General features: G+C 40.1%; 3 long non-coding RNA genes across 10 annotated transcripts; all 3 read left to right on the top strand.

The window, feature by feature from the left end:
• The first annotated feature begins 27,744 nt into the window (after nt 1–27,744).
• Nucleotides 27,745–36,711, top strand: LOC117667122 (uncharacterized). Its single transcript, XR_015734583.1, has 6 exons — nt 27,745–28,308; nt 31,638–35,431; nt 35,517–35,589; nt 35,741–36,261; nt 36,414–36,486; nt 36,640–36,711. It is a non-coding gene; the product is annotated as an uncharacterized LOC117667122 (long non-coding RNA).
• A 149-nt stretch (nt 36,712–36,860) lies between these two features.
• Nucleotides 36,861–39,156, top strand: LOC148113557 (uncharacterized). Its single transcript, XR_015734584.1, has 4 exons — nt 36,861–36,933; nt 37,086–37,158; nt 37,312–37,383; nt 37,533–39,156. It is a non-coding gene; the product is annotated as an uncharacterized LOC148113557 (long non-coding RNA).
• A 6,290-nt stretch (nt 39,157–45,446) lies between these two features.
• On the top strand, nt 45,447–57,098 carry LOC117665440 (uncharacterized). 8 transcript variants are annotated; one of them, XR_015734579.1, is made up of 24 exons: nt 46,139–46,284; nt 46,372–47,119; nt 47,272–47,556; nt 47,709–48,018; nt 48,105–48,234; nt 48,321–48,459; nt 48,545–48,683; nt 48,770–48,908; nt 48,996–49,065; nt 49,218–49,356; nt 49,443–49,580; nt 49,666–49,963; nt 50,115–50,187; nt 50,340–50,412; nt 50,563–50,635; nt 50,870–50,939; nt 51,092–51,230; nt 51,320–51,455; nt 51,538–51,610; nt 51,762–51,834; nt 52,016–52,079; nt 52,163–52,202; nt 54,078–54,254; nt 54,462–57,098. It is a non-coding gene; the product is annotated as an uncharacterized LOC117665440 (long non-coding RNA). The 8 variants fall into 8 exon arrangements; XR_015734580.1 differs by having other exon boundaries at nt 54,075–54,254; XR_015734575.1 differs by adding an exon at nt 45,447–46,125 and having other exon boundaries at nt 46,212–46,284; nt 48,545–48,908; nt 49,443–49,963; nt 54,075–54,254.
• The last annotated feature ends 14,991 nt before the right edge of the window (nt 57,099–72,089 follow it).

Raw genomic sequence — 72,089 nt, 5'->3', positions numbered from 1 at the left:
CTGAAAGCTGAAAGAACACAATGATTTCAGGAGAAAATCAAAGTAAATATGATTAATGATTGACATTTAGCCTCTGCTTCTAGTTTCTATCTTCAGAGCTTAGTAAAGATTTGTAATAGCTAAAATTTCCTTTCCCTCAACTTCATATTTTAAAATTGTTTTAGAATTGGAAGCTACTCAGAGTCACCCAGCTGAGATGGGCAGCCATAAAAATTAAAATAAACAAAACAAAACAAAACAAAACAAAACAAAACAAAACAGCCAAATACAGTCTGAACATCAGACTGACTGTGCAACAAACCATAAATAATATACCATCAAACATCAACATCTGCCTAATGCAGTCCTTGGGGAGGACTTGATAGGTGGATAAAAATACCAAATCCAGTCTGAACATCTGGCTGACAGTGTGATGTACCAAAATTAAATTAAATTAAAATCAGAGAGAGGGATGCCCACATGAACCCCATCCTTGTCACTTCAAATGAACATAATAAAACAACCATGATTTAGTTTTAGGAGGAATACAATTCTAGAATTCTCCTGCCACCATTCTTTTGTTACATTTAAATGCATTAAAATAACATATCACCCTTAACCTCAGAAACAGAAAATTTAGTAAAGTAAAGCAAGAAGCCCTGGTGGCGCAGCAAACTAAAGCACTGTTATTAACATCAGCTGCCTGCAATTACTGCAAATTCAAATCTCACCAGGCTCAAGGTTGACTCAGCCTTCCATCCTTTCTAAGGTAGGTAAAATGAGGACCCAGATTGTGGGGGCAATAAGCTGACTTTGTATAAATATACAAAAGTATGAAGGCTATTGCTTAATGCATTGTAAGCCGCCCTGAGTCTCCGGAGAAGGGCGGCATATAAATAAATAAATATTAAAAAAAAAATTCCAAGGAATAAAAACAGACCCTCCAACTTCATTCAATGGCATTAAAACTCCATCTTTGCTCTCATTTTCAGTACATTCACCCAAAAGAAACAATTCAGTTTTTTAGACAAGTCTTCAAACAAGTCCTGTGATCAAGTAGCTTTAAAATCTTATTCCAGTTGGCTCAACTTAATTGTGTTTCTATGACATCAATCATTGTTATCACAGGCAGGACATCTGTAATATGCTATATCAATCAATCAATCAATCAATCAGAATAGAGCTGGAAGGGACTTTGGAGGTCTTCTAAGCCAAACCTCTGCTCAAGCAGGAGACATTATACAATTTGACATGAATGGCTGTCCAGTCTCTTCTTAAAAGCCTCCAGTGATGGAGCATCCACAACTTCTGAAGGCAAGCGGTTCCGCTGGTTAATTGTATCCACTGGTTAAGTACATCACATTATTTGCTAATGAACCTAGTGCGAATGTAAGAATTAATGTGATGCAGTAGGAAAAGTATTGGAAGAAGACTGTGGAGACAATGGAAGCACAAGTGACTTTGGGCTAATCTCTTCCTCCAGTGGTGGGTTTCACTTACCTTTGCTACTGGTTCGCTTGTGCGCTTCACTCACGCACCACTTCTGTGCATGTGCAGAAGCTTCTGCACATGTGCAGAGCATATTTGATGACGTCCGGGTGGGTGGGCGGAGCCTCCCGCCATCGCTGTTACCGATTCGCCTGAACCAGGGCAAACCGGTAGCAACCCACCATTGTCTCCCTCCCTCCCCCCCTCTCTCTCCTCTCCTCTCCTCTCCTCTCCTCTCCTCTCCTCTACTCTACTCTACTCTACTCTACTCTAGGCAGTTGAAGTAATACCCATGCATCCATAATTCACTAGAATCAAAATAAAAAGCATTCTCAACATTCTAATTTTAAAACTGTCATTTTGGGGAACATATCCTCCACGTACTTCTGGATTAAAATCTGGGAACTGTAAACATCCTGACTCTTGGTGAAGGATGTTTGAAATAAAAGCTCAGCAGTACAGGAGAACCAGCGTTATAAAGGCCTATGTCTATGTTTTGTGGTCTCCAGAACCTCAGCCATTTTCTATTAAAATATTCTATTAGCCCACTGAGCCTTTTCCTTAATAACAGAATAGACTCTTAAATGCAGGCACAATATCAAAATGTTGTGACACAAATTCTACCTCTTCCATAATTGTGCAACATTATGATTCATCTGAAAAGGGCAGAGCTTATGTTGGGAAATCACAAATCACTTTCATCGTTTTGGCATAATTGTGGATGCTGGCAAGTTTCAAAGAAACAGGTTGGAGTTATTTGAGGGATTCTGCATGTTTATTTGACTATGGTTGATGTGGTTGCATGGGATAAAACGAGACAAAGGAACAAGAGAAAGATGAGCAATAGCTTTTTTTCTGTAGGGTAGTAAAAGCAAGCTCATAAATATATCTGTATTCTGTCAGAAGAGATACTTGATTATAATGCTAACTGTTGCTTTGACCGCGTTTGCTGTGATATTCAAGACTGTAACTTCCAGAGAATTGATACAAATAGGGTCAACCTTATTTGTCATGCATTTTTTTTACCCCTTGTGCAAAAGAACTAAGTGCCATTTGCTAAATGCTGCTTGCTAAACAACCAAAATCATTTGGAGAAAAGCACTTCGACATCTCTCTGTCATTTATTGTCACTCACATTTATTTGCTTTGGAAATCCAGCCAAATTACAGACAGAGAAGAAAGAGGAAACAACAACAATAACAAAAAGAAAAACCCACAGTAAACACAGAGCCATGCATATAAAATATTCACTTTACAAAAATTTACACAGTGCCATCATTCAGGTCTGATTGTTTTCTTTTTAACTTCCTCAATTTTACAAGACGTGAACAGATTTAAGTCTCTCTAACCGGATGGCTGAGAAGTCTACCCAAGTCAGAAAAGAATGAATTCACATTTTAAATGCAGATATATCGCCTAGGGGCATCCTTTAGATGGATTTAAGTGATATTAGGATTATTCCTAATCTAACTGGGTTTTAAATTCATCAGAAAATAGAGCGTCTCTCTATCTCTTTCTTTCTTTCTCTCTCCCCAGCTTTAAAAGATTATTATGAACAAAGGAAATTGAAGAAACCTTTGTTGACAGATAAGATCTAGAATGCAGGGTTGGGTAATTGAAGCATTTACCATATTATTTATCATTTGATAAAATCAAATTATTTTTGTGGGAAATGCAGTTCTACTTTCCGGGGTGGAGCCAATTATATAGATTTGTTTTTCGTTTCTGTCAGCCCTCCCGGCAAAACCAGACAAGAAGCAAAATTAAATGAGCTAAATCTACTTTATTGTAAGACTACATTAATACAATCTTGCAAGGCTGAAACTACACACTTCCCCTCCCACTACTTTTAACTGCCTGATCCTTTAGAGCAGGTCCTTCCTCAGTTTCTCTCCTTTTAACCATTAATTGATTGTAAGTTCCTACCTCTTTTGGCTGATGGTTTCTTAGAAAGCATCTATCCTCTTACTTTTCCTCAAGGTTATTCATGAATTCCATTAGAATTTCATGCCCACACAGCTTGCTGCTGTGGTTTCTGCATGCACAGACATTAATAACTCAGGAAAAGACCATGTGAATGATGATGAATGTAAATTCCCCCGAAATAAGCTTCATAACTGTGCAGAATGCAACCACTTTTCATTTCTTTGCTATGACATTTCACATACCATGAGGGGAGTTTGTCTCACCTTATATTCTCACACTGCCTTGTTTCTCCCTCTTCTTCTCTTTTTTCCTTCTCCTTGTTGTTCTTCCACTTGTTAAAAGCATGTTGTGAGAAAAGTGAGACAGCAGGTTTGAGAATTCCACACTTGAAATGAATTCCTGGTGCCGTCCTTGGATTTCTTCATCCTGTATGTAAACAACCTACACACCTACAGAGAGAGAGAGAAGATGTGATGGGTTATGCTTTGGATTTAATTCTGCTTTCATTGTGTAAACTACCAAGAACCTATGCATATTATATAGTGGTGAAATCCAATTTTTTTTACTACCGGTTCTGTGGGCGTGGCTTGGCAGGTGTGGTGTGGCTTGGTGGGCATAGCAGGGGAAGGATACTGCAAAATCTCCATTCCCACCCGCTCCAGGGGAAGGATACTGCAAAATCCCCATTCCTTCCCCACTCCTGGGAGAAGGATATTGCAAAATCTCCATTCCCATCCCGCTCTGGGGCCAGCCAGAGGTGGTATTTGCCGGTTCTCTGAACTACTCAAAATTTCCGCTACCGGTTCTCCAGAACCTGTCAGAACCTGCTGGATTTTACCCCTGATATTATGACATTTGAAACATCTGCCACAAAATATGTAATTTATTTAATAGCCTGTGGCCTTTCACATCTGTTTGGGGTTCATCCACTAACAAGTCTTATAGTGAGAAGTTCTTGTTGCTACTCCTGTTGATAAGGACATTGTTCTGGTAGCTTTGTCTCCCAGCAGTTTGCTTCCTAGCTTTGAGTGCTGACAGCCTTACCCATGACAGATATATAATCACCACCAAAAGTCAAGCTCTCAGCTGTTTGATCTTTTTGACATAGATTGTCTGTTTCCAAGCAGGCTTAATCTTGTTAAGTCTGCTTCAACTCCTGATGGGAATATGGACAAAGTGGACACTTCAGACCTCAAACCTTACTGGCAGAGCTTTAATGTTACCTTTAAACTGTAGGAAACCCTGTTAAGGATTTAGAATGAATGATACATGAGAGGGTAAGTAATTTACAACTCCCTTGATGCATGTGGCTCCTGAGATCCCTTTTTGTAGCCCTGGAACCTGCCCATTTTCAATCTGAAACACAACAACAATCCTGATATATTTTATTGAGCTGCTCAAAACTGCCAACTTTATATATTTGAGTATTCAAAAAGCTTTGTGGCTTTTAAGTTTCCCTTTTCAAATGGCAAATTTTCTAACAGCCTAACATCTCCCATGAAGCCAATGGCCTTTTGAGAGCAGTATTCCATAAAATATTTTGTTTTATAAATATGGAAAATGTGTGTGTGTGTATACTCAATATTTTATACCTGAAAATTAATATAGAATGATTTTTAAATTATCGATTTTATTGTTTTGCATAAGCACACCAGTAATTAAAAGGTGGAAAAGTAAAATAAGCACAAAGAAGATTAATGCATATATTGATTTGTGTGTTTATCATAATAAAGGCAATGGATAAAGCAGTTGTCATAAAACATGTCCACAAACAACACATTAGTATTATACAGAACAGCAGTGAAATTATTTAAGAGTAAAAACATTCAACCAGAACAGCTCATGAAATTAAGCTATATGTCAACAAGTTGAGTGTGGAGATAAGCTATGAATATTGATTTTAAATATCTTCAATAGATATTTGCCTTCTATAGACATGTTTTTTTTTCTATGAAATTGTTCATAAAGCTAATTGTTCCTGGCTTTGATAACATTGATTTGCCATATACTAAATAAATAAATAAATAAATAACATTGATTAATAACTGCTTTATAGTGATTTTTTTTCCAGTTTCATAACATATCCAGCTTTCTAGTTAAAAAAAAACAAAACTTATTAGTTACTTTCTTGCACTCAAGCAATCTTAACAAAATCTACTTTTTGATCAAATAAGATGTGTCCATTTAAGATGACAATTACTCATGATAAATGGCTTTCAACTGTACATTCACATCCAACATACCTTCAGAATATATTAGCTAGTTTAAACTTTCAGCGTATGTGAAGAAACACAAATTTCTTCAAATTTGCTTTTTTTAGCAAAATTTATAAATATTTATTTTTATTTTTATGGAGCTAGTCTTCCCAGATTACCAGTTCTGTTTCATCAGATGTTTTCTTGAAGGGAGAGGGATTTCCCTAATATTTGGAATAGGAAGGATTCAGATTGCTACCAAAATTTTCTTCTGAATAATTTATTGCTACTAAATTAGTATTTTTTTAAAAATTATACTAATGAGTGAAAGAAAGCCTTGTAGCAAGAGATGAGGACAGGAGGAGTGGGAGGCTAAAGCAATGCTGGTTCTGTAGTATCACCATAGTATGGATCGGATCTATATTCATGTGCACAATTCTCCACTTTATTTACAGAACATCAAACCGGACATTTCTCCTATTGTATAGATTGAATTCAGTATTTATTTATTTGGATTAGGAATCATTCACTGAAATAAGATTGCTCAGAAGTATTTTCTCATTTTGCTTATTTATATATCAAATTTCTGTATCTCCCATCACACTTGTGTGCCTCCGGGAAGTTTCACAAATGTTAATACAGCTCAAAGTTAAACTTGTTTGCATGATTCACTCTGTGCCACATTAAGTGATAACTTGCTTTCAGCAATGACCTCTCAGAGATCAAGTACCGCAAAAGCAATTTTCACACCATTTCAGTTAAATTAAACAAAATTAGTTCACACTCTCAGATTCAAAGCAAGCACTGTCTAAATATTAGTGTTTATGTAAGTTGAATCTTCCCAATAACAATACCTGCATTCAATGGAAAGATCCTCTCATTCGTTTGATGTATATATTGTATATTTATGAGTTGGTGCTGAAATAGTAGAAAGCCGTTTTTCTGTCCCCACAGCATTTGCTGCTCTGGCAGGATAGGGTTAATTTATTTCTGTTTATCTGGATTATAGCTAAATTTGGCAATTCTGACTTTGCTGGTGTAGCAGCATGTTCCCTTCCTAAGGAAGTGTTCAGGGATTATGACTTCCTTCCCCTTTCCTGTTTTATCACTTCCTATTACAAGCATTGCTTGGAAAGAGAAGAGAATGAGGCCATTCCAGCCTCCATCTTCCATTCAGGTGGAAGTTTTTCATAGTTTTTCAATCTCAACCCATCCGGAGGTATCACAGTGAGCAGCATTTTCCTACACACTTTTAGGCAGTTTAGGCCCACGGGGTGGGGTGGGGGTGGGGGTGTAGGAGCCATTATAGTTTTGGCCTAGTCAGTAAGTAGGTCGTGTTATATAGCCTGGAACTCTTTTATGGAGCATGTTACGCTTCTAGTTGCTATTTTGTGTTGTAATCATATACTACTGATTTTTTTTTTTTTTACAGTTTTTCTGGATTTTGCAGCATTGAATCAAGTTTAGATAGTGAAATGCCATCTCCTTTGTTGAATGGCAAGCAAGATTAACTGCCTGGATAGCATTCCATAGAGCCACAGGGTTATGGATTAACAAATCCAGAACAGCCGTTTTTAATGACTTTTTCATTTTTTTAAACGAGTTTTTTAATATTATCTAAATGAAAGCACACAAGGACTAATATATATGTATGTATGTATGTATGTATGTATGTATGTATGTATGTATGCATGTATGCATGTATGTATATCAGTGGTGGGTTTCAAAATTTTTTACTACTGGTTCTGTGGGTGTGGCTTGGTGGGCGTGGCAAGGCTTGGTGGGTGTGGGTTGGTGGGCGTGGCAGGAGAAGGATACTGTAAAATCTCCATTCCCACCCCACTCCAGGGGAAGGATACTGTAAAATCTCCATTCCCTCCCCACTCCAGGGGAAGGTTACTGCAAAATCCCCATTTCCTCCTGATCATCTTGGACTTGGGAGGCAGAGAGGGGCGGAGCCAATCAGAATTTTTACTACCGGTTCTCCGAACGACTCAAAATGTCCGCTACCGGTTCTCCAGAACTGGCCAGAATCTGCTGAAACCCACCTCTGATGTATATGTATATGTATATGTATATGTATACGTATACGTATACGTATACGTATACATATATGTATACGTATACGTATACGTATACTAGCTGTAGCCAGCACGCGTTGCTATGGCCCAGTCTGGTGCTTCCGCTGGGCTAAAAGAGCGAGGCTGAAGTTCCAAACTCTCCATGAACATTTGGTGGGCGTGGCCAACTCGACATCACTCACTTTCATCAGTCATATGACAGCCCCCGAGCCATGCCTACCCAGCTGGTGATTAGGGCAGAGAACCGGTTGCTAAAAAACAATGGGAACCACAAAATTCTCCCTCTCTGTCTCCCCCTCTCTCTTTGTATCTCTCTATGATTCTCTCTCTCCCCCGTCTGTATCTCTGTATGTCTCTCTCTCCCCCCCCATATCTCTCTATGTCTCTCTCTCTCCCCATCTCTCTGTATTTCTAGGTCTCTCTCTCTCCCCTCTCTCTGTATCTCTCACTGTCTCACTCTCCCGCCTGTATCTCTCTATGTGTCTCTCTCTCTCCCCCTCTCTCTGTATCTCTCTATGTCTCTCCCCCCTCTGTATATGTCCCTCTCTCTCTCCCCCCTCTGTATCTATGTGTCTCTCTCTCCCCCTCTCTCTGTATCTCTATGTCTCTCTCTTTCCCCCCTCTATCTCTCTCTGTCTCTCTCTCCCACCCTCTCTCTCTGTATCTCTGTATGTGTATTTCTCTCCCACCCACCCACCCGTCTCTCTGTATTTCTCTATGTCTCTCTCTCTGCTTATCTCTGTCTCTGGCCCAGCCTCTTCTGCATCCCCCGCCATTGCCCTTACCTTTTCAGGCCAGGCCTTCGCAGCTCTCCGCACCACAGCAGAAACTTGGGGCCCCCCTCTGTCCTCCCTACACAGATGGTCTCTGGGGGCTTGATGGGGAAATGCATAGCAGGGAAGGGAAGGAAAGGGAGGGAGGGAGGGGGTGCTGCGGGGGTTTGGGGCTGGTTTGGGGCTTCCCACCCGAAGGAAGAAAGCAGCAAAGCCAGAAGCCACGCACACCCCACTGGACCCCTGCTGCGCAGTTCTTCTCCCCCACCTGCCAAGGACAGGGGAATGATTAAATCCCCCGCTCTTCCAGGTGAAACAAAGGAGAGCCGGCCATCCTCTCTCCTGCCTGTTTCCGCCACCCGAAGCCTCCCCAGAGCCCCTTTTCTGCCAGAGGCCAAAATTTTCGTGTAGGCTCCATGGACTGCCAGAGCGCCCACCTGCGAATCAAAGGTGGTGCTGGTCAAAGGCTACCCTGAGGCTCCAGTTGCCTCCATCTCCCACTCACCGACTGGATTTGCATAGCGCCAGTTAGTGGCTGGTCTTTCTGACCTTGGGGCCCGTGGTAGCGCTGGGCCAGGCGTGATTTGGGCCAGGTGAGGGACAGAGGGTTCCCGCTCAGTGGACCCAGGCAGCCTCGTTTCCAGGTGATCTTTGGAGGGATCCCCGAGAGCGGCTGGTGAGGGGGATGGGCAGCAGCGGCGGGTGAGGCTAGTTTGCAGGGTGGCCGGAGAGGGGGAGGTCAGAGCCAGGCTCGGGTGGGCCCCGCCCAGCCCTAGAAGTGCCGGCTGCGAGGGCTTCCCAGCGGGGAGCTGGCTGCCTACCTGCTGAACTGGTGGCAGGATATGGCCCTCGGGCATCTCTGCCTTTCAAATGCACAGTTTCTTGGAAGCAATATGGAGAGTCTAAATATAAGGAGCAGAACAGAAATCTGTTGAGCATAATCAGGGCTGGGAGGCTGCCATGTTGTTTTATGTCCAGCAGATGGCGCTGTTTTTCAATGTTTTTCAATGTTTGTCAATGTCTTTCAATGTTTTCCAATGTTTTTCATGTTTTTACCTGTCACAGGTGTGACATGTATATAATATAGGTATATAAAAACACACCCATAGTCGAATGCAACATTGTGTCAAAATTTGAAAGCAATCGGTGAAGAACTTTCGGAGATTTGAGATTATGTACAAATGGACATTTACATTTTTATTTATATAGATGTATATGTATATGTATAATAAATTTTATTTATACAACTTTTCTTGAATATACATATGTGCTTAATATACAGTGTATTGTCTGGGTCAATTTGATTATACAACATAGTAAAATGGTATTATAGTAATCATAATTATGTAGTTATTAATCATATTAATAGTAACATTTACTTGTTTATAATAATCTTTCATCATTTATATATACATCTTAGTAATCTTTTTTCCCTCTATTTTCTACCTCTTTTATCTAGCCACTGATAGAACAAATCCCATGTTGAAAAGTATTGTTTCTTCCTGGCCTTTTATTTTTAGTGTCAATCTGTCCATCACTGCACAGCCTAATATTTTTTGATTATATTTTCAACTTGTTTGGAAAAATATGGATTATATTTTTTCCAGTATTGTGCAAATACAATTCTATTATATTTCTAAAGTGAGTGTATAATAGGATAGAGTAAACCTTCCATACTCGTTCCTAGTAATTCTGGTATCTTTCATGGGATCTTAATAGCACTGGGTTTTTTTTTTTTTCCTCTTAAGTGATCGCTTCTTTTATAAAGATCACCTGTTTATTACATTTTACTTCTTCATCTTGATCAAGATTTTCAGTATTGTTTTTTAAAAAAATGATCACTTCTTTTATAAAGATCACCTATTCATTACATTTTACTTCTTCATGTTTGTCAAGATTTTCAGTGTTTCTTTAAAAATGTATGATTTAAAAATCAGTCTATGTATGTAAGGTAATGTCTGATGATATGGAAATGTGTTCATTTGTACAACCAACCTTTTTTAAAAAAAAAAAAAAAGAATCCACCTTTATTATTTACATATATGATGATAAATATAATTAACATACTTTTCTCATTCTATTTTCCCCACAACAACACTCACCCTGTGATGTGAGTTGGGCTGGGAGAGGGTGACTGGCCCCACATCACCCAGCCATGGGCGGGGGTGTGCAGTGCATACACCGGGGGGGGCGCCTGCGGGGGCCACTCAAGCATGGGTGAGGGGCAAACACCTGCAGGGGGATGTGTGCATGCGCGGGGCAGATGTGCGCACATGCCAGGGGAGCGGGGTGCATGTGGAGGGGGCACACATGCATGCACAGGGGCAGGGGCGCATGCGCAGGGGCTGCACAAGCATTGCATTTCGGGGATTCGGGTGTGCTTTGGGGACTCGGTCCAGAAAAGATTAGCCATCACTGGCCTAGAACATTACCAGGAATTTGTTGTGAATAACTTTAGAGAAATTGGAATTCAGCAGTTAAGCATTTATTTCCTCTAGCCTTCTTAAATTAAAGTGGCCCTTCCTGAGGGCACACTGCAAATGAAGAAGACACACTGTGACTTTCATAACTTACAATGGCGTCATAAGGTGAAGTTTGGTCCTCAAGAAAGCATTATGACTTTAAGAGAGAGTTGAATGTAAAAGCAGCATGATTTCTCATGTATCTTTTACTCATGTCATTTATTTATTTATTTATTTATTTATTTATTTATTTATTTATTTATTTATTTATTTATTTATTTACTTGTCATATTTCTATGCTGCCCACTCTCCGAGGACTCTGGGCGGCTTACACCAAACACAGTATACTAAATAGCATATTGTCCCGAACAATCTGGGTCCTCATTTTACCCACCTCGGAAGGATGGAAGGCTGAGTCAACCTTGAGCCGGTGAGATATGATCCACTGAACTAGCAGTCAGCTGAAGTAGCTGCAGTACTGCACTCTAACCACTGTGCCACCTCGGCTTATATTGACAAATTTCCTAATTTTTTTAAAAAAAAAAAACATTTAGTGTGTGATTTTAGAGGAAGAAAGCTGAATGTGGGACTGGAGAATGTGTTGACTGGATGTTTAAAATGTTGTCTGCTATGTTTTTAGCAATCCCAAATTAAATTTATTTTAATCCTCATAGTTCTTCTGATCAAAGGACCAAATGTGGATAGCTGTGTGATCGCTGCTGTTAAATATTTGTTTATTTATTAGAATTTTGTTCAGGAGCTGAAGACATTGTGCAAAATACTTCCTCCTTCCATTTTACCCTATAACAATAATTTCTTGATCCAGATTAGGCTGATGGTCAGTAACTGGCCCAAGGTCCTATGCTAAACTTCTACGGTTAATGGTGAATTTGAACCTGGGACTTTTAAGAACTTTATACAGTTATGAAGAGCTAATTCAGAAGTACATCTGGGCATGCTGTAGCATCTTTGAATCTAAATGGCCACACGGTCCTATTGTAAAGGGAAATCATTAATCATGTCTGTTTTAATATATTTCATTCTCTTTTAATATTAATGGGTGACATGTATAACTAGAGTGAGGGAAAGGAAAGGTATTACATCTCATGGTATTTCAATGGCAACTATGTTGTGACAGCAATCAAAACATATTCTCAAAATCCCAATGTTTTCTTTATCTAGAAAGACAATTTCTGTATTTATGTCAATCAGTCTTTGAATCACCCATTATCCTTACAGATAGTGTGTGATTATCCTTTTGTTTCACATTTTCTTAAAAAAAATGCAACATGTGTTCTCTAAAGTTTCACAGAGTTTGTGAAGAAGCACCGGTTGGAATATGAGTATTTTTCAAAAACAGAAATATGTTAACATCTCAGATTTTAAATCTTTTAGAAGGCATCTAGGGACATGCTTGGGGAAAAAAGAGAGGAAAAAAGTGAAAGAAATCACTAGGGATATTGTAAAAACATTTCAATTTAATGAGGCAAAGCCATTCAATAATTCAGTATAATGATATATACTGACACAGCCAGGTATGATGTGTCACACATGAGGAACCTTTGTAAAGATGCATCATTTTACACAACTCCTGAAAACTCTTGGAATACAAGAAAAGTCATACTAATTAATCATACTGATTTTGAATTATCTGGTGTGTTAACTGTAAAGTGGAGAATCAAGACTGCATGTCCAAGCTCCCAATGGTTTACTTGCAATAATAATTAAACATTCTCTCACAGACAAACATGCCGATAAAATGGTCCATGCACATTGAATGGAATAAAATATGAACAATTTGAGAATGACTTTGAAATGAACTTAACTCTTCACTGATAGAAATATTATGCTCAAATACAAACACAACACAGTCTCCAACAGAGACCGACACACAAACAAACCCAGTGCATGTAAGAAAAGGTAATAGAGAGTGATACTATTCCTTTTTCATACCATATACCTGCATATAAGTCAAAGGTCTTGCAAACCACAGTGCAAGTTATTTGAACTGATGAATTAAACTGTTATGACTGATGGAACTCTATAATAAGCCAAGATGCACCATCCATACTTGTGAATTGTGACATAAAGTTCGGTAGGATTTAGCTTGCTATGTTTCACTCTGAGGAAACTCAAGGTAACCAGGGACCAAGATCAAATTCTCAGCATCTCTGTGATTTAATAGCAGGAAATATAATACGTAATGGAAGAACATCTACATGGTGGGGAGTAAGCAGTGGGTTACCCCAAGGTTCTGTCTTAGGCCCAGTACTCTTCAATATCTTCATAAACAATTTAGATGAGAGAAGAGAAGGGGAACTCAACAAATTTGCAGGAATAGCCAACATCCTAGAAGTTAGGCTTAAAATCAAAAGGCTATTGAGAGATTTGAATACTGAGCCCTATTTAACAAAATGAAATTCAGTGATGACAAAAATAAGGTTTTACATATACTGACAGCGGCAAGAATTATTTGCTAAATATTGGAAAAATGAAAACACTCCGCCAGACAGAGAAGTGATTTGGAAAATTTTAGAATGTACTCAAAATGGATAGGTTAACTTTTAAAATTAAAGATAAAGAAGACTCAGAATATTACCGGATATGGAACAGTTTTTATGAGTGGCTAAAAAATATGGGTAGGAATTAGAGGAAAAAAGACTATGAATGTCTGTATTAAAATAGAGAAGGTTATTCAACTTTAAGTATGATCATCTACAAAATGTAAATAGGCCAAGATATAAGAAAACCCAGTTTAAACTATTTGGTTATACTATTACAATTATATCTAATACAAGTGTTATCTTATTATAGTTACTGTTACTAGTTATTTTTATGAGTTCATGTGTTAATATCTTTTTTTTTTTTAATTCTGGTCTTTGTGTAACTGACATACCCTGCATCCATCCCCTGTATTCAAAAATGCTTATAAATTATTTATTTATTTATATATACAGACACAAATATATACATTTATATATTTATTTATTTATACACACACACACACATATATATATCTGTGTGTGTGTGTGTGTGTGTGTGTGTGTATATACATACATACATACATGCACACACGCACATATACATATACACACACAAACACACACACAAAAAGGTTTTACACTTAGGCAAAAAAACCAAATATGTAAGTATAGAATTGGTGGAAACAGGCTCAATAACAGCAACTGTGAGAGGGATCTAGGAGTCTTGGTAGACAATTATTTAAATATGAACTAGCAGTGTGCTGCAGCCACCAAAAAAAAAAAGCCAATGCAATCTAGGCTGCATTAACAGAGGGATAGACTCAAGATCATGCGAAGTGTTAGTATCACTTTATAATGCCTTGATAAGACCACACTTGGGATACTGCATTCAGTTTTGGTTGCTATGATACAAAAAAGATGTTGAGACTCTGGAAAGAGTACAGAGAACAGCAACAAAGATGATTGGGGAGATGGAGGCTAAAACGTATGAAAAATGATTGCAGGAATTGGCTATGTCGAGTGAAAAGAAAGGGTGACATGATAGTATTGTTCCAATATTTGAGAGGTTGCCACAAAGAAGGGGTAAACCTATTTTCCAAAGCATCAGAAGGAAGGACAAGAAGCAATGGATAGAAACTAATCAAGGAGAAAAGCAACCTAGAACTATGGAAAAATCATCCTGATAGTAAGAATGATTAACCAGTGGAATTGCTTGCCTTCTAAACTTGTGGCTGCCCTATCACTGGTGGTTTTTAAGAAGAGATTGGACAGCCATTTATCCAGAATGGTGTAGGGTCTCCTACTTGAGCAGAGGGTTGGATTAGGTTCCTTCCAACTCTGTTATTCTGTTATTCTCTAATAATTTTATTCACTTGTGTATTTTAATAGAGATTGAAGAACAGCATAGGAAAGTTTGAATAGTAAGAAGAGAGGAAATGCATCAGGGGTTTTTTCACATTGTGATTTAATATTAAAAAAGAAAACCCTCAAGTTAAATTGTAGAAGAAGTGGAACCTATAGAGAATATATGTGCAAATTCAGTTCACAGTTAGGAAGTGTTTGTGCTATCTATCTATCTATCTATCTATCTATCTATCTATCTATCTATCATCTCTCTCTCCATCCATCCGCCCACACATTCATCTATCTATCTTTCTATCTATCTATCTATCATCCATCCATCCATCTATCCATCCATCCACCCACCCACCCACCCACCCACTTATCTATCTATCTATCTATCTATCTATCTATCTATCTATCTATCTATCTATCTATCTATCTATCTATCTATCTATCTATCTATCTATCTATCTATCTATCTATCTATCTAACTATCTATCTATCCATCCATCCATCCATCTATCTATCTATCTATCTATCTATCTATCTATCTATCTATCTATCTATCTATCATCTATCTATCTATCTATCATCCAGCCAGCTATCTATCTATCTATCTATCTATCTATCTATCTATCATCCATCCATCCATTCATCCATCCATCTATCTATCATCTATCTATCTATCATCCATCCACCCACCCACCCACCCACCCACCTATCTATCTATCTATCATCCATCCATCCATCCATCTATCTATCATCTATCTCATCTATCTATCTATCTATCTATCTATCTATCTATCTATCTATCATCCATCCATCCACTTATCTATCTATCTATCTATCTATCATCCACCCACCCACCCATCTATCTATCATCTATCTATCTATCTATCATCCATCCATCCACCTACCCACCCACCCACCCACCTATCAATCTATCATCCATCCATCCATCCATCATCCATCCATCCATCCATCTATCCATCTATCTATCTATCTCTATCTACCAATCCATCCATCCATCATCTTATATTAAATAAGTCCCTACATTTGTAGATTATATAAATACAGGTAGTCTTCAGTTTACAACAGTTCACTTAGTGACCATTCAAAGTTACAATGAAAAAAGGGACTTATGACCATTTTTCAAACTTATGACCGCTGCAGCATCCCTATGGTCATGTGATTTAGGATAGGATGCTTGACAACTGAATTCATATTCATGACAGTTGCAGTGTCCCCAGATCATGTGATCACCTTTTGCAACCTTCCGACAAGTAAAGTCAACGGGGAAACTAGGTTCATTTAACGACTATGTTACTAATTTAACAAATGTGGGGATTCACTTAACGAATGTGGTAAGAAAAGTCGTAAAATGAGGCAAAATTCACTTAACAAATTTCTCACTTGGCCACATAAATTTTGGGCTCAATTGTGGTCGTAAATTGAGGACTTCCAGTAATATTTAGGATTAGAAGGGTAATGGATTGACCATAGCTGGACCACAACATCTGGTCCAAAACCAAACAATAATAACTCATCAAGTTTTGGATTGATTTAAAAAAAACAGCTGGACAATCTACTGATATTAAAATAGCAGAAAATAAATCCCCAGCTAGGGAAAAGTGGGTGATTATGTAATCAGTTTGGAGTGTTATTTTATGCAATCAGTTTAGAGTGTTATTTTAAACAAAGAACAGGAATTGAAAACTCTTTCTACTTTGCATACTTTTGACTATATGTAGTATGCAATTTGCATTCTAAATCTGCAGAGCAAATGCCCTCAGACAATGTTAATAACCTGTCAAGTACAAGGTATGCTTTTCTCTTATCATTCTTTTATTAGATGATTTTTTAAGATGCTGCTAGAGCAGAGTTGATGCTGTAAGATATTCTAATTTATTGGAAACTTAATAATAATTTCAGAAATCAACTAAGCCGCGTTTAAAGCTGCATTTTAAATAGGTTTAAAAATCAGCCATTTTTCTCCTCTTGCAGTGCACATGAGCATCAGATGTTCATGGAAAACAGCATCACAAGAACAGCTTTAATAACTAGTATTGATATAATTTTGGGTAATGAAAGACTTGATCTTTCTTCAGTGATCCCATTGCTAGCCCATTGCTAGTTAAGGAGGGATAAATGATATTTCATCAAGGGAATTTAATAACAGAATAATAGAATAACAGAATTGGAGGTCTTCTAGTGCAACTCTTTCCTCAAGCAAGAGACCCTGTGCCATTTCAAACAAATGGTTGTCCAATTTCTTCTTTAAAATTTCTAGTGATGGAGCACCCTCAACGTCTGGTGGCAAGCCATTTCACTGGTTAATTGTTCTCATTGTCAGGAAATTTCTCCTTAGTTCTAGGTTGGTTCCCTCCTTGACTGATCATTTTTTCAGTGATCCCATTGCTTGCCCATCAAGGAGGAATAACTGATATTTCATCAAGGGAGTTGAAGGACAAGATGTTCCCTCAAAGAAACAGTTGAGCTATAAGGTGGATCTTGAGGTTGCAGCAGGGGTGAAATCCAGCAGGTTCTGACAGGTTCTGGAGAACCAGTAGCGGAAATTTGAGCAGTTTGGAGAACCGGTAGTAGAAATTTTGAGTAGTTTGCAGAACCGGCAAATACCACCTCTGGCTGGGCCCAGAGTGGGGTGGGAATGGATATTTTGCAATATCCTTTCTCCAGGAGTGGGAAGGGAATGGGGATTTTGCAGTATCCTTCCACTGCCACGCCCACCAAGCCATGTCCACCAAGCCCCACCACGCCTACCAAGCCATGCCCACAGAACCAGTAGTAAAAGAAATTTGGATTTCACCACTGGGTTGCAGGCATGTTAAAAATGTGCACAGAGACAAATATGTATTCCTACAGAATCTGTTCTATAGATAGCGGCCTATCTCTCTCTGGATTGGACTTTGAGGCGTGTTTTGAAGACCTTGAGCTATCTTAGGACAATTGTCCAAGCCTGATTGATGCAACCTACGTAACTACACTGTTACATAATGGTGCTCTCTGAAACGATCTGTTTCCCAGAACTGGATCTTGTTTGCAAGCTATAGTTCCTTTAATCACAGGCTGCAGGACACCACTGATAAATAATCAGCTTTTCCCTAATCTGCATATTGTTACTGAATGTTCTGAAAGTTTGCATAGCTTTGGCACTGAATGTTCTCAGAGCTTCACGGATCTTATTGTTACATCAAGGGAATCTGAATAAACGATGGTACAGTTTGTGTGGTGGTATATAGCGTAAATAACAACAATTCTTATGGTTGCTATAGAAGCATCAGCAACATTATAAAATATTAAGACATCGTAAAATATTAAAAGCAACAACAGAACCTGCCCCCCTCAAGTCCTTTAAAAAGGCAAATTAAAAGTATGTGTCTTAACTCGCTATCTAAAGCTGAACAAAAAGCTGTTAATGAAATATATTAATGAATTAATGAAATGTAATTCCTGGTTTGTGAGACACATTCGTTTTCTGTAAATGATGTTATCAGGATGACTTTCATGTCTCCTGTTTGTCTGTTTTTTAAAGAAAGGTGTGCCTTTAGATTTCTGAACAGTTTAAATATTTTGGAAAGATAGCACATTCTTGACTTGTCTTTGAAATGAAATTAGAACAAGGTAAAGAAAGTCTCTTAGGGATTGTGTGTGTGTGCATGCGTGCGTGCATGATAGAGAGAAAGAATATTGAATAGGTAAAAGGAAAAAAAGAAACAGACTAAAAAGGGAATCAAGAAAATGATAAAGTCACAGAATTATGATAGGTACAAATAATAGTAAAACGTTTTACATGAATCATAAGATTAAGTAAATTGGGCAATTTGGTCTTCATATTTGAATATTTTATTTCATTTTTAAACTATTAAAATTAAGTTAATGCATGCGTATCGATGATATTAATAAGTAGTAAAAGTTAAAATATTACAGCCTTCCATATCGAGTCAATGGAAAATCCATCCCTAAAGAGAATGTATATTTAATTATTCATGTATTAACTGCAGCTAGAATTTATTTGCACAACATGGGAAAAGTGGAGAGATTCCTATTGAAGACGAAGAGAAAGTGTTAAGGAAAATATTAGAATGTGCAGAAATGAATAGATTAACGTTAGCAATTAAGGAGAAAGAGCAAACTGAATATTATATGAAATGGGAAGTATTTTATCAATGGTTGGAGAATAAAAATGGAGTTTGGAAATGAAGGAGACCAAAAATAAGTAGAAAATATATTAAGGAAGAGTTATAAATAAGTTGAAAATTGTTAGTATATGTATAAAGAGACTAACGATATTTGATATTAATATGGTATTATTGTTAAAAGATGCTAAGAAGAAAATGGGAAACTTTACAATATTTAAATGTTTAATGTACTTAATATATTATAAAATTAATGTGAATGTGAATGTGAAAGGTGTGATAAATGATGATAAATGAGGAACGATGTAGCACAGAGATGTTTGTACCCAGACCAACACACTGCATAAGAAAAGATGGAATGTTTTATCTTTGGTTCCTATGTACTTTATATCTCATACCTGAAGAAACCAAAAGGCCTATTCCTTCACTCATTCATTTTTTAAAAATTCATTTGACAACATAAATTTGAATTCTCCCAGACTGTATTGGCAATGAAGGGAGGGGAGAAGAAGAGACATAACTAAGTTATCTTTAATCATGGACTTTTCACCTAAGTCTTTCTCTCTCTCTCTCTCACTATGACATGGGCTTGACAGGAATCCTAAACATAAAAGTCAACCTATAACCTTATGTTGTCATGAGAAAGTGAGCAAAGAAAGGCCAAGTGTAATTTAGTACTTCGTCTTCAAAGTAGCACATCACCTCTTGATCAATGGTAGCTCAATGCAATCTTCTAGCAAGCATTCTAAATCACAGCTTCATGCCTTCAGTTTTGTCCCTTTCTTATGACAGATGGTATTTATATTCTGGTTGTCATCATCACGATGGTTTGTGGTTTATATGATGTGCTAGTCTTTCCACAAAGGACAAGAATTTTATATTTGCTATTTTGTTTATTTCTTTGCAATATTTTGCTTTTTAGATGTTTCTTAAGTTTATCTTTTAAAAATTGCCATTTTTAAAATGTTTTGTCAAGTGCTCTGCAATTTGTCTGATTTTGTTTCAGAAAAAGAAAGTGTATGACATTTTGTTAGCAAATATATATTAAACAGGTAAATAATATCACACCTGGACTCCATTAAGATAAGGTCTTGCTACTCTTCTTCAGGGCTACATGTTTATTAGAGTTAGGAGAAAAAAAAGGAAAAACAAAGCTGAAATCTCAAAATTTTCTCACTCTAGTGAATGCTGGATTTCCTACTCTATGAGGAACCTAGGCAAAACAAAGTAGTTACTAGCTGGAATGTTAAATGCTTAAGCTATTTTTCTATACTATTCCATATTTGCTGTGGGGGTTTTTTTGGCAATGTTGGGTATGTTAACCTAACTAGTTAAGTAATTATTGTGGAAATATTTGCAATTAACAATTTTCTCCTATTTCAACAGTAGCTTCATGCATTTAACTTGAAACTTTGTTTGAACCAGTTTAAATCCATCATGCCAGTAAGAAAAACAAAATCGGAAGAATTGAATTATGGCTATTAGAAATGGTCCAGAGAAAATTAGAAATGAATAGATATTCAGACCATTAGAATCACTCTTCTCTTCAATCAAATGAAGTATGCGCCATTAATCCTATGACACCCATACTATGGAGTTACCAAAAATGTATGAAATACATCCACATCTATCATAACTTTTCATTTTAAAATTTATATTTATAGTTTCATTTTTAAGCTAAAATTTATCTGAACAGTATTAAAATTTAATAACTAATCTAAGTAATCATGTTGTGCCTTTGAAACAAGCCTGATGATGGCATATAATTTATAGGGCAGCTCAGAAATATGCCAAAGTATGTATATTAGCAGAAAATAATACAAAACTTGTGTACTGAAATGAACACACACACACACATTCTTTTTTTTCCTATGGGGAGGAAAAATGTTTGAAAAACATTTTCAAAAAGTGTTCACGGTAGGAAGAAATGCAGACAACAATGCACCCTTTTAAAGAAATCATAAAGAATTTTTGCTTACTCAATTCCCAAACCGCAGGACCAAACCAAAACTGTAGGTAGTGTTATGGATCATCAATTCTGGCAAATGTATGTCTAACACAGAATTCTATCAAGAGAGATTGAAAAGTTTTGGGTGAAGCCTGATTTATTATTAATTTGAGAAAACCATCATTAGATGGTTTCTTTTAAAAAAAATCTGGGCCACAAAATGGTTACTTTAATTCATCGGGAGACCAAAACTGGAAACATCACCTTCAAATCCTTATGAAAGCAGATTCTCAGAGGGAAAAAAAACAAAAACCTGAATTTTGCCTTTTCTGGACATTGTTATTACTAAATGTATCCATCATTTAAATTCATTTTCCAGTGGGGACAAGCTGCTTTGGTCTGTAGGTGGCAGCAAGTTGCTACAATAATAGCCTCTAGATTCTTTCTCAGAAAAATGGGGAAATTTTTAAGATTCGGATTAGAGCTGCCATGAATTATTCATAGTGATCCATTGATAGACTTTTGCAGAGCTAATTGTAAAATATTTCACCTTCCATTGGCCTGAAGGGACTAAAGAGAGCTATAATGTAGAGGTTAAAACAGAAATTTCACTATTAAGAATTATACAAATGCCATGCAAACTAACGACTCAAGCTCCAAAGCAGGATTTAGACGCACACTTTAAAATAGCATATTTAAAAGTATAAAGTCAGAGTCTGATCAGCTTGTGTACTATATATCCATTCTGCTTGTTCTATTTTATTCAAGGCTTTGTAATTTCTGACAATCGTTTTTAAGTAAGTAAGCAAAAGTCCAAAGGTGCTTTTCCAAAAGACAACCAAACTTTCTTTGTTTTTCCTTGAAGACATTTCGCTTCTCATCCAAAAAGTTCTTGGATGAGAAGCGAAAACATCTTCAAGGGAAAGCAAAGTCCAGTTGACTTTTGAAAAAGCACCTTTGGGGCAACCATGACCTGGATGACTGAGAATCTCCATACAAAACTAAGAAAAGTTGGGGGTTTTTTATTCAAATTGATTGGGACCAATTGTGTCTTACATGCAGTTGGCTTGGCATGATAAAGTATATAGAAGTGATTTGACATTGCCTTCTGAGATTTTTTTTCTTCTTCTCATAGTCTGTCTTGGATTTCTCAGGTATACCTCTCTGTGTATTAACTGGAGCTGATCCAGCTTAGCTTCTGATGTCAGTTACCAGGACTTAAGCTTTAACCTGAATGATATTTTATTTCTTAACACTGAGCTGGGTCTTAAGAAAGAATAAACATTTTCATGAGGTTTCTGTCCAAAGAGACATTTACAAGACTGCTTTAAAACATGTAAGAATAATAAATAGAGACTAAAGTTCAATTACACAACCAAAAACATTTATCTTAATGCTACATAGATAAAACAGAGTGGCAAATTGATGCAGCTTCATTCTTGCAAGCACAGAGCTGAGGCTTCTGAAACTGTGAAGGAATTATAATTATTTTTAAACTCTGAATTGCTTGTATTTTAGGGAATGTTCTCCATATTCCCAGTTCCTACTCCCAAATTACTGAAAAGCAGTTTGAAATGCATTTGCTAATCATCTAAATTCCTGCTAATCTCAATATGCTAAGGACCAGTGGTGGAATTCAAAAATTTTTACTACCGGTTCTGTGGGGGTGGCTTGGTGGGGGTGGCGTGGTGTGGCTTGGTGGGCATTGCTTGGTGGGTGTGGCAGGGGAAGGATACTGTAAAATCTTCATTCCCTCCCCACTCCAGGGGAAGGTTACTGCAAAATCCCCATTTCCTCCGGATCAGCTGGGACTCAGGAGGCAGAGAATAGTTGGGGGCGGGGCTAGTCAGAGGTGGTATTTACTGGTTCTCCGAACTACTCAAAATTTCCGCTACTGGTTCTCCAGAACTGGTCAGAACCTGCTGAATACCACCTCTGCTAAGGACACATGATAATGAAAAAGCCAATCAATGTTGTTCCTCCGACTGATTTCATAAAAGTCAGCCAAACAAAATAAAAATCTAAATGAGTAATTAAATCAGTGCTATTCCTGGAGGAAGTTAAAAAAAATATCTGCATTACACATCATTACACATATCTGAAAATAAATTGCACATATTGTATGATTATAGAGTTCTAAATGAGTTGCCTTTCAACTGGTATAGTCTTCTGTAGTCTAACTTCCCACCAAGAAAAGCATGAAAAGGAGCTTAATTTGATAACTAAAATAAACTTGTCTCGCTATCTTCTTATCACATTTTTAGACTGAGAAAGATGAAGTTGAAATGCAGTAGGAGAATGCAATGAATAAGAAAAAAAAAACTGGTTACCATTCTTGTCTATGAACTTTCAACAACAAACTTGAACCTAGAAAATCTTCCAGAGGAATGTGAACATTTTAAAAAAAAGTTTCCACTGTTAACTAGCATTTTGGTTAATATTTTCCACGGTGATCATTTCTTTATTTTTTTTAATTTTTCTTTTGTATTAACATTCAACAGCATAACATAAAGCTTGAAAAAGCTGCTTCAAGAATTTAATTTATGTTTCTAAGACTATGGGACATGTAATATCTAGATGATACTTTATTAATGACTTTGTATTTCACTATTATAGCTAATGTCTCTGGATAAACAGTTACACTAGAAAATAATTACCGAAGACAGCAGTATAGAATTGGTAAAACTATCTTTAAAAGATTGATAAGATTAAACGTCAAAAAAATAGTTTATATGTAGGAAAAGTACCTTACAGGTACAGTTATTCATAAAGGCAGTATGCTTTTTAAAATGATTGATAATGATTTGCCTGAAATCCATCAAATATTTTTTTAATAAAAAGAAAGAACAGATTGTCTCTCTCATTATTACTGTTAATGAGAGATATAACCCAGATAATGTTATATCCAATCGTTCTGTCCCATTACATGGCACATTAAACAATTCTTTTTTAAAAAATAATAATAATAATTTTGACCAGAGGATATATTGCATTCAGAGAAATATGACTTTGTAAGAAACATGGCTTGAGTAGACAGTGTGAAAACTGCATTTCAGAGCCAACCACTTCATCATTCTTCCTGAATTCAGTTTTGTACCATTGGTCTGTAAAGCCCCTGAAATAAACTTTACACTATTTGTACAGTGGAGTTGTTCTGATATATTCACATCTCTGAAAATATTTCCCTTTTCCTATCTGAAAAAAAATTGTTCAACAGCTCTCTAGCTTCTGAATTTAGATCACATTAGCATATTTGTTAAAAGCAAAACAACTGGCTAGCTTTCAAATGTTACCGCTATATGTAAGTGCTAACTTAAGTGGATTTGTGTGTGTGTGTGTGTGTGTGTGTTTGTGTGTGTGTGTGTGTGTGTTCTTGATCCTTTTGGAAAGGCGGTATTGCAAATATTCTGTGGGGAGCTCAACAACTTGTTAAACTAGACATGAGTAACATGGGTGACAGTAGAATCTTTAAATCTTAAAAGAGAGAGAGATAAATATTTCTGCATTATGATTTGAAATATTTTGGATGGTGTGAAATCCATCTGTCAGAAGATTAGTCTCTCTAAACTTGAAGAAGGGGAAAAGGCTGGAGGCAAATTTTAGTTTGCCATGAGACAGGATTCATCCATGAGATAGTTTCATGTGTTCAGATAATGGGGTTTTCAAAAATTTGTTTTAGATCTGGCCTGCATGATAAAGCCGAACTCTTAATATTGATATAGTCTCAATAAATAATTTTTCCCAAAACAATGCTTATTATTATTGGAATGAAAGGGTTAGTTACCCGTGGAGTCTTCCCTCCCTCTGTAAAGAATGGCAGAAAGGAAGGAAAGTGGTGCTTATTGCCATGGCAACATTAACTTCTCACTTTTTGTGGCACCCAGTTGATGCTGTGGCTTCTCCTGAAGTGCATTGCATAATACAAATGTGCCTATCAAAACCTTTTAAAGAAGATATCTATAAGTATGTATATCTGCCAAGTACCAAGGTACATTACTGCATAATAACCCGTACTCACTATAGAGCCATGATCTTGAAAAATTAGGCTGTCTACCTATTATGATTTTTAAAAAGGAAAAAAGTCAGAGGAACCCATAATTAGGAAAATGTCATACTGAATCCAGTGGAAATAGTTTTCAGAAAGCACGTAAAAAACTGAAGGCTAGATCAATAACAGTTATTACACTAGTATGAAAATTGCCTTGTAGTCTTCCCAGTCTAAATGATATACTACTCCCAGAATTCTCCAGTCAACGTAGCCATTACTGAAAATTCTGGGAATTATACTTCATAGAACAAAGAACATGGAATAGTAGGGTTGGAAGGTCTTTTAGTCCAAATCCCTACTCAAGCAGGAGACCCTATATAGCTGTCCAGTCTCTTCTTGAAAATCTCCAGTGATGGAGCACCCATAAATCCCAGGGATAAGCTGTTCCACTGATTAATTTCTCATTCTCGGGAAACAGGATCTCTTTTTAATAATCATCTATCCATTACTTTTTGTCCTGCCTTCAGGTGCTTTGGAGAATAGGTTGACCTCTATTCCGACAGGTATTGGAAGACCTCTATCAGATCTTCCCTAAGCCTTTTCAGTTAGTCTAAACATATCTAGCACCTTTATCCCTTCGTTATACAGTTTAGCTTCTAGACCCTTTATCGTCTTTGTTGCTCTTCTCTGGACACTTTCTGGGGTCTCAACATCTTTTTTGTATGATGGTGACCAGGGGTGGGTTCTACTTACCTTTACTATTGGTTCGCATCGTGCCCGCGCATGCGCAGATCAAGTATAATGATTTCCAGGTCAGTGGGTGGAGCTTCCTGCCGGTTTTACTACCGGTTCTTGCGAACCAGTCCGAACCGGGGGCAACCCACCACTGATGGCGACCAGGACTAGATGCAGTTTTGCAAGTGTGGGATTCACATCTGGAAAGAACTCAGTCTTTGAAAGTCTTGGTTAATATAAGCTAACTGCAGCAGCAACAGAAGCTCGGATTGCTGCCTTGAGGACTTTACAGTTTGATTTCTAGCACTGGGGTAAAAACAGGCCTTTTTTTAACCATAGCCAAAATTTGAGGGCTTAAAAATGATTAGAGGATAAGGCTGATCATGATGTTCTTATTGTTAGCTGGGAAATTCCAATAATTGCAGTCCAGTCATCTTAAAGTTGCTGTGGATAAGAAACTGCACTAATGCAATCAAAACATTTTCGATGCTGGGCTGAATTGGTTCTAGGGAAGGAAGTAGTATTGCATTAAAGCAGTTAAAATTACTTCCTAATATAAATTATTTCCTTCATATAAACATATGAAGAACAGTTGCAGGAATAGGGTATGTCTAGTTTAATAAAAAGAAGGAATAGGGGTGATATGATAGCAGTGTTCCAATATCTAAGGGGCTGCCACAAAAAAAAAAAAAAGAGGGGGTCAACCTATTTTCCAAAGCACCAGAAGATAGGACAAGATGCAATGGATGGAATCTAATCAAGGAAAGAAGCAATGTAGAGCTAAGGAGAAATTTCCTAACAGTGAGAACAGTGGAATGGCTTTACTCCAGAAATTGTGGGTACTCCATCATTGGAGTTTTTAAAATAGAGATTGAACAGCAATTTGTTTGGAATGGTATAGGGCAGTGATGGTTAATCTTTTTGGTGCCGAGTGCCCAAACTGCACAAATGCATGTGCGCATGCCCCAATCCCCAAAATGCAATCCAAGCACCCCCGTGAATGCACCCTGGCCCCATGCATGTGCACGCATTCCCCCACATGCTCCCCCTGGCACATATGCCCTATTCCCCGGCCCCCGTTTTGGCTTCCAGGTTGGTTCTCCTGCATTTCTGCAGCCCATGCCTTCCCTGATCTGTTTCTCCCCCCAGTGTGAGCTACCTTTCTCCTGCATTTTTGCCTCTCGTGCCTTCCCCAATCTCCTCAGTTTCTCCCATCAGCATGCCCTAGCTTTCTCCTGCATTTCTGCCACAGAGAGGCACCTGCGGAGGGTTGAACCGGCAGAGATCGGAGAAGGCACAGGTGGCAAAAATGCAGGAGAAAGCTAGCATACTCCGGGGGGAGAAACTGCGATCGGGGAAGGCCCCGTGCATGTGTGGCAGAGACCCGAAGACCAGCTGGCCAGAGGGAGGTGTGCACACATGTGCGGTGGAGCTGGGCTGGGTGACAGCTGGCATGCCCGGAGAGAGGACTCTGTGTGCCACCTGTGGCACTTGTTCCATAGGTTCGACATCATGGGTATAGAGACTCCTGCTTGTGCAGGAGGTTGGACTAGAAGATCTCCAAGGACACTTCCAACTCTGTTATTCTCTGTCAAAAAAAAATCAGTTTTTCTATCAAATTCACTTTTGTATGCATGTGTGTGTGCGTGCATTCGCGGGTGTGTCTGCATTTTTTAAGTCAGTGATCTTATGACATGTTAACTTTACTGTGGGTTTTTGTATTTATTTATATTATAAAATTTATAAATAAATAAACTTTTTAAAATAAATGAATTATTATTAGTGTTGTTGTTGTTGTTGTTGTTTGTTGTTGTTGTTGTTGTTATTATTATTATTATTATTATTATTATTATTATTATTATTATTATTATTATTATTATTATTATTATTATTATTATTATTATTATTATTATTTCTTTATTAGCCACCTTGGCTCCCTTTGTGCAATATAAATAGCCATCTAAAATGTTCAGATAAACCAATATGGATGTGCCATAAGCTGTATATGCAGACAAGGTGGAATCTTCAGCTGGGAATAAGGTTCAGTGTATCATGTGAACCCATCTGGGTAGTCAAGGATCTGGGCAGCTTGGTCTTCCCTGCCAATCTCAGACCTCTCTGCCTCCTCCCCTCCCTCCATTATGACATCAGAGATGACCCAACACAGATCACTTGCATAAACCTCAGTCCCTGGGGAGGGGAGAGGGCAGACTCCCTTTTCAGGGAGATTGTTGGTAAGTGGCAGGTTATACTGAGCTGCTTAGCCAGTTGCGAGAGATGGGCACACACAATCTCCCTAAATGGGTTTCATTTAAAGGTAAAGCAAGGAGTTTGAGATGAGGAGTTCTAGTCCTGCAATAGGCAGGAAAGCCAAGGACTGAGAAATCCCAGCAATTGCCCACAACCACAAAGGAGTGAATGATGGATGTTCCACATCAGGGACGGAGAAGCAAGCAGCTCCCAGAGGAGGAAAAGGGAGTGCGCCTCCAGCCAAAGGGTCCTGCTTTTGCTATGAAAAGGAGGGGCACTGAGCTGCCAAGTGTCTTGCACCAAAATTGATGATGGCTCCCCAGCCTCCGAGCCAACCAAAGAAGAAAATATTTCCACTGAAATCAAGTAAGAGAACTCATGCAGGGCAACAAGTTGTAGAGTTCTCCCCTCCATCCATGAGGGGGAGGGAACTCCGACCTTTGCCAAGATGGGATCAGTCTTCTATAAGGGTAACCATGAAGGAGAAGATGACCTGATGGTAAGTGGCATCACCATCCCTATGACTGCCAGGGTGGAGATTTTGGGGTCTTCCTCAAATATAAAGGGGATCCTTCTGGCCCTGTGGGGGTACACCAGGTACCTGGTTATCCCCCAGGTGGTAGCAAAGCTAGGGATGAGGCTAAGGAAGCCTACAGCATTTTCCCAGCTAGAAAGTTTGATAAGTGCCAGCGATCTGCCTAACCAAGCCTGTGAAGCTGAAAGCTGGGACCCACACAGAGACTATTTGATTTATTGTGACCTTTGGGATGACAGAGGCCATGGTCCTAGGCCTGGCATGGTAGAAAAATTGGAGCCCATCTGTCAATTGGGATAGAGACAGGTGGTGGATGCGAAGGAAAGTATCAAACTGGCAAAAGTTAGGTAAAGTGCTAAGAAGCCACCTCACGCCTATGGTTAAGAAAGTGAAAGTGGAAATTGCCAATAAACTAGAGGGAGGCGTTGGCTCAGAGCCATTGATTCCTAAAGAGTGTCATGACCTGGCCATGGTTTTTAGCAAAAAGGAGTCCGACACACTTCCACCCCATTGCCCACAGACTGTGCCATTGAGATCATGTCTTGGGTCAAGTTACCAAAGCTATCTTCAGTGGCGCCCATAGAAATGGAGGAACTCCGCACTTCATAGGCAAACATTTGGGCAAGGGCTTCATTCAACTAGCCAAATCAAGGGTGGTAGCCCCTATGTTTTTTAACAAACATAAGGATGGGTTCCTTAGTCTGTGCGTCAACTTTAGAGGACTAAACTATACATATGTAGAAAATATATATCCACTCCCATTGTTGAAAGACATATTGGGGCACCGCACAAAGAAGAGAATTAAGGAAGGGGGTGAATGGAAAACCACATTCAACTGCCCCTGAGCTGCTACCAGTTAAGGGTGATGCTGTTTGGACTACAGGGGCCCCCAGCAGTGTTCATGCAGTTAATAAATGAAGTCCTGCATAAACACCTGTACAAAGGAATTCTGATCTATCTGGATGTTATATTAATCTATACCAAAACCAAGGAGGAGCATGTGAAATTGGTCAGAATGGTAGTTGAGAAACTGCGGAGGGCTCAACTTTATGCAAAGTTATCCAAGCGTGATTTCCATAAGACCAGCATAGACTACCTAGGGTACCAGATCTTGAAAGTTGGCATAGAGAAGGATCTGGGAAGGTCTGAATAATACTAGAGTGACATCCCCTTGAATGAGGAAACAGTTGTAAAGTTTTATTGGCTTTGCATACTTCTATCGCCAATTCATCTCCACATTCACTCAAATAGCCCTACCGATCACAAATTTGTTGCTGACAAGGTGGGGAAACCAAACACAAGCCCAGCCAACCTCTGAACTGCCCACTCGAATGCCAAACTATATTCAAGAAGCTAAAGCATCTTTTCATCGCTGAGCTGGTGCTGAAGCACTCTGACCCAGACAAGCCCTATGTAATACAAGAAGACGCCAGTGATGTGGCCATTTTTTTTTATTATTATTATTAAATTTATATACCACCCTACTCCCGAAGGACTCAGGGTGGTGAACAGCCAAAAGATAAAATACACATAGTACAAACGTTAAAAACCATTTAAAATACATTAAATAATTTGGCCCAAAACAAATTTAAAACACCCAATTTATAAGACAAATTTAAAAATAGCAATTTAAAAGGGAAGTTAGGCCAGACCAGCCTGCTGGAATAGGAATGTTTTGAGGGCACGGTGGAAACTGCACAGATCCGGGATCCTCCGTATCTCCGGGGGGAGCTCGTTCCAGATGGCAGGTGCCCCCACAGAGAAGGCTTTCCCCCTGGGGGCCACCAGTTGACACTGTTTGACCGATGGCACCCTGAGAAGCCCCTCTCTATGGAAGCGTACTGGTCGGTGAGAGGCTACTGGTGGCAGAAGGCGGTCTTGTAGATACCCCAGTCCTAAGCCATGGAGCGCTCTAAAGGTGGTAACCAAAATCTTGAAGCGCACCCAGAAGACCACCGGGAACCGGTGCAGCTTGCGCAGGAGGGGAGTCACATGGGAGCTCCATGTCACTCCCATAACCACCCACACAGCTGCATTCTGGACCAGCTGGAGCCTCCAAGTGCTCCTCAAGGGGAGCCACATGTAAAGAGCATTACAGTAGTCCAGGTGGGAAGTGACTGTACTTAACAAGTCCCGATCCAGAAAGGGACACAACTGGCGGATCAGGCGGACCTAATAAAAAGTCCTCCCGGCCACAGCTGTCAAATGCTCTTCTAAAGACAGCCGTGAGTCCAGGAGGACACCCAAGTTGTGAGCCCTCTCCATGGGAGCCAACGACTCGCCCCTAATAGTCAGTGATGGCACCAACTGACTATATTGGGACGTCAGAAACCACAGCCACTCGGTCTTGGATGGGTTGAGCCTGAGTCTGTTTCTCCCCATCCAGATCCGTACAGCTTCCAGGCACCAGGACATCACTTCAAGGGGACCATTGGGGTGGGCCGTGAGGGTGGTGCTCCTCCAGAAGAATGAAAAAGGGTAGTTTCAGCCTTGTGCCTACATATTCCACAAGCTCTCTGAGACTGAGAGGTGATGGGCTAGCTGGGAAAAGGAAGCCCTTTGCTGGGCTCGCCTAACCTGGAGGCAATTCCTGAAAGGTAGTAAGTTTCCTTTTAAGGTGTGGATGGAACAAAAGAACTTAGAAGTACTGAAGTCTCCCCAAAAGCTGTTTCCCAAGCAGGTCTAATGGGTCCAATATTTCAATTGCTTCAACTTCACTCTCTTGCTATCTACCAGGACAGTGAAATATTTTGGCAAATGTCCTCTCACGAATGCCACAGTACAACAGTGCTTGAGAGGAGGTTGTCAACTCCATCATTCCCTCCAAACAAGTAGCAGCACTGGCCCGCATGAGAATAGAATAGAATAGAATAGAATAGAATAGAATAGAATAGAATAGAATAGAATAGAATAGAATAGAATAGAATAGAATAGAATAGAATTCTTTATTGACCAAGTGTGATTGGACACAGAAGGAATTTGTCTTTGGTGCATATGCTCTCAGTGTACATAAAAGAAAAGATACATTCATCAAGAATAATAAGGTTCAACACTTAATGATAGTCATAGGGAACAAATAAGCAATCAAATCATATTAGGAAACAGTCAATATAAATTGTAAGGATACAAGCAACAAATTTCCAGTCATATAGTCATAAGTGGGAGGAGATGGGTGATAGGAACGATGAGAAGACTAATAGTAGTGCAGACTTAGTAAATAGTTTGACAGTGGTGAGGGAATTATTTGTTTAGCAGAGTGATGACATTCGGGAAAAAACTGTTCTTGTGTCTAGTTGTTCTGGACAGCAGGAAGTAACACCATCACAGCTGACCGAAGACCTAACACAACCCTAAAAGAAGCCAGAAATGAGTGGTTCCAACAACACAAAGGCAAGTTGTCCTTAAGAGATGGACTGGCATTGATGGGGAGTAAATTATATATCCCGTTGAGCCCCAGGAACTTAATATTGCAGCTAAGCCATTTGGATTTGTGAAAAACTTTCACCTCATTATTTATTTATTTATTTATTTATTTATTTATTTATTCATTTATTTATTGTCATATTTATATGCTGCCCTTCTCCTAAGGGACTCGGGGTGGCTCACAGAATAAAACAACTCAACAATAAATAAAATTAAAATGTTAAAATCCGATTTAAAAATCCCAAATCCCCAAATTAAAATGCACGGCAGATCAGGGAATTTGCTGAAAGAGCCATGTCTTTAACTCGGCGCGGAAGGTGCGGAGGTCAGGGGCCATCTGGAATCCAGTGGGTAAACCATTCCAGAGGGTCGGTGCGACCACAGAGAACGCCCTCATCCTGGGGGCCACCAGCTGACACTGTCTGGCTAATGGGACTTGGAGGAGGGCAGTCCTATGTGAGCGCACTGGGCGGTAGGAGACTGGTAGGAGGTAGTCCTGCAAGTACCCCGGGTCCATGCCATGAAGGGCTTTATAGGTGAGCACCAGCACCTTGAAGCGGATCCGGAGGACCACCGGCAACCAGTGCAGCTCGCGCAACAATGGTGTTATATGGGAGTAACGGGAAGCACCTGTAAAAACCCACGCAGCCGCATTCTGGACCATTGGAGCCTCTGGGTCCACCCCAAGGGCAGGCCCATGTAGAGGGCATTGCAGTAATCCAGCCGAGAAATAATGAGAGCATGAGTGACCGTACGGAGGGCATCCCTGTCTAGGAAAGGGCACAACTGGCGCACCAGGCAAACCTGTGCAAAAGCCCCCCTTGTCACAGCCGTCAGATGGTCCACCAAGGACAGCCGTGAGTCAAGGAGGATGCCAAGATTACAAACCCTTTCCGAGGGAGCTAGACACTCCCCTCCCATCAGAAGCGATGGGGATACTAGATCATGAGATGCCGGCATCCACAGCCACTCTGTCTTGGAGGGGTTGAGTCTGAGCCTGTTCCTACCCATCCAGACCCGCACCACCTCTAGGACATCACAGAAAGGGCATCGCTGGGTTGATCCGGGTTGGAGATGTAAAGTTGGGTATCATCAGCATACTGATGATACCTCACCCCGAAACTACGAATGATCTCACCCAGCAGTTTTGATGAGGCAGTTTTGGTGGCAGTGGATGAAGAAAGACATAGAGGCCTATCTAGCCAGCTTCCATGGATGTCCTTCAGCAAAGAAGTTGCCCGGTAAAACCACTAGGACTGTTGAAGATGGTGGCTAGCCCCAGGGTACCCAGGAGGGAGATATATATGGACTTTATTGTGTAGCTTACAGAGAGTACATGGAATACTGTGACCTGGGTCATTCCAAACTTGTTTTTCAAGCAAGCCCACTTTTTGGTGTATCCTACAATTCCCTCTGCTTGGTCCCTGGGTAAATTTTCCATTCAGCATGTGTATGAATGCTGCATGGCATTCCAAAATGCATAACATTCCATTGCTAGATTCCACCCTGTTGGATAATTTCTGTCCTGTCTCCAATCTTTCCTTTTTGGGGAAGGTTGTTGAGAAGGTGGTTGCATGGCAACTCCAGAGGTTTCTGGATGAAACATATTATCTAGACCCCCACCAGTAAAGGATTCAGGCCTGGATTTGGGACAGAAATGGCATTGGTTTGGATGATCTTTGGAGGGATCGGGATTGGGGTAGTGCATGGATCCTTGCTCTATTTGACCTCTCGGTGGCTTTTGATACCATCGGCCATGGTATTCTTCTGGAGTGGCTTTAGGGATGGGAGTGGGGGGCCTTGTGCTATCCTGGTTCACTTCCTTCCTTTGTGGCTGCTTTCAATCAGTGTTGATAGGAGAGGAGAGATCCACCCCTCACCCACTGCTTTGTGGGGTTCTGCAGGATTCGGTATTCTCTCCATTCCTGTTCAACATTTATATTAAACCACTAAGAGAGATCATTTGTCACCATGGACTGAGGTATCATCTATATGCTGATGATACTCAGCTGTATGTCTCGGCCCGTGGTGAGTTAAGTGATGTCATCTCATCCTCTCACAGTGACTGTTAGGGACTGGATGGGGAGCAACAGGTTGAAACTAAACCCTGACAAGACAGAGTGACTCTGGGTTTGGAGTTCATTGACTCAGGGAGAATTGCCACCACTAGTCTTGGATGGGATGACACTATGCCAAACAGACCCTGTACGTAACCTGGGGATCCTCCTGAACTTATGACTCCTGCTTGAAGAGCAGAACCTAGTCACAGAAATTCATAACCTAGTCACTTCCCATCGTGAGTATTACAACACGCTCTACATGGGGCTACCCTTAAAGAGTATATGGAAGGACAATTGGTTTAGCGATTTTTGGAAAATAAACCAGAGATTTTTATTTCTACTCCTGCAGTAGGCATCATATGTTCTACTCATATTATAACCATGACTGGAGGATTCATGAACGAGAAAATCAAAAGGAGAAGGTATGTTCTATTCTAGAATACCCATGAAAGCTACCTGAACGACTTTGTACAATTCACCAGGAAAAGGTGAGTTTTACTCCTGGGGATGGGTGATAGTTGTTTGAATGATGTTGAGCCTTAATACTAGAGATTTTTATTTCTACTGCGGGAGTATTAATAACAGGTTCTCCTACTACAGAAAGCAGGACTGGAAGATTCGTGATAAAGTTAATGAACAGGGGAAGGTGAGTTTTATTCTGTAATACTAAGGAAACCTGCCTGAATGACTTTGTACAATCACAAGGAAAAGCTGAGTTTTGCTCCTGAGGACGGGTGATAGTTTTTGAGTGATGTTGAGCCATTAAACAACAGATTTGTATTTCTATTCCTGCACTATGGATAACAGGCTCTCCTACTATGGTAAGCATGACTGGAAGATGCGTGACCAAGTAAATCAACAGGAGAAGGTGAGTTCTGTTCTAGAATACTCATGAAATCAGCCTCAGTGACTTTATACAATTCACCAAGAAAAGGTGAGTATTACTCCTGGGGTATGGATGACATTGGGTTGAGTACGTTTGGCCCAATAACCAAGATCCTTCTATTTCTATTCCTGCAGAAGGAATAATAGGTTCTACTCAAATGATAAACATAACGGGAGGATTCATGACCATGTAAATCAACAGTAGAAGGTGAGTTTTATTCCAGAATACTCATGAAAGCGGCCTGAATGACTTTGTACAATTCACATCGAAAAGGTGAGTATTACTTCTGGGGTCCGGATGACAATTGATTGAGTACCTTTGGACCAATAACCAAGAGTTTTTTATTTCTATTCCTCCAATGGGCATGATGTGTTCTACTAATACTGTAACCATGACTGGAGGATTCGGGACCAAGTAAATCAATAGGGGAAGGTGAGTTTTATTCTGTAATACTCAGGAAACCTGCTGAATGACTTTGTACAATTACGAGAAAAGGTGAGTTTTACTCTTGGGGACGGGTGATAGTTGTTTGAGTGATGTTGACCCATTAAAAAACAGACTTTATTTCTATTCCTGCAGTATGGATAAAAGGTTCTTCTACTACAGTAAGCATGACTGGAAGATGCGTGACTGAGTAAATCAAGAGCAGAACATGAGTTTTATTCTGTAATACTCAGGAAAGCTTTCTGAATGACTTTGTATAATTCACATTGAAAAGGTAAGTATTATTCCTGGTGTCTGGATGACAGTTGATTGAGTACCTTTGGACCAATAACCAAGAATTTTTATTTCTATTCCTCCAGTAGTCATGATGTGTTCTACTCCTACTGTAACCATGACTGGAGGATTTGTGACCAAGTAAATCAAAAGGACAAGGTGAGTTCTATTCCAGAATACTCATGAAAGTTGCCTGAATGACTTTGTACAATTCACCAGGAAAAGGTGAGTATTATTTTGGGGTACAGGCGACATTTGGTTGAGTACCCTTGGCCCAATAACCAAGAGACTTCTATTTCTATACCTGCAGAAGGAATAATAGGTTCTATTAAATGGTAAATATGATGGGAGGATTTGTGACCGAGTAAATCAACAGCAGAACGTGAGTTTTATTCTGTAATACTCAGGAAAGCTTCCTGAATGACGTTGTACAATTCACATTGAAAAGGTGAGTATTATTCCTGAGGTCCTGATGACAATTGATTGAGTACCTTGGGACCAATAACAAAGAGATTTTTATTTCTATTCCTCCAGTAGGCATGATATCTTCTCCTCATACTGTAACCATGACTGGAGGATTCATGACCAAGTAAATCAAAAGGACATGGTGAGTTCTATTCCAGAATACTCATGAAAGCTGCCTGAATGACTTTGTACAATTCACTAGGAAAAGGTGAGTTTTACTCCTGGGGATGGGTGATAGTTGGTTGAGTGATGTTGAGCCATTAAACAACAGATTTTTATTTCTACTCTTGCAGTATGGATAACAGATTCTCCTGCTACGGTAAGCAGGAACGGAAGATTTGTGACCAAGCAAACAAAAAGGAGAAGGTGAGTTCTATTCTAGAATATTCATGAAAGCTGCCTGAATGAGTTTGTACAATTCACATTGAAAAGGTGGGTATTACTCCTGGGGTATGGACGACAGTTGATCAAATGACTTTAGGCTAATAACAAAGAGATTTTTATTTCTATTCCTCCAGTAGGCATCATGTGTTCTACTCATACTGTAACTGTGACTGGAGGATTCATAACCAAGTCAATCAAAAGGAGACGGTGAGTATTATTCCAAAATACTCATGAGAGCTGCTTGAATGACTTTGTACAATTCACCAGGAAAAGGTGAGTATTACTCCTCGGGTACGGATCACAGTTGATCGAGTAACTTTGGGCTAATAACAAAAAGATTTTTATTTCTATTCCTCCAAGAGGCATAATGTGTTCTACTCATACTATAATGATGACTGGAGGATTCATGACCAAGTAAATCAACAGGGGAAGGTGAGTTTTATTCTGTAATACTCAGGAAACCTGCCTGAATGACTTTGTACATTCATGATGAAAAGGTGAGTTTTACTCCTGGGATGGGTGATAGTTGGTTGAGTGATGTTGAGCCATTAAACAACAGATTTTTATTTCTACTCTTGCAGTATGGATAACAGATTCTCCTGCTACGGTAAGCAGGAACGGAAGATTTGTGACCAAGCAAACAAAAAGGAGAAGGTGAGTTCTATTCTAGAATACTCATGAAAGCTGCCTGAATGAGTTTGTACAATTCACATTGAAAAGGTGAGTATTACTCCTGGGGTATGGACGACAGTTGATCAAATGACTTTAGGCTAATAACAAAGAGATTTTTATTTCTATTCCTCCAGTAGGCATCATGTGTTCTACTCATACTGTAACTGTGACTGGAGGATTCATAACCAAGTCAATCAAAAGGAGACGGTGAGTATTATTCCAAAATACTCATGAGAGCTGCTTGAATGACTTTGTACAATTCACCAGGAAAAGGTGAGTATTACTCCTCGGGTACGGATCACAGTTGATCGAGTGACTTTGGGCTAATAACAAAAAGATTTTTATTTCTATTCCTCCAAGAGGCATAATGTGTTCTACTCATACTATAATGATGACTGGAGGATTCATGACCAAGTAAATCAACAGGGGAAGGTGAGTTTTATTCTGTAATACTCAGGAAACCTGCCTGAATGACTTTGTACATTCATGATGAAAAGGTGAGTTTTACTCCTGGGATGGGTGATAGTTGGTTGAGTGATGTTGAGCCATTAAACAACAGATTTTCATTTCTACTCGTGCAGTATGGATAACAGGTTCTCCTACTACGGTAAGCAGGACTGGAGGATTCGTGACCAAGTAAATTCACAGGACAAGGTGAGTTCTATTCTAGAATACTCATGAAAGCTTCCTGAATGACTTTGTACAATTCACCAGGAAAAGGTGAGTATTACTCCTGGCATACAGACGACACTTGGTTGAGTGATGCTGGGCCAATAAACAACAGATTTTTATTTCTTCTCCTGCAGTATGGATAATAGGTCCTTCTACTATGGTAAGCATGACTGGAAGATGCGTCACCAAGTAAATCAACAAGGGAAGGTGAGTTTTATTCCAGAATACTGAGGAAACCTGCCTGAATGACTTTGTACAATCACAAGGAAAAGGTGAGTTTTACTCCTGGGGATGGGTGATAGTTGGTTGAGTGATGCTGAGTCATTAAACAACAGATTTTTATTTCTACTCCTAAAGTATGGATAACAGGTTCTCCTGCTACGGTAAGCAGGACTGGAAGATGTGTGATCAAGTAAATCAACAGGAGAAGCTGAGTTCTATTCTAGAATACTCATGAAAGCTGCCTGAATGACTTTGTAAAATTCACATTGAAAGGGTGAGTATTAATCCTGGGGTACAGACAACATTTGGTTGAGTACCTTGCCCAATAACCAAGAAACTTCTATTTTTATTCCTGCAGAAGGAATAATAGGTTCTCCAGCATGCTGCTTGGAGAATCCAAATGTTGGGTTGTTCCTCAGCTTGATTGCCAGACTGGGTGAATGTTTCTTTAAGAAACATCCTTGGCCACTCCTCCTTCGCTCGGCTGAGCTCCAGTTTATTCACTCAGTCGAGCCAGAGACTGGTTTTTTCCTTGGCTCTGGCAATTCAGGCTGAAGCATAATCTTCTTTGGATTTTTACAAGCACCTTTGCTGTTTTTCGTCTAAAACTGTCCCTCAGAGCGGTGTGGATTGTGGTTTCAAGTGTATCAGCTGTTTGTCGGTTCGGCGCTAATTACCAGGACTGCTGGCGGTGGGTGAGTTGCCCTGGGTCTCCAGGCAGGCTCCCCCCCTCACTTCTGAGTATCCTCGGAGCTATACCTGTTGAGGCACCTCCGAGTGAATTTCTCTGCCACCGCCAGATCCGTTGGTTTCCGGAAAGCCGGCTACACCATCCCCGCCTTCCACACCGCTCCTACGATCTTTGGGCAGCCAGGAGTCCCTGCTTAATACAAAAAAATGGCAAACTCCTTCTGTGATGGCTTCGTGGCACTGATTGGGCTCTTCCAGCCGAGCGCACCTTTCTAATTGAGCTCCCTCACTCTGCAGAGGCGCTGGGGGGCAAAATATGAGCCGCGCACCATTTTGCCTTCTTCTTCGTCGCCACCATTTCCTCAGAAACTGTGCTAGCGGCGGCAGATAGCGCAAATATGATCACGTTGCCCTTTTGCCTGCTGGATTACAGAGTTGGTGAGGAGCCTGTGTGAAGTGGCTTACTGAGGTGTTCTGACACCTGTTGGCCATTATTTCTTGCTGTTTGTGAGCTGTATCCACCTGGACTGACTTCACGGCTCCATTGATTGTTAGGTCCTGTGGCCTATTTGCCTTTCCTTGTCGTTGCTGTTTTCCTGTTTTGAAAAAAAAAAAAACAAATTAATTATTTAATCAATTTACTATTATTCAATTCTGTCAACTTACCTCGGATCACCTTGTTCTAATGGCGGAGTCGGATCTGTCCTCTGATATTGACCATTCCTATAGTCCACCTGAGGTTAAAAAACGCTCCAAGGCTCCTGCCAAATCTGCCAAACATCAAACTGTTCGTGCACATTCGGCTAGTCCTAACCCTACCACGTGCACTGCAGCAGCTGACAAGGCTGAGGAGAAAAAACGCAAGGCCTCTGAAAAACAATATCTTCTCGCCCAGCAGAGGGCCCAGTCTTCTACCCACCAGATGTCTCCTGACAAGATTTCTCCAGTACCTCAGGACCTTCCTGCTGCCACCCACTGTCCAACAGAAGTTGAACTCCTCTGGGAGGCCACCTTTCCTCCTGCTTCCTCAGGGCCCAGTGCTCAGGCTTCTCATCATCGGGGTCAATCCGTCCAGAGGCTACTTTCACCCTGGCCGCTGCTGGTCTCTGTCCTTCTGAGGGGCTTCAACCAGCGTTATCTAGAGATATCCAAGAACTTGTGTCTCAGACAATGTCTAGAATCTTGACTTCAGCTCCTCACCAGGGATTTCAGGGTCCTTCCATGCCAGCTTCGCATCCACCATTGTCTCAGGCGTATGGCAATCTGCCCCGAGGATATTCATATCACACTGAATCTCTTCTTGCCGATGATTCAGTCTGGGATGAGGAGGAACCTGAAGAGATGGAGTTGTCTGAGGACGAGGACCTTGCTCCTGAGAGACCTTCCTTCACGGGCCTCTTCTGCCCGTCCATGTTCAAGTCCTTGCTCCACAAGGCTAAGATCACCACAAATATGGGAGTGTCGAGCACACAGCCATCTCAACAGGCGGATTCTCATCCCCATGATGACTTGTTTCAGCTGCACAAGCCGGAACAGGACTTTATTCCGTGTCCTGAACTGTTCACGGACGTGGTCCAAAAGTCATGGTCCCAGCTGGCTTACATCTCTGCCCCGAATGGGTTAGATAAAAAATTGTATTGTTCGGACCCTTCCTTGCAAAATCTGATCCAGCTGCCTTCTGTGGATGGCCATGTGGCTCAGTTGACGTCCTCTTCCGTCATTTCTAATGATGTGCTTGACGGTCTTAGGACCGAGGACAAGAAGGCTGAACTGTCTTTCCATAAGACACATCAAGCTGCTGCCTGGGCCATCAGGGCAGCAACATCTACATCCTTCTTTGCTCGTGCATCTCTTATTTGGTTGCGCCAACTGCAGGAGCGCTTACCTCCTGACGACTGCAGGCTCCATCAGGACATTAATAAAATTGTGGCTGCCACTGAATATTCAGCAGACGTATCCTTGAATGCGGCCAAATTTGCTTCAAGAGCCCTCGTTTTGACCGTCACCTCTCGGCGTCTCGTTTGGCTCTGTCATTGGAGGGCCAATCTCAAATCAAAGTGGAAGCTAGCATCTGCTCCATACAAGGGTTCCTTTCTCTTTGGTAGAGGCTTTGGACCCAATACTAATGGAGGATAAGGATAAACGTAAAGTTATGCCATCCTCCTTCAGACGACAGGATAGGAGATTCACTCCTTACAACCAGAGGCAGCCTTTTCGGACTGAATGTGGACCCAGTGGGTCCTATTTTCCTAGACAATACTCCCAGGGTGGCGATCGACCCCTCTGATAGACCGACCTACCGGGATTGGGGTAGAGGTCAGACCACCGCCAGGCGACAGTTACGTGGAGCCCCCGGAAAATTGTTCCAAAGGGGCAAGTGACTACCACGCAGATCTGCCCATTGGTGATCGTCTCCTCCATTTCTTGCCCCAATGGGTTTCTTCCACGACGGACGCCTGGGTCCTCCAAACAGTGAAGTTCGGCCTCACATTGGACTTCCTCTCCAGCCCCCCAAATTGCTTCCTTCCCTGCCCAGTATCTGGCAATCTGGAGAAGAGAGAATTGATGGCTGCAGAGATTCAACATCTGCTAGACATCTGCGCTATTGAACCTGTGCCGGTGGAACAATGGGGATCTGGGTTCTACTCGCGCCTTTTTCTCGTGCCAAAGTCTTCCGGGGGCTGGAGGAGGATTTTAGACGTAAAGGCTCTAAACGAATTCGTCAAGTATCACTACTTCAAAATGCAGTCACTCAAGTCGATTCTGCAGGGCATCCGACGGGGAGATTTTATGACGTCAATCGACCTCAAGGAGGCTTACCTGCATGTCCCGATTCATCCATCCCATTGACGCTTCCTTCGGTTTGCCTACTCAAACCGACACTTCCAATATCGGGCCATGCCGTTTGGCCTCTCGTCCGCCCCTCGGACCTTCACAAAGCTGCTGGCAACAGTCGCAGCCTCCCTACAGCAGATCCCAATCAGAGTTATGTGCTATCTGGACGACATCATTATTCTGTCTGCCACACGGGATCAAGCTGTGGCCGACCTCAGGATGGTGTTTCCTCTCTTACGACAACATGGGTTTTCCCTAAACCTAACAAGAGTCAGTTCCTGCCCACCATTCCCATTCTCCACCTTGGAGCTGTCATAGACTCGGTCAGTGGCCATGTGTTCCTGTCTCCCGACGGGATTTGCAGCATAAGATCCTTGGTGACTCACGTGTTGTCAGTCAGACATGTTCCCCTGATCACTTTGTCTCAGTTGCTAGGCAAACTAATATCTTGCATTGCAATCGTCCCGTGGGCCTGTCTCCACTGTCACCCTCTTCAGTGGTATCTTCTGCCTTATCAGAGGTCTCACCGGGTGAGCTCAAAAACCATGGTGGTCATCCCGGCAGCGGTCCATTTGTCTCTGAAGTGGTGGATCTCCCCAGCCATATGGAATGGCTGTTATTTCCAGGAACCCATCTGAATAACCATCACAATGGATGCGAGCAAGTTCGGCTGGGGTGCACACCTGCGGTCGTCAGTCGCTCAGGGCCGCTGGTCCTCGAGGGACTTACAGCACGACATAAATTGGTTAGAGCTGCGGGCAGTCCATCTCGCCCTGCGCCATTTCCAGCCCGCTGTGATGGGGCATCACATGTTGGTCCTTACGGACAATACAACAACGAAAGCCCACGTGAACAGGGAAGGCGGAACTCGTTCCAAGTTCCTACTCAACGAGTCAATGAGGATGCTGCATTGGGCGGAGAAGCATGTTCTGTCACTGACAGCGGAGCACATATCCAGCGCAGACAACATCCAGGCGGACTGGCTCACCCAGACCCAAATAGATCAAGCAGGGTGGCGTCTCCATCTGTCTCCATCTGTTCTGACACCTGTCGAGGAGGTTTGGTCTCCCAACTGTCTACCACTGAATGCTCAGCTGCCCCGCTTCTTCAGTTGATTCTTCTGTCCCGGAGTGGAAGGTTGCGATGCACTTCGAAGCGAGTGGCCCCCGGGCCTATTCTATACTTTTCCTCCTCTGCCGCTCATCCCTCAGGTGATTTGCAAGCTGCTGGTGGAGAAGGCGGACCTCATCCTAGTCATTCCCAATTGGCCGTGTTGGCCCTGGTACGCAGACCTCTGGAACCTATCAGTGGAACGCCCCTGGCACATTCCCAACGACAAGATACCTCTCAGCCAGGGGGTCATACTGCACCCAGACCCGCAATGGTTGCAGTTGACCATCTGGCGTTTGAGAGGATCCGTCTGAGGAAGGACAACATTCCTGTGAGCGTGATCCACACTATGCAATCTGCCAGACGCCCTTCCACAAATTGTATCTACGACGCCAACTGGCACTTGTTTTGTTCCTGGGGTTCCAAGACTCATCAGGATCCTAAGACTGCAACTCCCTCGGATGTTCTAGTATTTTTGCAGGACGGCTTGGACCGGGGACTGGCTCCTAACACCCTGAGATATCAAGTGGCAGCCCTTGGCACTGTTTTGACTGCGGTCGACGATCAACCTTTGACTCTTCATCCCCGTAGATGGACCTTCTTGAGGGGGGCGTCCAATCTCTGACCTGCTACTATTCACCGGTATCCTACGTGGGACCTAGCATTGGTCCTTCACACCCTGATGGCGCCTCTTTTTGAGCCTTTGGCTTCGATTTACCTAAGGTTTCTGACGCTCAAGGTCACTTTTCTTGTGGCGATTACCTTGGCAAGAAGGGTCTCTGAACTGGCAGCATTGTCAGTGCAAGCTGACCTTTGCATCTTCCACCCCAACAAGGTGGTGCTCCGAACGGATCCCTCTTTCCTACCCAAGGTAAACTCTCCGTATCACTGGGCCCAGGAATTGATTCTGCCTGACTTTTGCCCGGATCCTAGCCATCATCTCGAACAACAATGGCATACCTTGGATATTAGGAGGGCCCTACATCGGTATATTAAATGGACATCATCCTTCTGTAAGTCTGAAGCCTTATTTCTGTCCTTCAATCCATCTACGTTGGGCAAGAAGGTCTCATCGTTCACGATTGAGCATTGGATTAAAGCCTGCATCGCGACGGTGTATCGCACCCAGAAGAAACCTCTGCCAGGGAGGATCTTACCACATTCTACCCAAAGTGCAGCCACTTCAGCTGCTTGGGCTACCCAGGCATCCATCCTAGACATCTGTAGGGCTGCAACATGGACTTCTTTGACCCCTTTTGTTAGACACTATAAAATAGACTCCTTTGCCTCAGCTGAGGCATCCTTTGGTCGACATGTGCTGCAGTCAATTCTGGCTTTCCCCTCCTGGGATAATGCAGCCGCCGTCCCGTCATCGGACTAGCTTGGGTATATCCCAACATTTGGATTCTCCAAGCAGCGCGCTGGAGAACGGACGTTGTCTTACCTGAACGTCCCTTCTTGGCGCGCTCCTGGAGAATCCAACCCATTGCTTCGGCTGCGTTCTCTAGTTCCAGGTGGTTTGTTTCTCTTCTTGTTTGCTTCACAGCACCGTCCTCTATTTGCCTTCATGAATAAACTGGAGCTCAGCCAAGCGAAGGAGGAGTGGCCAAGGACGTTTCTTAAAGAAACATTCACCCAGTCTGGCAATCAAGCTGAGGAACAAGCCAACATTTGGATTCTCCAGCAGCACGCCGAGAAGGGACGTTCAGCTAAGACAATGTCCGTTCTACTCAAATGGTAAAGATGACGGCAGGATTCGTGACTGAGTAAATAAACAGCAGAACGTGAGATTTATTCTGTAATACTCAGGAAAGATTCCTGAATGACTTTGTACAATTCACATTGAAAAGGTGGGTATTATTCCTGGGGTCCAGATGACAGTTGATTGAGTACCTTTGGACCAATAACCAAAAGGTTTTTATTTCTATTCCACCAGTAGGCATGATGTGTTCTCATCATACTGTAACCATGACTGGAGGATTCGTGACGAAGTAAATCAACAGGGGAAGGTGAGTTCTATTCTAGAATACTCATGAAAGCTGCCTGAATGACTTTGGACAATTCACCAGGAAAAGGTGAGCATCACTCCTGGGGTACGGACAACAGTTGATCGAGTGACTTTGGGTTAATAACAAAGAGATTTAAATTTCTATTCCTAGAGGAGGTATGACGTGTTCTACTCCTACTGTAATCAGGACTGGTGGATTCATGACCAAGTAAATCAACAGGGGAAATTGAGTTGTATTCTGTAATAAAAGGGAAAGCTTCCTGAATAACTTTGTACAATCACGAGGAAAAGGTGAGTTTTACTCCTAGGGATGGTTGATAGTTGGTTGTGTGATGCTGAGTCATTAAATAACAGATTTTTATTTCTACTCCTGCAATATGGATAACAGGTTCTCCTGCTACGGTAAGCAGGACTGGAAGATGTGTGATCAAGTAAATCAACAGGAGAAGGTGAGTTCTATTCTAGAATAATCATGAAAGCTGCCTGAATGAATTTGTACAATTCACCAGGAAAAGGTGAGAATCACTCCTGGGGTACGGACGACAGTTGGTTGAGTGATGTTGGGCCAATAAACAATAGAGTTTTATTTCTACTCCTGCAGCATGGATAACAGGTTCTCCTACTACGGTAAGCATGACTGGAAGATGCGTGACCAAGTAATGAACAGGAGAAGGTGAGTTCTCTTCTAGAATACTCATGAAAGCTGCCTGAATAAGTTTGTACAATTCACCAGGAAAAGGTGAGTATGAATCCTGGGGTACAGATGACGGTTGAACAAGTGACTTTGGACTAATAACAAAGAGAGTTTTATTTCTATTCCTAAAGGAGGCATAATGTGTTCTACCTCTACTGTAATCAGGACTGGAGGATCCGTGACCAAATAAATCAACAGGAGAAGGTGAGTTCTATTCTAGAATACTGATGAAAGCTGCCTGAATGACTTTGTAAAATTCACATTGAAAGGGTGAGTATTATTCCTGGGGTACAGATGACATTTGGTTGAGTACCCTTGCCCAATAACCAAGAACCTTCTATTTCTATTCCTGCAGAAGGAATAATAGGTTCTACTCAAATAGTAAAGATGACGGCAGGATTCGTGACTGAGTAAATCAACAGCAGAACGTGAGATTTATTCTGTAATACTCAGGAAAGATTCCTGAATGCCTTTTTACAATTCACATTGAAAAGGTGGGTATTATTCCTGGGGTCCGGATGACAGTTGATTGAGTACCTTTGGACCAATAACCAAGAGGTTTTTATTTCTATTCCACCAGTACGCATGATGTGTTCTCCTCATACTGTAACCATGATTGGAGGATCCGTGACCAAATAAATCAACAGGAGAAGGTGAGTTCTATTCTAGAATACTGATGAAAGCTGCCTGAATGACTTTGTAAAATTCACATTGAAAGGGTGAGTATTATTCCTGGGGTACAGATGACATTTGTTTGAGTACCCTTGCCCAATAACCAAGAACCTTCTATTTCTATTCCTGCAGAAGGAATAATAGGTTCTACTCAAATAGTAAAGATGACGGCAGGATTCGTGACTGAGTAAATCAACAGCAGAACGTGAGATTTATTCTGTAATACTCAGGAAAGATTCCTGAATGCCTTTTTACAATTCACATTGAAAAGGTGGGTATTATTCCTGGGGTCCGGATGACAGTTGATTGAGTACCTTTGGACCAATAACCAAGAGGTTTTTATTTCTATTCCACCAGTACGCATGATGTGTTCTCCTCATACTGTAACCATGATTGGAGGATTCGTGACTAAGTAAATCAACTGGAGAAGGTGAGTTCTATTCCAGAACACTCATGAAAGCTGCCTGAATTACTTGTTGGGCCAATAAACAACAGATTTTTATTTCTTCTCCTGCAGTATGGATAACAGGTCCTTCTACTATGGTAAGCATGACTGGAAGATGCGTCACCAAGTAAATCAACAGGAGAAGGTGAGTTCTATTCTATAATACTCATGAAAGGTGCCTGAATGAGTTTGTACAATTCACCAGGAAAAGGTTAGTATGACTCCTGGAGCACGGATGACAGTTGATCGAGTGACTTTGGGCTAATAAGAAAGAGATTTTTATTTCAATTCCTACAGGAGTCATGATTTGTTGTACTCCTACTGTAATCAGGACTGGAGGATTCGTGCCCAAATATATTAACAGGAGAAAGTGAGTTCTATTCTAGATTACTCATGAAAGCTGCCTGAATGACTTTGTATAATTCACATTGAAAGGGTGAGTATTATTCCTAGGGTACAGATGATATTTGGTTGAGTACCCTTGGTCCAATAACCAAGAAACTTCTATTTCTATTCCTGCAGAAGGAATAATAGGTTCTACACAAATGGTAAACATGACGGGAGGATTCATGACCAAGTAAATCAACAGCAGAATGTAAGTTTTATTCTTTAATACTCAGGAAAGCTTCCTGAATGACTTTGTACAATTCACATTGAAAAGGTGAGTATTATTCCTGGGGTCCGGATGACAGTTGATTGAGTACCTTTGGACCCATAACCAAGAGATTTTTATTTCTATTCCTCCAGTAGGCATGATGTGTTCTCCTCATACTGTAACTATGACTGGAGGATTTGTGACCAAGTAAATCAGAAGTAGAAGGTGAGTTTTATTCCAGAATACTCATGAAAGCTGCCTGAATGAGTTTGTACAGTTCACCAGGAAAAGGTGAGTATTGCTCCTGGGGTATGGACGACAGTCTGTTGAGTGATGTTGGGCCAATAAACAACACATTTTTATTTCTTCTGCTGCAGTATGGATAACATGTTCTTCTACTACGGTAAGCAGGACTGGAGGATTCATGACCAAGGGGAAGGTGAGTTTTATTCTGTAATACTCATGAAACCTGCCTGAGTGACTTTGTACAATGATGAGGGAAAGGTGAGTTTTACTCCTGGGGATGGGTGATAGTTGGTTGAGTGATGTTGAGCCATTAAACAACAGATTTTTATTTCTACTCCTATAGTATGAGTAACAGGTTCTCCTACTACAATAAGCATGACTGAAAGATCCCTGACCAAGTAAATCAACAGGAGAAGGTGAGTTCTGTTCTAGAATACTCATGAAAGCTGCCTGAATGAGTTTGGACAATTCACCAGGAAAAAATGAGTATTACTCCTGAGGTACGGACGACAGTTGGTTGAGTGATGTTGAGCCATTAAACAACATATTTTTTTTTCTACTCCTGCAGTATGGATAACAGGTTCTCCTACTATGGTAAGCATGACTGGAAGATGAGTGACCAAGTAATGAACAGGAGAAGGTGAGTTCTATTCTAGAATACTCATGAAAGCTGCTTGAATGAGTTTGTACAATTCACCAAGAAAAGGTGAGTATGACTCCTGGAGTACGGACATAGCAGAACGTGAGATTTATTCTGTAATACTCAGGAAAGATTCCTGAATGACTTTGTACCAGAGAAGGTGATTTGTTCTGTTCTGTTCTGTTCTAGAATACTCATGAAAGCTGCCTGAATGAGTTTGTAAATTCACCAGGAAAATGTGAGTACTACTTATGGGGTACGGACAACAGTTGATTGAGTGACTTTTGGCTAATAACAAAGAGATTTTTATTTCTATTCCTACAGGAGGCATGACGTGTTTCACTCCTACTGTAACCAGGGCTGGGGGATTCGTGACCAACAGGAGAAGGAGAGTTCTATTCTAGAATACTCATCAAAGCTGCCTGAATGACTTTGTACAATTCACCAGGAAAAGGTGACTATCACTCCTGCGGTATGGACGACAGTTGGTTGAGTGAGGTTGGGCCTATAAACAACAGATTTTTATTTCTACTCTTGCAGTATGGATAACAGATTCTCCTGCTATGGTAAGCAGGACTGGAGGATGTGTAACCAAGTAAATGAACAGGAGAAAGTGAGTTCTATTCTAGACTACTCAAGAAAGCTGCATGAATGAGTTTATACAATTCACCAGGAAAAGGTGAGTTTTACTCCTAGGGATGGGTGATGGTTTGTTGAGTGATGTTGAGCCATTAAACAATAGATTTTTATTTCTACTCCTTCAGTATGGATAACAGGTTCTCCTACTATGGTAAGCAGGACTGGAGAATTTGTGACCAAGCAAATCAAAAGGAGAAGGTCAGTTCTATTCCAGAATACTCATGAAAGCTGCCTGAATGACTTTGTACAATTCACCAAGAAAAGGTGAGTATTACTTTTGGGTAACAGTCGACATTTGGTTGAGTTCTCTTAGCCCAATAACCAATAGACTTCTATTTCTATTCCTGCAGAAGAAATAATAGGTTCTACTCAAATGTTAAAAATGACGGGAGGATTTGTGACCGAGTAAATAAACAGCAGAACTTGAATTTTATTCTGTAATACTCAGGAAAGCATCGTAAATTACTTTGAACAATTCACATTGAAAACGTGAGTAGTATTCCTGTGGTCCAGGTGACAGTTGATTATGTACTTTAGACCAATAACCAAGAGATTTTTTTTCTATTCCACCAATAGGCATGATGTATTCTGCTCATACAGTGACCATGACTGGAGGATTCGTGAACAAGTAAATCCACAGTAAAAGGTGAGTTCTATTCTAGAATACTCATGAAAGCTGCCTGAATGAGTTTGTACAATTCATCAGGAAAAGATGAGTATTACTTCTGAGGTATGGACGACAGTTGATCAAGTGACTTTGGGCAAATAACAAAGAGATTTTTATTTCTATTCCTACAGGAGGCATGACATGATCTACTCCTACTGTAACCAGGACTGGAGGATTCGTGACCAAGTAAATCAATAGGGGAAGGTGAGTTCTGTTCTAGAATACTCATGAAAGCTGCCTGAATGACTTTGTACAATTCACCAGGAAAAGGTGAGTATTACTCCTGGGGTACGGAAGACAGTTAGTTAAATGATGTTGGCCCAATAACCAAGAGACTTCTATTTCTATTCCTGCAGAAGGAATAATAAGTTCTACTCAAATGGTAAACATGATGGTAGGATTCGTGACCGAGTAAATCAACAGCAGAACGTGAGTTTTATTCGGTAATAGTCTGGAATCCTGCCTGAATGACTTTGTACAATCATGAGGAAAAGGTGAGTTTTACTCCTGGGGATGGGTGATAGTTGGTTGAGTGATGTTGAGCCATTAAACAACAGATTTTTATTTCTACGCCTGCAGTATGGATAACAGGTTCTCCTACTATGGTAAGCATGACTGGGGGATTCGTGACCAAGAAAATCAACCGGAGAAGGTGAGTTCTGTTCTAGAATTCTCATGAAAGCTGCCTGAATGAGTTTGTACAATTCACCAGGAAAAGGTGAGTATCACTCCTGGGGTACGGACAACAGTTGATCGAGTGACTTTGGGCAAATAACAAAGAGATTTTTATTTCTATTCCTACAGGAGGCATGACGTGTTCTACTTCTACTGTAACCAGGACTGGAGCATTCATGACCAAGTAAATCAACAGGGGAAGGTGAGTTTTATTCTATAATAAACAGGAAAGCTGCCTGAATGACTTTTTACAATCATGAGGAAAAGGTGGGTTTTACTGCTTTGGGATGGCTGATAGTTGGTTGAGTGATGTTGAGCCATTAAACAATAGATTTTTATTTCTACTCCTGCAGTATGGATATCAGGTTCTACTACTACGGTAAGCAGGACTGGAGGATTCATGACCAAGCAAATCAACAGGAGAAGGTGAGTTCTATTCCAGAATATTAATGAAAGCTGCCTGAATGACTTTGTACAATTAACTAGGAAAAGGTGAGTATTACTTATGGGGAACAGACGACATTTGGTTGAATACCCTTTGCCCAATAACCAGGAGAATTCTATTTCTATTCCTGCAGAAGGAATAATAGGTTCTACTCAAATGGTAAACGTGACGGGAGGATTTGTGACTGAGTAAATCAACAGGGGAAGGTGAGTTTTATTCCATAATAAACAGGAAACCTGCCTGAATAACTTTGTACAATCACGAGGAAAAGCTGAGTTTTACTCCTGGGGATGGGTGATAGTTGTTTGTGTGACGTTGAGCCATTACAAAAAAGTTTTTTATTTTTATTCCTGCAGTATGGATAATAGGTTCTCCTACTATGGTAAACAGGATTGGAGGATTCGTGACTAAGTAAATCAACAGGAGAAGGTGAGTTCTGTTCTAGAATTCTCATGAAATCAGACTCAGTGACTTTGGAGTTCACCAGGAAAAGGTGAGTTTTACTCCTGGGGATGGGTTTTTTTTTTAAATTATTTATTTATTTATATGCCACCCTTCTCCGAAGACTCAGGGCGGCTTACAATGCGTTAAGCAACAAGGTGATAGTTGTTTGAGTGACTTTGCACCAATAACCAAGAGATTATATTTCTATCCCTGCCATAGGCATGGTGTGTTCTACTTCTACTGTAACCATGACTGAAGGATTCGTGACTGAGTAAATTAACAGGAGAAGGTGAATTTTATTGTATAATACTCAGGAAAACTGCCTGAATGACTTTGTACAATTCACTAGGAGAAAGTGAGTTTTACTCCTGGGCTACAGGTGATAGTTTTTTTAGTGATTTTTGGCCAATAGACAACAGATTTTTATTTCTACTCCTTCAGTTTGCACAACAGGTTTTACTCGTACGGTCAGCTTGACTGGTGGATTCATGACCAAGTAAATCAATTAGATAACTTGAATTCTTTTCCACAATAATGAGGAAAGCTGTCTGAATGACTTTGTACAAATCACAAGAAAAAGGTGAGTTTTACTCGTGGGGTACTTATTGTTGTTAGTTGAGTGATTTTGGGCTCATTACCAAGAGTTCTTTATTTCTATTCCCGCTGTAGGAATGATGGGTTCTACACCTATGGTATCCATGACTACACAATTTGTGAATGAGTATATCTACCCGAGTACAAGAGTTCTCTTCTTCAATACTCAGGAAAGCTGCCTGAATGACTTTGTAGATGTCACAAGGAAAAAGTGAGTTTTATTCCTAGGTTACGGCTGATAGTTGAGTTCCTTTTGGCCAGTAATGAAGAGATTTTCATTTCTATTCCTGCAGCAAGCATTATGAGTTCTACACCTACGGTAACCATGACTTGAGGATTCATGACCGAGTAAATCAACAGGAGAAGGTGAGTTCTATTCCTGAATACTCAGGAAATCCGCCTGAATGACTTTATACAAATCCGAAAGAAAAGGTGAGTTGAGTCATGGGGTACGGACAATAGTTGGTTGAGTGACTTTGGGCCAATAACCAAGATATTCTTATTTCTATTCCTGCAGTAATCATGATGAGTTCTATACCTATGGCCCGTGTGACTGGAGGATACATGACTGAATAAATCAATAGGAGAAGGTGAGTTCTATTGTACAATATTCAGGAAAGTATGAAATCTATGGCTGCAATAAGCATGACTGTTGGATAGGTGATTGAATTAAACGAACAGAGAAGATGAGTTTTACTCTTGTAATATTAGAACCATTTGAATGAGTTTGGGTGAATAACCAAGTGATGGTGACTTCTATTCCTTCAATAGGCATTTTGAGTTATACTGTAATGCGCAGTACAGGTATCTGGTTCACTTTGAGCTCCATGATCAGGTGAGTTTTAACCCTACAATACACATGACAGCTGGCTGAGTAGCTTTGGGCCAATAACCAATTGACTTGTATTCTTTCAACAGGCATTGTGAATTCTACTTCTGCCATAAGCAGGACTGGTGGGTAAGTGACAGGGTTAATCAACATATTAGTTCTACTGTGTAATATTCATGAAAGCTGGCTAAATTCTTTGGGCAGATCACTAGGAAAAGGTGAATTTTAACTCCTGCAATATGAATTACAGCTTACTGAGTGATTTTGGGCCAATCACCAAGAGATGGTGATTTGTAGTCCTCCATTAGGCATGTTATGTTTTAATCCTTCAAAATGAATGATAGACATCATGTGTCACTTTGGACCAATAAGCTGTCGACTGTGTGTTCTAGTCCTTCAAGTAGCATGTCTGGCAGCTTAGTGACTTTGGGCCAATCACGAGGAAATGCTATTCCTGCAAATATGCACAACTGGTGTCTGGGTGACTTTGGATAGATCACCAGTTTTTTGTTTTTTTTTAATTTGATTTATATGCCGCCCTTCTCCGGAGACTCAGGGCAGCTTACAATGCGTTAAGCAATAGCCTTCATACTTTTGTATATTTATACAAAGTCAGCTTATTGCCCCCACAAACTGGGTCCTCATTTCACCTACCTTAGAAAGGATGGAAGGCTGAGTCAACCTTGAGCCTTGGAGAGATTCGAACCAGCAGAAAATTGCAGGCAGCTGTGTTAATAACAGGGTGCGTAGACCACTGTACTATCAAGGCTCAGTTGACCTTGAGTGCTAATCCTTTAATGTGCATGCCAAGCACTTGAATGACTTTGTACCACTAAGTAAGTGACATTGAGTTCTACACTACCATACGGATGACAGGCACCGAAGTGACTTTGTTCAGATCTCCAGTAGATGGTGAGTTCTAGTCCTGCAATACACAGGAAAGTTTACTGATTGACTTTTGGCCAATAACCAAGAGAGGGTGAATTCTATTCCTGCAATAGGAATGATGAGTTCTACTCCTGCCATAGATGCAACAGGTGGCTGAGTAAGTTTGGGTCACGTTTGGTAGGCAAAAGAGGACTGCACTAGTCATCCTTCTCTAAATGAAGTGAGATGCCAATAAAGCAAATGTGAGTAGAAATTTCCAGCTAAGGACTCACCTAACTGTCCACAACCTCCTTCCCCATGTACTCAGGAAATGACTCTAGAGGATTCAGGTCAATAAAGATAGAGATGTAACATTATTTAGAGATAAATGTAAGGAATAAGGGAAGGGAGTGTCAGGGAAAAGAAGTGAATGGAAGGGATGTCGATTTCATTTCTCACCTTTTCCTGCACTTTATTATCATAGTTTCTGTTTGGTTGTGTTTTTAAATAAATATTTTAATTCTTTTTTTTAAAATCTAGTTTTTACTGTTCTTGTAAAGTAGATCATCGCCCTTTGCCGGAGAAAGTATTGGAAGCACAATTAATCAATAAAGACATTTATAAGTTCTTAATGCAATTTATTTTGAGCATGAATAAAATATTACTGTGAATTCTGACATAAATATATGATCCAAGCACTACGTAACAAATTTCAATTTAGTGTGTTCCAATATTTTGTTCCTGGGTACAAAATATGTTATCCTAATACCTTATGCCTAAAATAAATAGAAAAAAGATTGTTCCAAAAAAACCTCTTTGCTTCTGTGGTCAGGACAGTGATATTTTAAAATTTTATTTGTTTTCGAGAGCATTCTTGATTCACATTCAATGCTGAATAGACTTCCAGAATATTCTGGAACTGTGAGAACTGTCCAAAAGTTTCTAGAATTAGCCAGAATTTGCTAGATCTTTCTGGAATCTTTTAGAACTTTCTGGGACTATTCAGCAGTATTCATTGAATTATAAAAGTACAGGTGCCTTAAACCAACATTTTAGTTTGTCTATTTGTTGAATAAGAGAATAGTGAATAACAATATTTGATTTAGATAGCATCAAGTGGTTGCTTGCTTCCAGCAGATGCATTTTGCTATGTGTGTGGACAATTTATCAAGACAAGAGCGAAAAAGTACTCTGTGAAAGTGTCAGTTAAGATGTACAAGATCTACAAAGCATACTTCAGCATACCTGTTGGGGATGAAGACAAGTCCTGGCCACGTCATTTCACATGGTAACACTATAACAAAACCCTTGAAGGTAAGATAAAAAACTGCTGCTTGCTAGATGGAATTTCAGTGATTTATTACAGTTTAAAAGAGTTGCAATTAAGAAAACGTTCACTATTTTCAATGTTCTAGGGAAATACAACAATATATATTTTATATCCTATAATAATATCTTGCACAATATTAGGTAATGTGTGAATTTTTTTTTTTAATTTATATAATTTGGCTATGTTTACAGGCTGGTACAAGGGAGAAAAGAGAGACATGAAGTTTGCTATCCCAAGAATTTGGCGGGAACTGACTGACAACGCAAGCAATGGCTACTTCTGCATGGTGGACCCTTCCAAATGTTGAAATGACAAGAGCCTGCCTCCTATCATATATCCAAACATTCCTTCATCCATCGACTGAGTACCACACTGCCTTGAGCTCCCCATTCCCACCCTCCAAAGAGGGATCAGCCATATTCAGGAGAGAGAAACAAGTCAGACATTGAGACAGATATTGCAGATACAGATGTGGCTGAGGAGAGAAAGCCATACTTCTCCAACCAGAAAGACCTCAACAATCTGATGGGAGACCTTGGTTTTATCAAGTCCTGTGCTGAACGTCTGACATCTAGGTTGAAGGAGTGGAACTTGTTGGAGGAAAGTGTGCAAGTCACAGATCAGAGAAAACGTCAGCAACATTTTTCCAACTTCTTCAATCAGCAAGATGGTGTTCTGGCCCACCAGCAGCCAACAGACCTGACAGCAAAATCAGAGAGTGAGGAAATTGGGGAGGAACATGGGCCAGTCCTGGAGTCTGGGGAAGGCTCTGATGAGGGCTCTGTGTTGGTGGCAGAAAGGAGGCCAGGGCCAGGGCCAGATGCCAGTTATCAGCTGCCTTCAGAGTCAGACATCAGTGAGGCAGATGAACAGCTGGAGCCTGTTCCCAGTGTGCTCATGAGCAGAGTTGCCAGATGAAGAGAACAGCTAAAGAACAAGGATCGACTTGGGAGTAAGGCCACAGGTGGACGATGATTGGCCCCTCCCAGAGAGAATAAAAGAGGAGTGAAAGGGGAGTGGAGTTTGCAGAAGACAATTAGTTCACCTAATTTGTTTGTGACTCTCCGAGACTCTTCGCCAAGTTTTGAAGTTATCAGCCTGGCAGCTCTCCAAGCCAGATAAGGTCTGTGACTGTAAATTCTCCCTTGAAACACTTTGCTGAAGGTGAATGAGAGGAATTCACTGTTTGCTTAATAAAAGGGGTTTTGTGGGGACCCGGATTCTGCTTCGTGCTTTTTGGGGAAGCCTAGTCCAGAACAGATGGGCTGTGCTTCTGCAACAATGTGGCCAGTATATTCGAGGCTATAGGAATAATTGTTAAGCAAGTGAATGATGCCTATTCATAGACAATTCATCCAGGAGCCTCAAAGCCATGTTGCTGCATAATGGGAACAAGAACCTATCTCTCCCTATGGCTCACTCTGTGCACCCCAAAGAGGACTATACCAGTGTCAAAATGTTGCTGAGTGCCTTGAAATATGATGACTATGAGCAGGAGGTCATTGGAAACTTCAGAATGGTTTCATTCCTGATGAGTCTCCAAGACTGTTTCATAAAGTTTCCTTCTTTTCTTTGCCTCTGGGACAGTCAGGACACTAAGGTGCACTATCACACAAGGGACTGGCCTTAGCAGACTGAGTTCTCCATAGGGAAGAGCAGCATAAAGTGGGAACTGCTTAGTAAACTCTCGGAAGGTGCTGATGCCATCACTGCACATCAAGTTAGGCCTCATCAAACAATTTGTCATAGCTCTAGCCAAGGAGTCAGCAGCTTCCAAGAACCTCCAAGATCTCTTTCCACAGCTGTCAGAGGTGAAGGCTAAAACTGGTATCTCTGTCGGACCACAGATAAAGAAGACGGTAAAGTACGATGAATTTGCCAAGTAGCTAAACAGGATGGAGAAAGCTCCTTGGAACAGTTTTGTTGCAGTGGTTCGCAGCTTTCTGGGCCATCACAAGGCTGAAAAAACTATGAACAGCTAGTTCAAACTCTCATAAAGAACTATGCCAACATGGGATGTAGAATGTCCCTCAAAGTCCTTGATACTCATCTTGACAAATTCAAGAAGAACATGGGTGCTTACTCAGAGGAGCAAGGCAAGAGCTTTTATCAGGATGTACTGGACTTTGAATGTCGTTACCAAGGACAATATAACAAAAACATGATGGGGGATTACTTTTGGGGGCTTCTTCGAGAAAGCAATTTGCAGTGTAGCCTCAAATCTAGAAAATCTACTTGTTTCTGAATCCTTTTGATTGGTTTTGACAGTCTTGTTTATTTGCTATGCAAATATATATATTGTTCTTTAACTGCTTAAAAAGATTTTTTAAAAATGCCTGTTTTGTGTCTATAAATACAAAACTTGTGTAGGCTGTGGTCACAATCAAAGTTTGTTTTTGCATAGGCTTTAGACATAAGCAGTTGAAACATAACACTTAGAAGCAGGAACAAAAATTACGTAATGAATCCATGTTATTTTGTAACTCTGGGATCTGTATGATGAAAATCAGTTCTTCTGCATAGGAAGAGACATGTTTTTGTTTTTTTTTACTCTCCAGATGTTGTATCAGTTTCACTAATTAAATCATACCAATTCCTGGTGTGTGTATGTGCTAGAATCTTAATTACACAACTCTACCTTTCTCCTAGAGTAATGATGGATTTCCCCCCCCAGGAATGTTACATTTTTGACACGTTTATTGTTCATTGTCATTGTTCTTTTCAAATTTCTGCATTTCTGTATGTTACAAATTGTTGTGTATACTTAATGTCCCCAAAGGGAAAGATGTGAATCACTTATCTAATAAACTCATTGAGTTTTAAACCAATTTAGTTCCTATGTCTTATTAAAGGCTGGAAAAAACTGGAAAAGCTAATGCTTTATTTATATTTGAGGTCACTTGATTTTAATAAGTGATATAGGTCAGGTATTTAAATAATGTAGATGTTTTCCTTGCTCTGTTAGATCCCTTGATCAGAAAGATATTTCATAGCTCTGCTGGAGTTCTGTCTGTAAATTTAAAAACAAATGAAAAGAAATGTGACAAAAAACTAGAAAAAGAAAGCTAATACAAATCCCCTTTTCAATGAAATGACTACATGTTGGTGGCATCAAGAATCACAGAAATGGAGGCAATGATACACCCAAACACTATGGATATGAACAAAATGGTCAAATATTATGAAATTTTAGACCCCCCAAGAAAATTTAAAAAGCAGGCAAGATCTGGAGAAATAAGGAATTATTATTGATTGGTGGCCGTATTTACAAATAAAATTGTGGTATTCAAAAAACAAAGAGGATTATGGTATTGAACTGGTTCCACAATATTTAGATAAACTACTGATTGGCCCAGATGAAAAATTAATAATCAAATTGTATAAATATTTTTTGTAATTTGATAAAGCAAAGGAAATAATGAAGGGAACGATGATAGCATGGGCAAAAAATGTAGGGCACAATATTGAATTAGAGAAATAGGAAATAATTTGGAACAAAAATTAAAAATTAACAAGATCGGTAAAATATAAGGAAAACCAATATAAAATGTTTTACCTCTGGCATTTGGCTCCCTCAAAATTGGCAAAAATATATCCAAATTTGGCTCCAAATTGCTGGAAATGTGGACAGAAACAGTGTACCTTCTACCACTCATAGCTGTGTCCAGAATCAAAAAAACTGGAGAAAAATAAAAAATTGGTTGCAAGAAATAACAGTTGTTCAATTAGAATTTGTACCAGAATTATACCTACTGGGAATAATGGGAAAAACCTACGAAAAGAAGACAAGACATATGATTTTATATATAATGACAGCAGCGAGATTGGCTTTTGCACAATGTTGGAAAAATGTCAAGACGCCCTCCGAAGATCAAATAATCAAAAAAATTTACGATTGCGCTGAAATGGACAAACTAACATTGGAACTGAAAGAAATGACAGACTCAGAGTACTATGTATCATGGGAGAAATGGTATGAATGGATTAAAAAGAGAAGGATAAAACAGACTCAGACATAACAAAAATTGTTGAAGTAAAATATATAGACTATAAGTATTTTAATCGGGATATGTTTTGCAAATTGACACAGTTCTGAATAAAAAAATGGGTTTTTTTCTTTTTTTCCTCTTCTTTTATTTTTAATCTTTTTTCTTCTCTCTCTTCTCTTTCTTTTTCTTTTCTTTCTCTCTCTCTCTTTGTATCTCTTGTATTCTTTTTTTGTTTTTGCTTATATTTTTGTATGTACATTTTTGGTTTTGTGTTTATTGAAAAATTAATATTTTTTTTAAAAAAAAGAATCAGAAACATTATGAATGCATTTGGATTCAAATCTTCATCTTTCTACTTTTCTTTTAATTTATCAGCTTTGTCAAGATTCCAAACACAAACAATGTACCATGTTTTCCAGAAAATAAGACCCTATCTTATATTTTTTTGAACCATGAAATAAGTGCTCGGCCTTATTGCCATGCACTCAAAAGCCCGATTGGGCTTATTATCAGGGGATCTCTTATTTTGCGGAAAACAGGGTATAAAGGCATATTGCAATTAATATTTGTATACACGTTTATCCATATTTCTTCCTATGTAATTGCATTCTTTTCTGAGTGGGCACATTTTTCTTTTCCTGAAAGCTGGATTTTGTACCATTCTGCAGACAATTATAAATGTATTTTTATACATTTCTGAGATGTGAACTGTGCCACAACACTCTCCAAGTGCAAAGTGTATATTTCAAACTCTTCTATTTATTCAGAAAGCCTGAAATTTATTCACATAACTGCTCGATGGGGAGAAATTTAAACACTGATTCCTAAATCATTACACTGACATTGGATTCTGCTCATTGACCTGTTCATTGAACTAAATATTTAATTCAAAGTCTATTTTACACAAACCAGAGTTTGATATGTATTCAGTGAAAGAAAAGCCCTCTATGCCATACCACAATCTTCAGTTTTGAGTTTTTCTGAACTCTAGGCTTTGTCTCATGTGTAAACAGGTTGGAAATGAAACCAGTGTTTGCATTTCAGCCTCTTCTTCCACTTTGGCTATTACCTGTTGTCCACAGATTGTGTTTTCCACAGAAAACATAAGCTTAAGGATATGTACAATTGTCATAGACTGCGTGCAAAACTGATCTCTATACAGATTAATTGCTGAATTGATGCACATTTAATGTGAATGTATGTATTCTGTGACGTTTAAGCACAATATTCTTTTGCTTGTCTGAAGGTTCTTTTTTAAAACCTTAACATACATATTTTAAAGGAAAATAGAAGCATCTCTGGACTTCAGCCACTGAACATTCAATAAATTTTAAAAAATGCTACAAAACCCAAGATTATGTATGGATTCTGTCTCGGTGTCTATTTATTTCACTCCCGATAATGTGGTAGCTCAGGGAGAGAAGGCTAAATCTTCTTCTAATCTTAGAAACCATGGCAATAGATTATAATTTCTAGTCTAGTCAACTCACTGAGCTCAGTTCAATAAAATATTGTAATGGTCTCTGATGTATTTCAAGAATTTATGTATTCTTCCACAGTGTCAGATGGAACCAGGCATATCATTATAGATAGACTACCTTGGAATATCAGGTTTAAATCCAGATCACATAAGAACTGATGAGCCAGCCAGCATATATTTAAGCAAGTCTCTGCTTTTCTGTAGCAGGAGCTGTCAAAGTTAGAAGCTTTGAACATTTTTATGGAAAGCCTTGGAAAACTCTTCTGCTGTTGTGTGCCACTACTGATTTGGGCATTCTACTAACGCAAGGAAGAATAGCCGCCCTGAGTCTTTGGAGAGGGGCGGCATACAAATTGAATTAATAAATAAATTGAATTAATAAATACAGAAGTAAAAAATAAATATAAGGCATAAGACTTCTTACTTTCCCCTACTGTTGGAAAAAATCAGACATCGTTGCATGGAGAATTAATGCAAGAAGGAACGTATGTAAACCAAGAGAACTGTCTGCATTTTCAAAAATTACCATATTTGACCATTGTTCATATGATAATTTAAAGCTTCTGTTTGGTTAACACTCTTTTGTAAACTGGTCTTTATTCTGAATATTTTCTTTCTTAGCAGTTTTCCCCACCGGATGGATAATTTTAGGATTTTTCCAAATTTGAGAAGCAAAGCAAAACTCTGCATGCCATTGTTCTATGAAAGACTATTTGCCCCCATTGGGTTTTCTGAATTTTTAATTATTCTTGCCTTGAAGAGTGCCCTTACTGATATATAAAGGGAGTGTGAATGAACAACAACAAAAAAAAAAAAAAACAAAAAAAAAAACCCAACACTAAATATGGTGCTTGTTTCATTAAATCAATATACAAACTCATCCAATACAATGAGCCACTGGAAAAAAATAATAATCAACACTCTTATTCCATCAGTCCAGTTAAAGTGATAACTAAGACTGAGATATAAAATGGAAGAGGAAGTGGTTAAAAAAACAATGATAAACTGGGCAAAAAGTTTTGGATATAGCATAGATTTGGAGAACTGGGAAAAACTTTTGAAAATAAATTTGACATTGACTATGTCAGCAGCTTATAAGGAAAACCAGTACAAGATGTTTTATAGATGGCATCTTCCACCAGCGAGACTTGCTAAGATGTTCCCAAACACATCACCGATTTGATGGAAATGTAAGAAATCATATGGGACATATTATCATCTATGGTGGACTTGTGCAATAGCAAAAAAGTACTGGATTAAAATTAAAAAGCGGTTTAAAGAGATAACTGAACATCATATAGACTGGAAGCTAGAATTATTTTTATTGGGCATACCCACAAGAAAGAGAGAGAGAGAAGAGAGAGAGAGAGAGAGAAGAGGGGTTGGGCCAAGAGGGGGGGTCCCCCTCGTTGAAATGTGCCCACCAGGTTTTCGTGCATTTCATCAGCCAAGGGCCCAGGGGAGGGGTGGGGGAGTGGCGGTGATTATTAGGGAGAATCTTTGTCCGAGGGAGACCACTGTTCCTCAGATAGCCGAATGTGAGTCCCTCTTTGTGAAGTGGGGCCGTGGGGTGCAGATGGGTTTGCTGACTGCATACCTGGCTCCCTGCCACGTGGCAGCGACCCTATCCGAGGTACTCGACGTCATCACCGGGGTGGCGGTGGATACCCCCAGACTTGTTGTCATGGGGGATTTCAACCTTCCATCCGCGGGTGAGACGTCAGAGGTGGCTCGGGAGTTCATGGCTTCCATGACGGCCATGGACCTGACCCAGTTAGTTCAAGGCCCCACTCACATAGGAGGACACACTCTGGACTTGATTTTCATCTCTGGTCAGTGGTTGAATGATCTTGGTAGAGGGGACTTAGACATTAAACCCTTGTCATGGACAGATCATTCGCTCCTTCACTTGGACTTTCCTACCGCTTCCCCCTGCCGCAGGGAGACAGAACCGACTAAATGGTTCTGTCCCAAGCGCCTGATGGATCCAGAAAGGTTCATGACGGAGCTTGGGCCGTTTCCTGAGACTCTGACACACGACTCGACTGAAGAGCTGGTGGCCGCCTGGGAGAGTGCGGCCGCTGGAGCTTTGGATCGTGTCGTGCCTTTGCGGCCTCTGACCCGATGCCGATCTCAATTGGCTCCTTGGTTCTCTGAGGAGCTGAGAGAGATGAAGCGTCGGAAAAGACGCCTAGAGAGCATTTGGAGGACTAGTCATTCTGATTCCGACCAGACACAGGTGAGGTCTTATATCAAGATCTACCTAGTGGCGATAAAAGCGGCAAAATCTAACCATTTTTCCGCTCTTATCGCATCTGCAGAGAACCGCCCAGCCGCCCTGTTTAGGGTGACCCACTCCCTTCTTCGGGGGGGGGGAGTGCGGGAGGATCCCTTGCAGGGTCGAGCTGAGGATTTTGTGCAATTCCTGCACGATAAAGTCGCTCGGATTCGGGAAGGCTTGGACTCCGACTGGGTGAGTCCGGGGGAGGAGACGAGGGTAGGTCTTGAGAATATTATCTGGGAGGAGTTTGATCCTGTGGCTCCCGAGGATGTGGACAGGGTTCTGGGTAGGATTAGTGCCGCCACATGTTTATTGGACCCGTGTCCCTCCTGGTTGGTACTGGCCTCCCGGGAAGTTACACGAGGCTGGCTCCAGGGGATTATAACTGCTTCTCTGAGTGAGGGTGCCTTTCCTGCCGCCTTGAAAGAGGCGGTGGTGAGGCCCCTCCTCAAGAAGCCTTCCCTGGACCCGGCTGAATTAGTTAACTATCGTCCGGTCTCCAACCTTCGTTTTGTGGCGAAGGTTGTTGAGAGTGTGGTGGCACGACAACTGCCCAGGCACCTGGATGAAGCTATCTATCTAGACCCGTACCAGTCGGGCTTCAGGCAGGGGCACAGCACAGAAACGGCATTGGTCGCGTTGGTGGATGATCTCTGGAGGGCTCGGGACAGGGGTTGCTCCTCTGTCCTAATCCTATTAGATCTCTCAGCGGCTTTTGATACCATCGACCATGGTATCATGCTGCAGCGGTTGAAGGGGTTAGGAGTAGGGGGCACCGTTTTGCAGTGGTTCTCTTCCTTCCTCTCCGGCCGCTTGCAGTTCATGTTGGCAGGGGGGCAGAGGTCGACCTCAAGGCATCTCGCATGGGGAGTGCCACAAGGGTCGGTCCTCTCGCCTCTTCTGTTCAACATTTATGTGAAGCCGCTGGGTGAGATCATCCGTGGTTTTGGGGTGAAGTGTCACCTGTACGCTGATGATACTCAGTTGTACATCTCCACCCCAGACCACCCCAACGATGCCCTTGATGTGATGTCTCGCTGCCTGGAGGCCGTGCGGGTCTGGATGGGGAGGAACAGGCTCAGACTCAACCCTTCCAAGACCGAGTGGCTGTGGCTACCGGCGTCCCGATATAGTCAGCAGGTTCCATCGCTGACTATTGGGGGTGAATCTTTGCCCCCCACAGAGAGGGCTCGCAATCTGGGTGTCCTACTGGATGCACGGCTGTCTTTAGAAGAGCATATGACGGCCGTGGCCAGGGGGGCCTTTTATCAGGTTCGCCTGATCCGCCAGTTGCAGCCCTTTCTGGACCGGGACGCCTTGCGCACGGTCACTCATGCCCTTGTCACCTCCCGGCTGGACTATTGTAATGCTCTCTACATGGGGCTCCCCTTGAAGAGCACTCGGAGGCTCCAGCTGGTCCAGAATGCAGCTGCGCGGGTGGTTATGGGCGCACCTCGTTGTGCCCGCGTGACACCCCTCCTGCGCAAGCTGCACTGGCTCCCAGTGGTCTTCTGGGTGCGATTCAAGGTGTTGGTTACCACCTTTAAAGCGCTCCATGGCACAGGACCCGGATACCTTCGAGACCGTCTTCTGCCACCAATAGCCTCCCACCGACCAGTCCGTTCCCACAGAGAGGGTCTCCTCAGGGTGCCATCAGCCAAGTTATGTCGGCTGGCGACACCCAGGGGGAGGGCCTTCTCTGTGGGAGCCCCAACCCTGTGGAATGAACTGCCCCCGGAAATACGTAAGATCTCTGACCTCCGGGTGTTCCGCTGCGCACTGAAGACCCTGTTGTTCCGCCAGGCAGGGCTGTCAATATAATAATTTTAAATTGGGGTATTTTAATTTTTGGGGTTTTAAATCGGCCAAATCTATTTAATTATTTTAATTTTTAATTATTGTTGTGTCTTGTGTTTTTAAATTGGCTGTACACCGCCCTGAGTCCTTCGGGAGAAGGGCGGTATAGAAATAAAATTATTATTATTATTATTATTATTATTAAATTATAATAAAGAAATACAATATCTAATTCTATATATTATAACTGCAGCTAGGATAACCTATGCACAAAATTGGAATAATAATGTCATACCAAAAGACGAAGAGGTGATAAGGAAAATTTTGGACTGTGCAGAGATGGATAAATTGACGAAAGAAATAAAAGAAAAAGATGAAACAGAATATTACTTAATATGGAATAAATGGTACAAATGGTTAGAGGACAGGAATAACAAGTAAGAAAATATATAATAGAGATGGACTAGAAAATAGGAAGTATTAGTAAAATGGTATTAAATATACAATGTATATAAAGTAATATATCGATATAATAGTATGTATAATAAGTAAGGAGGAGTATATACAATATGTAAGGAATAAGGGTACCACAATAGGGGAGGGGGGAATATAAATTGTGGATATACACCGATATGTTGTACAATGGAAACTTTTCTTTGTTCTTGTTTTTAAAGAAAAATAATAATAAAAAATAATAAATAAATAAATAAATAAATAAATAAATAAATAGATAAATAAATAAATAAATAAATAAATAAAGTGATAACTAAGGTCAGCATTAGCATTTATTAAAAAAATCAACTATGATTCAATCTAGCCTTACTGGTTTTAAATCTCATAAACTCTGACTTACCTCATCACAGTGAAATTGAGGTCTCACAAAGGTTCTAGAAGATGAGGTAAAGATTGTAGAAAAGTACATCATGACCTGCTTAAAAGAACTTTCTGAATACAACCATGAATTATAAATCATCTGTAACAAAAATCATACATATATGTTCTCTAATTATATATGTGGATAATGGAACACTAATTAAATGTCATTGTGATATGAAGGAATTGTGTGTCTAATATATAAAAGTAAACAAGTTTACTTTTGACATTTATATCAGCATCCGACAACTTTAAAATTGCTGTTAATTACACAAAATGGCTATGTTTTGATTTGTACATGAAAGTTGTGAAATTTTATCATTTTTTCTCTATAAAATAATAATTAAAAAATAACATTATTGCTTCAGAATGCAGACACTGGCCTTTATGTTGCATCCAGATTTCAAATATGTGATACTTTCCAATTAGGCTGAAAGTTTTCCATCTTTGTCCTAAAAGCTGGCACATATATTTGACAATTTTGCATAGTTATGCAATTTGACAGTTGACTGTTAATGCCTGCCAAAAAATGAAACAGCCCAAAGATGTCAACAGATCTACCAAATTTAAATTTTGAAGGACAGAAACACTGTGAGCATTATCAGCAGAGCAAAAGGGATAATATATTTTTCAATAGTTAGGATGTGCAAAAAAAAAAAAAAAACATAAAAAAAAAAAACCACAAGGGAATTTGTGATAAAAAGCACTAATTATATTTTGCCTGCCTAAACAATTAAGAGTTTAACCAGGGTCAGAAATTAGCATTTGAAATTGTTAGCCTTTAACGTATTATTGCAACAACCATCACTTTAATAATATTCCCACCATTGACAATATTAGCAATATTTGGAAGCTTTACATTTTACTGACACTTCTCACTTCCCCAAGATGACTTAAATAGAAGCAACTATCACAGAATACCATTGATTCTTACACCTATCTTGATATGTGGGCTGCATCTGAGTTTTAAAATTATAGAGTGACTGATATTTTTGTCAAAAATTTAAAGAATATATATATATATATATACACATATATACATACATATATATACATACATACATACATATATATATATATATATATATATATATATATATATATATATATATATATATACACACATATATACATATATACATACATATATATATATATATATATATATATATATATATCTTTATATATATCTTTAGCCAGGTTCTTCCTACGTAAACCAAGATTTTTCTGCAGCCCTAGTTCAGTGAAATCACAATCCACTAGTTTCTAGGCTTTTTTCAGGCAGCCAGCAAGCACCCTACTGCCCATTGGGAGACTAAGGAGACTAAGAAGATCTATTTTGGACTTATTAGTCCTCATCAGTTAGCCACACCCTCATCCCATGTATCCTCCCTGTAAAGGTACAGTATATATATATAATGGTGCATTGAGATGAACATTATGGTTTGAAAAGCAGCACTGGAAACAAGGTTTCTAGACACCTCGCATCCCGGACATAAACTACTTCAACTCCTATCCTCAAAATGATGCTATAAAGCACTGCATACCAGAACAACTAGACACAAGAACAGGTTTTCCCCGAACACCATCACTCTGCTAAACAAATAATTCCCTCAACACTGTCAGACTAGTTACTAAGTATGCATTACTATTAATCTTCTCATCGTTCCTATCACCCATCTCCTCCCACTTATGACTATAACCTTGTTGCTGGTATCCTTAAGATTTATATTGACTGTTTCCTAATAGGATTTGATTGCTTATTTCTTCCCTATGACTATCATTAAGTGTTGTACCATGCGATTCTTGACGAATGTATCTTTTCTTTTATGTACACTGAGAGTGTATGCACCAAGACAAATTCCTTGTGTGTCCAATCACACTTGGCCAATAAAGAATTCAATTCAATTCAATTCAATTCAGTTCAGTTCAGTTCTGTTCTGTTCTGTTCTGTTCTGTTCTGTTTTGTTCTGTTCTATTCTATTCTATTCTATCAGTGGATCAACTGATCCATACATAAGTTTATTTTTGGGAAGATAATGGGAATTTGATTTACAAGTTGGCTCCAAAGAATGGAATTAAATAAATTGCATTAAAATTCAAATCTCTTTTCCTCTGTGCCTCTTCTCTCTCCACATTCCTTGTAGGTGTGAATTGAGCCCAGGGGAGTAAGTAATAGAAATGAAGTGTGTATGTTCCAACATGAATCAGTAGCACAAACATAGCACTTCTTTAATATTAATTAAAGCATCACTTCCTCTTTGAGGCTTCATGAGACTCTGTGGCTCATATGGATGTTTCCAGGAATCAGCACTTCCAATGCATACTGTAGCAGAGAGCAGCTGTGTTCATCTCAGTTCTGGAATACTTCTAAATCATATTCAAGGCATATGGAGTAAATAATAGTAGTTGAAATGGATCTATTTTGTAACATGTCTTGGTCAGAGTCCAGAGTACTAAATCAACTATCACCAGATGAATTTGCAGCTGGCCAACCAACCCCACTCAATATGTAGCCTTACATCTTCTTGAAGGGAAGCAAACAGTGCTGTTTTAAGCAGTACTCTTCAACATCTTCATAAATTACCTAGATGAGGAAATAGAAGGGGCACACATCAAATTTGGAGATGACACTAAGCCAATGTGAATTCCTAAGAGGATAGACTCAAGATTCAGAAGGCTCTTGACAGAGTTGAGCATTGGGTTCTATCCAACAAGATGCAGCTCAGTGGTGAGAAAAGTAAGGTCTGTCATCCAGGCAGAAAAAAAACAGATTCACAGGTACAGGATAGGCAATACCTGACTCAACAGGACAGCCTGTGAAAGGGATCTTGGTGGGCCATTGCCTATGTTTGAGCCAACACAGTCCTAGGCTGCATCAACAGAAAGATAGTATCAAGATCACAGGAAGTGATAGTATCACTCTATATTGTGCTAGTGAGTTCACATTTGGAATACTGTGTCCAGTTCTGGCTACCACAATGCAAAAAAGATGCTCAGACTCTAGAAAGAACATAGAGAAGAGCAACAAACATGATTAGGTTAAATCATAGAATGAATGGCTAAGGAAACTAGGTATGTTTAACGTAACGAAGAGAACATAGAACACAGAATAATAGAATTGGAAGGGACATTGGAGGTCTTCTAGTTCAATCCCCTACTTGATCAGGAGACACTATATCGGGGTGAAATGCTCCCGGTTCGGACCGGCTCGGGCGAGTAGGTAGCGATGGCGGCGGGCAGTTTGGAGAACCGGTAGCAAAAATCCCTTCCCCCCAGCCACCAGCTTGCTTGCCTTCACAAGCCTGCCTTGCTTCGCTTGCTGTAATTCCTGCAATCCATTGCATCAGCAAGCAACTGAATCTCCCTGCCTGCAATCAAGCTCTTTCTGAGCAGCTCTTTCTGCCTGCCTGCCTGCCTGCCTGCCTGCCTGCCTGCCTGCCTGCCTGTAAGTTTTTTTCCCCTTTGGGAGCTTTAAAAAAATAGTTAATTGGGGGGTTTTTTAGTTGTTCTTTTTTTAGATCTAACCATTTAAAGTTTAGGAAGTTTTAAATTTAGCTGCTTTTATATAAAAATAAAAATAAAATAAAATAATATTTGTGCAGCTTTCTGAGATTTTGTGTGTTTCTGTAGTGTTTCACTCTAACTATACAAACACACAAAATCTCACAAAGCTGTATGTGGAATTTTGTGTGTGTAAAGTGTGAAAGTTGGTTTTTTGGACTTTTTGTGGCTGTGTGAGGTTCCTGCTTGTTGCAGGGGCCATTTTGGGTCTAGCACAGCTGCTTTTACATTGTGGGTGAGCCAGTTGTGTTGTCTTGTGTTTTGTAGGTTAAAAAAGGGCAAAGAAGTGATGTCAACTTGGCCACACCCACCTGACCAACAAGCCACACCCACCCAGTCACCTGACCACTAAGCCACGCCCACTAATTAAGCCACGCCCACAGAACCGGTAGCAAAAAAATTTTAGATTTCACCCCTGCACTATATGTATTCAGACAAATGGTTGTCCAGTCTCTTTTTGGAACTGGAGCCTTTGGATATTCTGAGCTTCATCTCCCAACTATTCTACCAATGGCAAGGGATCGTGAAAGATATACTTCAAAATATTTCACTGGTACGTGTAGCCTTTTTTCTGTTTTGCAAATTTCAGGCCTTTCACATGTCAGTTTCATAGATCATTATTTCCTATCGGCAATAGTGGCATCTATACGTATGAGACTTAATTTTTAGATATAATATAAAATATAATGTAACGTAACATAACATAATGTAACATAATGTAATATGGATAGTCTCTTCATAAAATCAAATAGGTATGCATTTTATCAGGAACTATATAGCATTGAATTTCTCTATAGCAGGGGTGTCAAATTGGTGGCCTGTGGGCCACATGCATCATGTACAGACCACGTCCACCCCGCTTCTGCAAAGGCAAAAAATGTCACAATATGTCATGTGATGTCACATGACAAAATAGAGTTTGACACCCGTGCTCTATAGGCTGTTACAACTTTGGTTGCTTGGAAACACCATACAGTATATAGCTTATCCTCCTCCTCTTCCTTTTCCTCTCCTCTCTTTTTAAAACAATAACGTACCATTATTGTGATTTCTCTGACAAGACCTTTATTAAAAAATCCATGTTGTTAAACAGGCAGGACAATATAACACTAATTGTGCAATTTTATCTGAGCTCATAAACATTTTGGAAAATCCGTGTCAGCCAGCAATAATACAATGGGAGTATCTGCAGCCATAAGAGTTTAAAAAAAATATTGTAAAGTTAAGCCAGTTTAGAATTATAACTCAAAATAAATGATCTTAAAATGATTCCCCTTCACTAAATGTGGGTTTAAGAGAGAGAGAAAGAGAGAGGCCAATACAGCCAATAAAGCACTATTTATTACTTACTGATAAGTGTACGGTATAGCACCCATTGCTGATTTATGGTTACAATAATGGAATGTTGTAGGACGTAATGAGAGCAGCCACAGGCTGCCATAAAGGGGTTGAAGACAAGAGAAAATTTGGAAACAGCAGTGAGCATAGCAAGATGTCCCACAATATGGGAACAGAGTGGGCAATACATGTATTGTGCAATGAACTGGCTACTAAAACCTGCCACAAAACAGGGAACAGACTGCTGAAATCTATATTTGATTGAGAAAGAGAGAAAAACACAGAGTCACGAAGAGCTGAGAATTCAGGTTTTCTTTAAAGTGCCCTCTATCCATTATTGATTTCTTGCCTGCTAGAAAGGCTGGAAAAGTGCACCTTTTTCCTATCCCAAAGAAACTCCGTTAGTGTCTCTGACATTTGTTCGACTTTCTATAAATTGTTCAAAAACCTGCTCCTTTGTTTGAATTTTGATTTGGAAGGCATTCAGTAGCCATTCTGAATACGAAGAATCTCTTTCGGCTGAGGGCGGTAAGAAGGTAACAGTGGCCTGCGGCAACTATATTTCCTAGGGTTCGAGATGAAATGGAACAAATATTTTAGTAATCCAAATGTGTGCTGTGAATATGCTATGAGTTTCCGAGAAAGAAAAATCTCTGATGGTATATTGAGCAATGCACATTTGATTTTAAATCAGTCCTCAGGTGAACTGCAAAAGGCCAGCAGAATCTTCTGGGAAGTGACAAAATTATGTAAAACAACACTTCCCTTCTGTTTTCAGTGAGACCTCCACAGACAGTTTTTAGTAAATGATCAGCAAGGTCAAAATTCACTTGTCAAGTGTTATATCAGTCATAGTCTGACTTGGATCCAAATTAACTGCAAATGAAAGCCCTGGAAACAGGGATCATGGATTTGATTTTATGAAATTTGTAGAAAATGTAAACTGGATAAGAGCCTGGTTACTGTTAGTATTTTTAAGCCACTGTCATTTTAACAGAATGTTAAGATACAGGTATGTCATAGCTGAAGATACATTCATATGACACATGAATATAAACATATATAAGGATTTTGAAATAACTTCAAATCAGGGTCATGAAGAAATAATGTATACATGAATACTGATTAATTAATTTCATCCTGAGGAATGATTATTACCTATTGCCAATCTAAAACTATTCTAATCTCAATTATCATTGAATATTGGTATAACATAATTATCTTTCTAGTCATGTTAATAGGCATTATTTATTTTAGATATATAGCTAGAAAATCCATCTTTTTTTTAAAAAAAGTAAGCAAATGTAATAATTGTGTAAGCAAATGTGTAAGTAAATGTAGTAATTATGAAATCATGTTTTCTGTAATTCTAGACATCACAATTTTTTCCACATGAGTGAAAGGAAAAATTAGAAAAGGCCAAAAACTTACTCTTATGTGATATCATTTGCAGCTTACTTAGGTTTATTCTGGTTCTCCCACCAAAACAAACAATCATACAAATTGAATCATATATTTCTGTACATCTCTATAACAAAGGGTGAGGGCTCACTAAGAGAGCAGTTGTTCTACATTCAGAAATTCAAATACTCAATTTCTGATTGTCTTCAGCAGGGGTGAAATCTACTTACCTTCCCTACTGGTTCGGAAGTGCATGCACAGAGGGTAAAAAACAGGTTACTTCCTGGTTAAAACCAGGAAGTAAAGGTGACTGGGCGGGTGGGTGGATCCTCGTGCTGCCATCGCTACCGGTTCTCTGAACCACCCGCTGCCATTGCTACCGGTTCAGTTGAACCGGTCCAAACCGGTAGCATTTTCCCCCCAGCCTCCGCCGGTCTTCAGGTAAATACATTTCTGATTACAAATCAATAAAGTTATATTTTAACTATTTCAAAGCTGCTAGCTATGACAGGAAACAGTATTTCGTCAGATGATCAAATTGAGTATAACTCACTTGGTACTGATGCTGTGTGTCACCCAGAGTTGCCTTTCATTGAGATGGGCAGCAAACAAATGTAATAAATAAATAAACTCACTCTCTTTTTTTGCTCTTTCTTGACTTTTCTTGTTTTAAAGTCAATCGTGCCTTACAGAGGTCAAGCAGAAATTTCTGTTTCTTGGAAAGACCTACAAATATAACAGGTATATGTGCGAGGGAAACTTTTACCTTTTACCCTCTCAGTTGTATTTTTTTTTAAAAAAGAATATTTAATATAAAGAAGAAAAATAAATGATCAGAAATATCTGGGATTAATCTGCTTTGGTCACTTCATGCTGCAAATGGGTTAAAATGTTTGAAGGATTTTTTTGTGGGGGATACAAAATACAAGAGTATTTTAGGTTTGTGTGCAAGTGTATATAATGTATTTTATATGAAGGATAAGATAAGTTAAGATAAGATAAAATAAGAGGAGAGGAGAGGAGAGGAGAGGCAAGAGCAAAGCAAGGCAAGGCAAGGCAAGGCAAGGCAAGGCAAGGCAAGGCAAGGCAAGGCAAG

This window comes from Pantherophis guttatus, chromosome 5 (assembly GCF_059756535.1).
Source record: "Pantherophis guttatus breed Tessera chromosome 5, ASM5975653v1, whole genome shotgun sequence".
Lineage (NCBI taxonomy): Eukaryota > Metazoa > Chordata > Lepidosauria > Squamata > Colubridae > Pantherophis > Pantherophis guttatus.
The sequence above is the reverse complement of the archived record's forward strand: the minus strand, read 5'-3'. Positions and strand labels throughout refer to the sequence as shown.